The sequence below is a fragment of the Palaemon carinicauda genome, chromosome 37 (assembly GCF_036898095.1).
Source record: "Palaemon carinicauda isolate YSFRI2023 chromosome 37, ASM3689809v2, whole genome shotgun sequence".
NCBI lineage: Eukaryota > Metazoa > Arthropoda > Malacostraca > Decapoda > Palaemonidae > Palaemon > Palaemon carinicauda.
The window spans coordinates 55,846,009-55,918,097 of NC_090761.1; the positions used below are offsets into that span (position 1 = coordinate 55,846,009).

General features: G+C 42.3%; 1 long non-coding RNA gene across 1 annotated transcript; it reads left to right on the plus strand.

Annotated features, from left to right (window-relative positions):
* Positions 1–7,302: 7,302 nt before the first annotated feature.
* LOC137629108 (uncharacterized) lies at positions 7,303–38,557 on the plus strand. The gene is made up of 3 exons (XR_011041448.1): positions 7,303–7,490; positions 17,859–18,006; positions 38,298–38,557. It is a non-coding gene; the product is annotated as an uncharacterized lncRNA (long non-coding RNA).
* Positions 38,558–72,089: the final 33,532 nt, after the last annotated feature.

The following is a 72,089-nucleotide window of genomic DNA, read 5'->3' on the forward strand; positions in this document are numbered from 1 at the left end:
GTCACGATCAAGCAAAATGTCCAATTCACGTAATCAGCCAGAACTTTGGACATCGTTGTCACAAACTTCAAACTTGGTTTATATTTTATTGTATGAAAATCCACGCCAGTCAATATATGTTAAGGTCAAAGGTCAAGATCAAGGTCGAGCAAAAGGTCGAGAAATAAGCTGCCGTGGAGGAGATCTGCGCTTTATTGAGTGCCCCTCTAATTTTACGTTATAAAGACTTCTTGCTCGGCATATTCTGGGTAACAGTACCACTGAGTAATGGCACACATTCTATTTATTTCATACTGGATGGCTAATATGAGATACTAGTTAATGCGATCCGTTAAAAATGACGGATGAGTATTAAATAGATATGCACACATGTGCACACGCATCCCCTCTCACCAGGGTATGACTGCTCCCTTTCCTCCCTGCCTGAGGGACAAAGAGAGTTGAACCTGACTGTATATATATATATATATATATATATATATATATATACATTATATATATTTATATATACAGTATATGAATGTATATATATATATATATATATATATATATATATATATATATGTATATATATATGTGTGTGTGTGTGTGTATATGTATGTATGTATGTATGTATGTATGTATGGATAGCCAGACATTTATTTTTCATTGTATAGGGGAGATTCTTTATGTATGCAATTGGTAATTATCTGGCATTATACTATCAATGATCATTGATGTTGTACGTATACAACTGAGTATACAATTCATACAATGAGCAATTTAAAATATAACACAATTCATACAATAAGTAATTTAAAATGCACTACAATACATACATTGAGCAACTTAAGATGTACTCAAAGAGTGCATGAGTTGACAATTCTTTCGGTCAGAAGCACCTAGCAGGAGAGTTCGAAACAAAATTTCACTAACTAAGTAGACATCGCTTTCAGGCAAACTTTCTTTGCAGAAGCAATCATTGAATTGGGTTACAAACATCAACGTTTTCCTGATGTTCAATTGATAAAACATTTCTTTTTAAAAGGTTATTTCTCGTTAAAATTATATTCAAAATCTTATCACTTGGGACCTATCACGGGGTCTATATTTCGATCTATTTTTCGGAACATTTTAAAGTTGAAGGTGTCTGGTTTCAGTTCCATCAGAATAGATGCTTACTAGAACGTCAGCCAAGCAAGCCCAAACCTTGCCCCCCTCCCCCACCCCACTGTAGTGCCAAACCACAACAGTAGCCTCCTCAGTAAACAGCTTAAACTCACGGTCCCGGGCTGGGATCGATCTGTTGTCATGCAAATGCTAGACGAACACGTTACCACTGTACTATGCAGGAGAGTGCAAAGATGAATGGACTTGTAAACAAAATAAAAATAAAAGCAATTCAGAAAACATCAAACCATTAGTCTGTATATATTCATGGGAAAAAATTATAATAATTATAATCATTTTGAAAGTTAAAACGGGAAGCTACAATGTAAAAAAAGTGAGCATTTCCTTTGTTGCAATGATCTATTGTTTCAGAGAAGCAGACTGAAATCGACTACTCGTTAATCTCATATCAACGAGCAGCTTGTCAATGCCACATTACTGATAATTCCGTGACCTCAGGAACCCTTTGACGTCACTAATTAGCGGAAGTGGTTCTTTACGATAATGTATCTGACTCGCCTGAGTGCAAACTACCCTCCTGATTCGCGTGTCCTCTTTCACCCACTTATTATCAAAACCTTACACGTTTGCTTATGCTTTTCACTCTAAAAGTTATTATTATTATTACCTCCACTAAGGAGGTTATGTTTTCGAATCAGTTTATTTATTTATTTGTTTATTTATTTGTTTGTTTATATATTTATTCATTTATTTATTTGTTTGTCTGTGGACAGGATTACGTCAGAACTACTTAATGGATTTTGACGAAATTTTCACCACAGATAGATCTTAGGTCAAGGACAACCTCATTAAATTTTGGAGGTGATCCGGATCCGGTTCCGGATTCTAGTTCCAGATTTGCATTTTAAAGATACCATCAAAACAAATCTAGGAATTTTGACGAAATTCCCACCCCAGATAGATCTTAGACCATGAACGACTCCATTCACCTTTGGCGGAGGTCAGAAATTTCTGATTGCTCTTATTATTATTATTATTATTATTATTATTATTATTATTATTATTCTTTCAATCACAGTCTACAGAAAATTGTAGTTTATAGCATGGGGTTCTGGGTTGCATCCGCCTTCCTTACAAATTCATCACTTTCCTCACCATATATTATTATTATTATTATTATTATTATTATTATTATTATTATTATTATTATTATAAGCTAAGCTACAATCCTAGTTGGAAAAGCAGGATGCTGTAAGTCCAAGGGCTCCAACATGAATAAAAAAGCCCAGTCGGGAAAGGAAATAAGGAAATAAATAAAGTACAAGAGAAGCAATGAACAACTAAAATAAAACACTTTAAGAACAGTCATCATCATCATCATCATTTCAGCCTTCAAAAGTAACAACATCAAAATAGATATTTCATATATAAACTATAAAAAGAGATTCATGTCAGCCTATTCAACATAAAAACATTCTCTGCAAGTTTGAACTTTGGAAGTTCCACTGTACTGTATCTTTCTTTATAACTATTGTAGGAAAACAATCCGTACAGTCAACGGTCGTGTTATCACGGCACTCAAGGTCTTTCCAGAATAAGGTTTGCCTCAATAAGGCTTTATTACAAGGTAGTAATTTGGCCAGAGCACCAGCCACCCGTTGAGGTATGGGGTCCCATGACTGGCCAGACAGTAATACATTATATCATTCTCTCTGGTTACGGTTTATTTTCCCTTTGCCTACGCATACACCAAATAGTCTGGCCAATTCTTTACATATTCTCTTCTGTCCTCCAACACTTGACAACACTGAAATTACCAAACAATTATTCTTCTCTCAAGGGGTTAACTTCTGCACTGTAATTGTTCAGTGACCACTTTCCTCTGGGAAGAGTAGATGAGACTCTTTAGCTATGGTAAGCAGCTCTTCCAGGAGAAGGATACTCCAAAATCAAACCATTGTTCCCTAGTCTTGGGTAGTGCCATAAGCTCTGTACCATGCTCTTCCACTGTCTTGGGTTAAAGTTGGCTTGGTTGAGGGTATACTCGGGCACACTTTCTTCCTCTTGTTTTATTAAATTTTTTATAGTTTATATAGAAAATATCTATTTTAATGTTGTTACTGTTCTTAAAATATTTTATTTTTCCTTGTTTTCTTTCCTCACTGGTCTATTTTCCCTGTTGAAGCCCTTAGGCTTATAACATCCTGTTTCTCCAACTAGGATTGTAGCTTAGCAAGTAATAATAATAATAATAATAATACACCTCGCACTGAGAAGTGCACCCAGCCACACCCTTACTGAGCAGCAAGTTCCTGTGTTTAGCCCCACCCACTGCCTCTGCTATCTCTCCCTACACTATGTTTGGTTACTCGCCGCGAAGCAAGGGTGTGACAGGGTTCACTTCTTCGGAGTGAGGTGTGCCAAGGACTCCTGTGTTCAACTGCACGTTTCACCCAGCTTGTAAGAGTCAGTCGGGTAACACCCGTCAAGCTGCCCATTTTTACGTGGTCTGTTATTTTCCAACTAGAATGCCACCTGGCTTGTGATAATGACAATGATGCTAGTTATAATAGGTAGCCTACTTGGTAACGTCCCTGACTGGTAATCACCAGACAGGGGTTCGAGTCCAGTTCAGATTCGTTAGTTCCTTTTGGTCACTGCAACCTCACCATCCTTGTGAACTGAGGAAGGTTTGGGGAGTCTATACGTCTATCGTCTATCTGCTAAGTCATAATCAGCCATTGCCTGACCCTCCTTGGTCCTAGCTTGGGTGAAGAGAGGCCTTGTGTGCTGATCACATGTATATATGGTCAGTCTCTAGGGCACTGTCCTGCTAACTTGGACAACGTCATGAGTGACCTTTAAAGGACAGCTCTGTAGATAGAAGGGAAGATTTACAAGATCTCCATCCTGGAGCAAATAGAAGAATATTTGGATTAATTAAAGTGATTCAATTAAAGTAATTGAAAAGGACAACTTTGGATATAACAGTAGAAAAGAATTCTTATAGGTCGGCGTTTCACAAAATACTAAGACCGATTAATGTCAGTAGCTGACACCGACCTTCATAAAGCCAACTAAATTTCTGAGTCAAACTCTCTCTCTCTCTCTCTCTCTCTCTCTCTCTCTCTCTCTCTCTCTCTCTCTCCCCATGGTCTTTAAAGTAATTTGGAAAATAATGTTTTTTTTTCCCTCTTCAGTAATCAAGTTCATTGAAATATGGCCCCTTTTTTCTTGCTCTGAGAATTTATAGTTCATTTAATTAGATTCTGGGAATTAGTCATTCAACTTGGCAGTGCTAGAATTTAAGACTTTTTGTCCATCATAGATATATTTACGGTTTCCAAAAGGAAATTTGTCTGCAATTTGTCTTTACCATACATGCTTTGCCAGAAACCCTTACTCATTTCTGATATATCCACAATTTTAAACAATTTTATTATCAAAAATATTTTTTTCCAATATAATTTTAAAGGTTTAGTGGTATTTTACTAACAATAAAATTTTATATATTTTTTTTTCAAGCTAGAAACATTAGTTATTTTTTATAAGAATTTAACCGTGTGACAGTTGTCAGTTATAGTTTTATATGCCGTATTTTCTTAGTGGCTGTAATAAAAAAATTTCTAATCTTGGCAATATAGAAATATGTACTTAGTAATTCGTACTTAATATTGCAACAATATAATACAGTACCTGTTGCTTAGAATCAAAAGTCATGGTTTTCGTATTCGGAAATGTTGCCAGTTACTATATATTCTTTGTTATTATTGTCTGAAGTAGTTTTACCTGCCACTAGATGTCCTTTGGGGTAATTTATCTCATGCCTCTTTTATTCATGGTGGAATTCATAACAATGAAAGAATGTACTCTATTTTTTTCTCGGTACCATTCAGAATGCCATTGTTACATTGATTTCATAATAAACATCATGCAATTATTACTAATAGAAGAATAGTTGATCAACATCACTATTTTTCCACCAAAGCTTTAATGTAGATTGTAATGTACTATATGCATGTTGGTTTGTGTGTGTTTGCGTGGAGAGAGAGAGGAGAGAGAGAGAGAGAGAGAGAGAGAGAGAGAGAGAGAGAGAGAGAGAGAGAGAGAGAGAGAGAGTCTCAAATACTCATGAGCGTGGTATAGTGTCTCTTAAACATTAGGGAGTATCTCTATCACCTATGGGTGTTGCAAATTTTCATTACTGATAAGCACCATCTTTCATACCTTGAGGACGATGAAATATTTAACTTGAAAATATTTGGCTACACTAACCGTCTTTTTAATCGTAGATTTCCATTTTTATTCATGCGGGAGGAACTGGCCACTGATATGCAAAGGATCCTGTATTTGTATCACACTCTCAGTAAATTATTTATAAGAATGATAAAAATAATTACACGAGCTAAGAAATATATCAAAACAATAAATCTTGAATTGTTACCCTTTAAATTTTATCGTTTTCTTTTAATAGTGTCTTTCAGAAAACGATCAGAAACGAAAACTCATGGTAACTATAAAGAATGGTTGATGCATACACACACAAACAAACATATATACTCTCTCTCTCTCTCTCCTCTCTCTCTCTCTCTCTCTCTCTCTCTCTCTCTCTCTCTCTCTCTCTCAGTAATATGAGTAATTTTTTTCATGATCCCTAACTGCTCACTCCGCAAAATAAGTTTGCGGGCACTCTATCACAAAATAGATATCGGCAAAGCTTTTAAGCTTATACCTATTATTTCATTTAAGCTTATTTTATTTGTATCATAACTAAATTATTAATGAAATTCTCAATCTTTACTTTTATCCCATTTCACCTTGAAATCAGTTGTGATAACACATTGCTATCATCAGTTTTGGCAACCTATTGTTGTCAGTTTGTACATTAATTCTTCTTTCATATGCATTGCCCTAATTATGTAGGCAACCAGAGCCCTGCTCGGATTTCCCAACATACCTACGCTTATGTCTTGTTTCATTAACTGTCCTAACTTTGGGCATGGGAATAAATGTCTTGTATCTTTATCTTTGCAGAGGTCACACACATCATTTGTGTATATTCCCCTGAAATTTGCTTATTTTCTTATATGGTTTCCTCTATTTTTCCATAATTCTATTTTTCATTAAAGGGTTCTTTTCACAAACATATTTCTTCAATTACCATTCTACATTTACAACAAATTTCGCTTAATTTAAGTGCGAAGTTTTGATTGAAAAATTCGCTAGAAGATTAATCCTATGTGTAGTCGATCGATTATTATTATTATTATTATTATTATTATTATTATTATTATTATTATTATTATTAGCTAGGCTACAACCTTAGTTGGAGAAGCAGTGCGCTATAAGCCCAAGGGCTCCAAGAGGAAGTTATTATTATTATTATTATTATTATTATTATTATTATTATTATTATTATTATTATTATTATTATTATTATTATTATTATTATTATTATTAGCTAACCCACAATTCTAGTTGGAAAAGCAGGGTGCTATAATTTATGCTCAAGGGCTCCAACAGGAAAATTATCTGTGCGAGGAAAGGAAATAAATAAATTAAATGATTTCCCGTGATTTATAGTGATAAGATGAATGACAGTTAATGGAATTTAAGATCAACGTATTATTCAACAGTGCTTCTATTAGAATGTTGCGCAAAGTTTTCATGTTAATTTGTATATAGTGTATTTAGTCGACCCGCGTCGTCATTATTTTTACCAATTTTGTTCTCAAAACCCCTTTCAATTTCTAGATATTTGTAACAATATTTATATTTATTTTTTATCAAATGTTATTTATTTATTATTAATTATATATATATATATATATATATATATATATATATATATATATATATATATATATATATATATATATATATATATAAGTTTTCAAAATATAAATATAATTTTGTACTAGATTTTTGGTAGATAAAACAATAGTGTTTTGCAAATAGAATTTTCGACATAGGTAGTATATTACTTTTATAGTCTTATTGGTGACAATATGATATTATTTATAATATTGATGATTTAAAGTTTACTTTAAAATTCAACGTTTTAATAGTATTGATAATATTTTATACATTTTGTTCAAAATCAAAAGCCATATCCTCATAAAACACCAACAGTTGCCGGTTAGTCACTATATTTATTTGTTTTTATTCTGCAATTAACAGAGTTGTCGCCAGATGTCCCCATGAAATCAGCTGTATTTTGTCATAAAAAGGCTACCTTAACAGTAGTAGAGAATTTCTACTTTTGACCACTTCGTAATTCCGAAGAGCAAAGGAAAAAAAGTTTACAAGAAACTTCTGTTAATGTAGTTACATAAACAAATGGAACTGTCAAAGTCTGTCATCTTTGTCACTTGTGGCAGGTAAGAATACTGTTTCCTTTTGGAAAGTTTTACATTTAATAAAGGTAAATGTCTAGGAGAAGGCCGCACCCGTTTTTCAAGTATTAACGACGAAAAACAGCAAAAAACAACCAGATTATTGTTGCACAGTGCATAGAAACATGAGGAAATGAATAAAAAAGAAACTAAGACTTAACTCTTACACACAAATTGTAAGCATAAACCTACTACTACAATTATGGGGGACCCCAGTGGGAAGCGGGTTTTTTGGGTGGGGGGAGGAGGAGAAAAGTGATATTTCGGTGCACTACCGAACCTAGTACAACTAACTAACCTACCCTGGGGTGCCTGTACCCCTACCTAGGCCTACCGGGGGGGGGGCCTCCGCCCCCCCCCCCCTGCAACCCCCCCCCTTAAGGCCACAGTGATTTTCAGGGCACCACCAAACCTAATACACCCACCTAACCTAGCCTAGGGGCCCTGTACCCCTACCGGGGGGGGGGGGGGGGGACCTCCGCCCCCCCCCCCCTGCGACCCCCCCTTAAGGACACTACCTAACACATCCATCAAACCAAATCCAAAGTGATGGTACTGCTGTATACATCGTTATACTATCACCATTATAATATACTCCATAAATTAATGAAGCTTACCTTAACCTGTTGGTTGATAAAGATGTGCTGCTGCTTTGAGGAAAACGTGAAGCCGTTGCGAAGGTTCCCTGACATGCAGGACAATTTTTATTTTGTTTTCAATATTCCCCGAATAAGTTACAACAAATTCATTGTAAGTTAGGAAACAGTCAGGACAATAAGATAGAATTTCAACTTCTTGTGCAACATGAGATGACATTCTTGCTATGGCCTCCATGCCTAAGAACGAAATTAAATGCCTGGGTAAGATAATGTATTGTCACGCTGTTGTATTGTCGCGCTGTGATTGGCCAAACATGTATGACGTCATGGTGGATAGGCGCTGTGATTGGCCAAATGTGTAAGACTTCATAGTAGACTAGTTTGTCTGCGGATTATAGTGGTTACAGGGCTCATTTGAGCAAAAACAAGACATAGTCAACAATAACAACAGACTTACCTAGTAGTTCCCAGGTCACAACCCCTACCTGGGGAGTGAGCCCTCCAGACCCTCCTTCCTAGGTGAAGTGAGCCCTCCAGACCCTCCTTCCTAGGTGAAGTGAGCCCTCCAGACCCTCCTTCCTAGGTGAAGTGAGCCCTCCAGACCCTCCTTCCTAGGTGAAGTGAGCCCTCCAGACCCTCCTTCCTAGGTGAAGTGAGCCTTCCAGACCCTCCTTCCCTAGGTGAAGTGAGCCCTCCAGACCCTCCTTCCTAGGTGAAGTGAGCCCTCCAGACCCTCCTTCCTAGGTGAAGTGAGCCCTCCAGACCCTCCTTCCCTAGGTGAAGTGAGCCCTCCAGACCCTCCTTCCTAGGTGAAGTGAGCCCTCCAGACCCTCCTTCCTAGGTGAAGTGAGCCCTCCAGACCCTCCTTCCTAGGTTACAGTAGATGCCCACAAATAGGTACAGAACAACACAGTAAGCTACATTTGCTTGCTGGTTTCATTCTAGGGAAAAAGAACTTCCTTACTTCCATGAGGTTCCCCAACAATCTATATGTTTGCGATGAAGCTAAACAACAAGCTCTCAGTGTACTGCATTCCAAGACCAGATTATTATTATTATTACGTAAATATATGATACTCTAATTTCTAGAAAAACTGGAATTCGCTATAAGAAATGGACGAGTGCTGGTTAGTTTGGTATTTTTCTTTATATGTTCAATAGGGGCTGGGGCATAATAACTTGCGTATCAGTCTATTATAATGTGAAGTATGTTTTTCACTCATAAGTCTATTGTTTACATCTGAGAGACTGAACAGGACTTATTGCGCAAGTATTTTTTCCCATGGTTTGGGGAGCTTTCTGTGCATTTACAATGATGTATTTATCAGGTGGTTTTTCAAGCCAATTAACAGCTTACAAGTACTTTATCCAAGTTACCGGATGTTGTTCTACAACAGCAATTTTTTTTATCAACTTCCCTTTCAGTTTCCACTTAACCACCATCAAGTAAAGACATCTCAAAGAGGGAACTCGAGGGAAGTACATCAATCATTTCAAAATTTAGTGTAATTTCGTTTATGTTGGTAATTGATTATGGTGGAAATGCTCTGCATTTAGTGTAAAGCTATTGTTACTCATTTGAAATTAAAAAACAGGGAAATAATGCCTCAAAGGTCCAAAGCTGACTTAATTTTTAGGGAAGGCCAGCCCATTTCCTACTGCAAAGCTTCTGTGAAGATTGCCAAAAAAAAAAAAAAAAAAAAGACGCTGTCAGTCACATTGTAAGGATTTATTTGTGCTTTACTTTTAGTTTGTAACCTGAGGGGGGGAGGGGGGTGCGTTCTGACCTGGGGGACTTGCTTTCCCCACTAGGAGCTGTGATCGGGGAAGGGGGGGTCCAGCCCCCCTCCCGGCCAGGGGTTGTGACCTGGGAACTACTAGGTTAGGTTAGGTGGGATTGTTACATTCTGTACCCTTTTACAAATCTATCTCAAAAGTGTTAAATATTCATGTTTTGGCCTGTTTTCAGCCACTTAATGAACCATATATTTTTCCAGCTGGTTGTCTTGTGCTTATTTTGCATTTCTGACCATTATTATTGCTGCAAATCACTCGTTTATTACATTTTCCCACCCCAAAAAAAACCAGTTTCCCACTGGGGTCCCCCATAATTATCTTTATATAAGGGGGTCCAAAAACTCATGAACGGGTGGTTTGCCCCAATAATCTTGGTCATAAGTGCATAAAACATAAGATAGCGAGTAGAAAAAATATATGGTTCATTATTTGGCTAGAAATTAAAGTATTATATATTTACCTTATCCTTTGCTAAGCTACAACCCTAGTTGGGAAAGCAGGATACTATAAGCCTGAAGGCTCCAACAGGGAAAATAGCCCAGTGATGAAAGAAAATAAGGAAACTACAAAAAAGTTTAAAATTAACAATTGAAATAAAATATTTTAAGAACAGTAACAATAATAGAATAAAATTTGCTTATAAAAACTTTAAGAACCTTAAAAAACGAGGGGAAGAAAAAAAAGATAGACGAGTGTGCCTTAATGTACCCTTAAGTAAGAGAACTCTATCCCAAGACAGTGAAAGACCATGGTACAGAGACTATGCCAAAGAATAAATCAATAGTTAACATAATCACACGTTTTCCTACCTTGTCTTTTGCATATCAAGTTTGTAACCGTAAAAATAATTTCCAATGGCTATTGGCCATATTTTATTGTTTGATTCATGTAAAGTTATATTTTATTTTTGGAAAATGGTTTTTGTTTCATTTCAAAGATATAGACTGTTATTGTATCTATTGCAATACCCACTACTGTTTGTTAGAAAATGGTAAAAATGTAAGACAACAGTAATGACTGCTTTGATGCATATTACTGTGATGAAAGGACATAACCAGGTTTATGTGACTGAAAAGTGTTGTGATTTTATTACGATATGTGTTTATGTAGGTGAAAATTAAATTTTTCAATATTAAACTTACCCGATAATCATGTAGCTGTCAACTCCGTTGCCCGACAGAATTCTATGGAGGGATACGCCAGCTATCACAATACTAGAAGGGGGTGTATTTACCAGCGCCACCTGTGGCCAGGTACTCAAGTACTTCTTGTTGACACCTCCTCAATTATTCCTCTGTCGTGCTTCCGGCAAGACGTTCTGGGATACGCTTATGTTCTTGGAGTATTTTCACGACTTTGGTGAAGTATTTCTCTTTGATTTCGGCTGTCGCTTTACTGGAAAACTTCTATATTAGCTTAGTTAGCTTTTGGAATTAATTTGATTAATTTTGGTGACGAGAGAGTATGAACTCTCGTTCACCTTTCAATGGCCGACCCTTCCCTTAGACGGAAGTGTTGGTGTCTAAGAGAGTATAGACTCTCTTTCTTAATTTTGCTTAACAAAAGTTATAGATTTATTTTATATCTCTCCGCCTCTTATAGGCCTCTTAGATTAACTTCCTTTTATTATAAACTCATTAAAATTAATTTTTATATTTGTTTATATTCGACCTTCCTAATAGTAGGCGGTCTTTTACCGAAGTTAATAAACTTTGAGCCCGTCATTTCGGTTTTACCTGTTAACATATTATGCTATTTCCGCCACAGAGTTTGAAAGATTTTCTTTGACAGTCTCGTACTGTTTTCAAAGTTGAACTAACGTTTTGTTTTGTCTCTGCAGTTGTTGACGTTCAGAACGTTCAACTTGCACTCTATCGTTACGATAGAGAAAGAATGTTCACGGTTTCACGTTGCAGTAAGAGTAACCGTGTCTAGCGTTTTGTTCATTCTTTCTTAACTTAATGGTTTTGATCCTAATAAAGGAACTTTTCAGTTTTTTTCCTTTAACAATAATATGTTTTAACGATATATATGATTGGGCTCTTCTCTCAGGTTCTAAGTCAAGAGAGAGAGAGAGAGAGAGAGAGATAGAGACGGAGGGAGAAAGAGGATAAACGTTTCATTCAAGCCTGCCAGGCGTACGAGTAACGTCGTTATCGTTTTTTGCTCTTCTCCCTAGTCTCTTTAGGGGAAGAAACTAAACGTTTCTAGAGTGATCTAGTGTTTAGTCTCTTTCCAACCACTGAATTATCTTTCATTAGATTTTTCTGTTACATTGTAATTCTGTTTTCGCAATTACTAACTTTGAGAAAGGATAGAATTGCGTATTTCAGGTACAAACCACTTAAAGTTCAGTGAAATAAGTGCAAACAGAAATCAAAGTGATAAGTGATTAGTGCGTGAGGGTACTTTTGTGCGCGCCAGTTGTCCTCCCAGTCCGGGACCTCTTGCAAGCTCCCAAGCCCAGGGGAGAAGCAATGTCGAAGGGCATAAGGGTTCAGCAGGCCTTGATCGGCGCACAGAAGTATTCTCGGTGGTTGTGGGCGTGTCTTACCGAGACCGTCACTCCCACCCGCAGACGATTGAGCCCTTATTTTGCTCGTCTGCAGAAGAGATTAGGGGAGAAAATAAAGGCAGAGTAACGCTGGTCTCAGGTCTCAAGACTTCTTAAACGTTAAGTCCAGACCTATGCCAGACGTACGAAGTTAAAGTTCACAACCCGAATGCAGTCTCACAACTTTTGGTCTTGATGCGTGAGTGTCGGGCTGAGAGTGTTGCGCCTCCGCCTTCGCCTACACTCCCCCCCGCCTATGATCGCTCCGCCTGATCACAGTACCTCCTGCCAGGCGTACGATGTTGTTAACTCTACTACAGTCCATGCAAGCACAGCTTTCGGACTTGATGAGTGAGTGTCGGGCTGAGAGTGTTGCTCCTCCGCCTCCGCCTACACTCCCTCCTCCTACACTCGCTCCGCCTGATCACAGTACCATCTGCCAGGCGTACGATGTTGTGGTCTCTACTACAGTCCATGCAAGCACAGCTTTCGGACTTGATGAGTGAGTGTCGGGCTGAGAGTGTTGCTCCTCCGCCTCCGCCTACACTCCCTCCTCCTACACTCGCTCCGCCTGATCACAGTACCATCTGCCAGGCGTACGATGTTGTGGACTCTACTACAGTCCATGCAAGCACAGCTTTCGGACTTGATGCGTGAGTGTCGGGCTGAGAGTGTTGCACCTCCTGCACTCCCTCCACCTGTTCTCGCTGCACCTGTGCTCGCCCAGCCTGCACCTGCTCCGCCTGTGCTCGCCCAGCCTGCACCTGCTCCGCCTGGTCGCAGCACCATCTGCCAGGCGTACGATGTTGAACCACTTTCGGAGTTTGCTGTTCACAGTGTTGTTCAGCCTCAGCCTTCTTTAAGGCAACCCTTGCTTTGGGATCAGGAGAGTTACACTCTTCCTCCTCCTCCCCTTGCTGCTCCACCAGTGGTGCAACTCTCGGTTGGGGTACAACAACCTCTCCCCTCCGTGAGTCTGTCTGCTCAACCAGCGCTGCACCGAGTTCAACCCTCATCTAGGCAAGCTCATCTACACCATGCACTTGCGCCTCAGGAGCCTCAGCTTGCTAGAACTTTACCTTGTTCTGCGCAGCTTCAACCTTCTCATGCTCCACTCATCTCTCAGGAACAGGAACGGACTACTCCGCCTCCGTCCTCCGCTCAGCTGGTGCAATCCTTGGGTGCAACTCTTGCTAGGAGTCAACCTCCTTCACCCTTGCACCTGCCTTCTGCTCCGTCTGTTGTTCAGCCTATGCAGTCTGAACCTCAGGTTTTCCCTCAAGTTGAGGAAACCTCTGTTGTTGTTCCAGCTCGTTCTGACTCTGCTGTTCAGCATACCATGGTTTAAACCCCATGCAAGCATGCATAAAGCACTCTAGCACTGGTCATGGAATTTCTGAGAAATGTTAAACGCCATGCACACGCTCTGCTTTCCTTTCAGCAGGCTCTGCTTACAGCAGGCTCTGCTTACTACATGCTCAGCATTCAGCATGCTCTGCATTCAGCATGCTCTGCATACAACATGCTCTGCATACAGCATGCTCTGCATTCAGCATGCTCTGCATACAACATGCTCTACATACAGCATGCTCTGCATACAGCATACTCTGCATACATCATGCTCTGCATACCTTACCGCATGCTTCTCAACACATCTTGGGTTGTTGCCAACTCACTAGACTGTCAAGCAGTTTCATAACGTTGCCTTCTAGTCTGCTGCTTTGCACCAGTGAACCCTCACTCAGAGAACTTAGCTTTTCTAGGATAAGGTCCCTGTAGATGAGAAAGTTCTTTTCTCCCTCCTTCTGATATTCCCTTGAAGACTCTGTCATTTGGAGGGAGCCTTTAGCTGCATAACCTCTTATGGACTTTTATTTAAGCATAACATGCTTACAGGGAAGGTAATGGTTACACTTCAGCCGCTAATCCCGTCTGTTACCACACCTGCTCCCATAGACCTTGAGCTGTGTTGCATGACATGCAGTCCAAGCTTAGTCCTTGTTAGAGGATTTTTTGTTTACGGAGTCAATGTGTCACGGGGAAGACGTTCAACAACCAACAGAAGGGACTTGTTGTGACGCAGTGGGCAACCTCAGCAACCCGTTAAGGAGTTGTCTGTACGACCCAGACAGTCTAGACAGATTCGGGTTGTCACTGTACTTCCTCGCTTGCCCATGATTGACAGTTTACAGACTGTGCAGCAGTATCATGATCTTGTGTCCGGCTCCGTCAGACGACTGGCTTTTAAGAGCTCCCTCAAGTCGTCGCTGTCTGGAGATTTTTAAATGGACTATGGATCTGACCAAGGAACTGGGCCTCCTGGTCAATTTTGAGGAGTCTCAGCTCGTTCCATCCCAGACCATTGTCTCCTTGGGTATGGATCTTCAGAGTCGAGCTTTTCGGACTTGTCCGTCGGCCCCAAGGATCTTCCAAGCCCTAGAATGCATCCAGAGCATGCTGAGAAGGAACCGATGCTTAGTCAGGCAGTGGATGAGTCTAACAGGGACACTTTCATCGCTGGCCCTGTTCATCGAGTTAGGGAGACTCCACCTCCGCCCCCTTCAGTATCATCTAGCTGCTCACTGGATAAAGGACATGACGCTAGAGACGGGCTCAGTTCCTGTTTCCGAAGAGATGAGGTCTACTCTAACGTGGTGGAAGAACAGCATTCTTCTCAAGGAAGGTCTACCATTGGCTGTTCAGACCTCCGACCACCGTCTCTTCTCGGACGCATCGGACACGGGCTGGGGTGCGACACTGGACGGACAGGAATGCTCGGGAACATGGAATCAGGAGCAAAGGACACTTCACATCTATTGCAAGGAGTTGTTGGCAGTTCATTTGGCCTTGATAAACTTCAAGTCCCTCCAGCTTAACAAGGTGGTGGAGGTGAACTCCGACTACACCACAGCCTTGGCTTACATCTCCAAGCAGGGAGGGACTCATTCGAGGAAGTTGTTCGAGATCGCAAGGGACCTCCTCATTTGGTCAAAAGATCGAAAGCTCACGCTGGTAACGAGGCTCATTCAGGGCGATATGAATGTCATGGCAGATCGCCTCAGCCGGAAGGGTCAGGTCTTCCCCACAGAGTGGACCCTTCACAAGAATGTTTGCAGCAGACTTTGGGCCCTGTGGGGTCAGCCAACCATAGATCTATTCGCTACCTCGATGACCAAGAGGCTCCTCTTGTATTGTTCTCCGATTCCAGACCCAGCAGCAGTTCGCGTGGATGCCTTTCTGCTGGATTGGTCCCATCTCAACCTGTATGCATTCCCGCCGTTCAAGATTGTCAACAGGGTACTTCAGAAGTTCGCCTCTCACAAAGGGACACGGCTGACGTTGGTTGCTCCCCTCTGGCCCGCGAGAGAATGGTTCACTGAGGTACTGCAATGGCTGGTCGACGTTCCCAGGACTCTTCCTCCTAGAGTGGACCTTCTGCGTCAACCTCACGTAAAGAAGGTACACCCAACCTCCACGCTCTTCGTCTGACTGCCTTCAGACTATCGAAAGACTCTCAAGAGCTAGAGGCTTTTCGAAGGAGGCAGCCAGAGCGATTGCCAGAGCAAGGACGACATCCACTCTCAGAGTCTATCAGTCTTTATGGGAAGTCTTCCGAAGCTGGTGCAAGGCCAATGCAGTTTTCCTCAACCAGTACCAATGTAACCCAGATTGCTGACTTCCTGTTACATCTAAGGAACGTAAGCTCCCTATCAGCTCCTACGATCAAGGGTTACAGAAGTTTGTTGGCAGCGGTTTTCCGCCACAGAGGCTTGGATCTTTCCTCCAACAAAGATCTACAGGACCTCCTTAGGTCTTTTGAGACCTCAAAGGAACGTCGGTTGTCCACTCCAGGCTGGAATCTAGACGTGGTCCTAAGGTTCCTAATGTCATCAGGATTTGAACCGCTCCAATCAGCCTCTTTTAAGGACCTCACATTAAAAAACTCTTTTCCTCGTGTGCTTAGCAACAGGTAAAAGAGTAAGTGAGATCCACGCCTTCAGCAGGAACATAGGTTTCACATCTGAAACGGCTACATGTTCCTTGCAGCTCGGTTTTTTGGCTAAAAACGAGCTTCCTTCCCGTCCTTGGCCTAAGTCGTTCGAGATCCCAAGCCTGTCCAACATGGTGGGGAACGAACTGGAGAGAGTACTTTGCCCAGTTAGAGCTCTTAAGTACTATCTAAAGGTCAAAACCATTACGAGGACAATCAGAAGCCTTATGGTGTGCTATCAAGAAGCCTTCTCTACCAATGTCTAAGAACTCAGTTTCTTACTACATCAGGCTTCTGATTAGAGAAGCAAATTCTCATCTGAAGGAAGAAGACCTTGCTTTGCTGAAGGTAAGGACACATGAAGTGAGAGCTGTGGCTACTTCAGTGGCCTTCAAACAGAACCGTTCTCTGCAGAGTGTTATGGATGCAACCTATTGGAGAAACAAGTCAGTGTTCGCATCATTCTATCTCAAAGATGTCCAGTCTCTTTACGAGTACTGCTACACCCTGGGTCTATTCGTAGCAACGAATGCAGTAGTAGGCGAGGGCTCAGCCACTACATTCCCATAATCCCATAACTTTTTAACCTTTCTCTTGAATACTTTTTATGGGTTGTACGGTCGGCTAAGAAGCCTTCCACATCCTTGTTGATTTGGCGGGTGGTCAATTCTTTCTTGAGAAGCGCCAAGGTTAAAGGTTGTGATGAGGTCCTTTAGTATGGGTTGCAGCCCTGTATACTTTAGCACCTTTGAGTTGATTCAGCCTCCCAAGAGGAACGCTGCGCTCAGTAAGGAAGACGATCTTATTAAAGGCAGAGTAACGGTTCAAGTCGACTTCCTTACCAGGTACTTATTATTTCATTGTTATTGTGGATAACTGATTATATGAAATATGGGATACTTAGCTATCCTTTAATCTTGTACACTGGTTTTCACCCACCCCCCTGGGTGTGAATCAGCTACATGATTATCGGGTAAGTTTAATATTGAAAAATGTTATTTTTATTAATAAAATAAATTTTTGAATATACTTACCCGATAATCATGATTTAATCGACCCTCCCTTCCTCCCCATAGAGAACCAGTGGACCGAGGAATAATTGAGGAGGTGTCAACAAGAAGTACTTGAGTACCTGGCCACAGGTGGCGCTGGTAAATACACCCCCTTCTAGTATTGTGATAGCTGGCGTATCCCTCCATAGAATTCTGTCGGGCAACGGAGTTGACAGCTACATGATTATCGGGTAAGTATATTCAAAAATTTATTTTATTAATAAAAATAACATAGTTCTCAATAATATTTAATTGTAAAAAAATGGGTCTTGTATTTTAAGAGTATGTATGTTAGTACCTTGTAGGTTTAAAAACTATTTGAATTGTCTTGATAGTAAATATTTTACCTTTTATTTCCAGATTGACCTTTTTATCCTGCTCCAATGGATTGATTTCATGGCCCATAAGGCCTTCATTATCTGGAAGAACAATGTCTATTCTACATATCAAGAGGAACAAGGGATATGTACTGTATAGAAAATCTAATTTTAGTATAAGGAGATTTTAGGTAATGGGAATGAATTCAATAATAACTTGAGAATGCTATACCCACATTTGAAAGATAGTTACACTTGAAGACTAAAAATTATTTTCTGGGGGGCCTGTGACGGCCGGTGAGAGAACATGGTCTCGGTCGGGTAAAGTGAGGTTAGGGACTCCACGGAGGTAATGGAGTGGAGAGACCTAGCCAACCTATTCCGTGCCTCAAACTCAGTCTTGAGAAGAATATCTGGTAATTTAGGAAGCTTCTCGGAGAACAGATTAGAGGCACAGTCTGGGTCTAACTTCCCTACTGTGAAAGTAGCGAGGGCATCATCCCAGATAGTAACGGTACTCGGAATGAGCATGGAGGTGGGATCGGTCTCTTTAAGAGCTGGCATGGCAGAACCTTCTTTGATAGCCTGAAAAGTAAGAGCTGCCACTTTATCTGTAATAGGCAAGGTAATACCTGGAGAATCTGTAAATATGGTGTAGGCTCCTTTGTGTGGGGTGAGCTTGGAATTAGTGCAACCCCAGTCTGACAACGTCCTGGCCCAGAAAGATTGGGCCTTCTCTTTAGGGAATATTACCGTTTCCTTCGGTACCTTGTCTAACCTAACCAAGGCATGTTCTTTCAATCGCACGAAGCCGTTGAATGGGAATTCTAGTCCCGGAGGGTAAAATTCTAAGTCCTCTAGAGGACGGGTGCCTATACCCTCTAGAGTTATGGCACCATCAATATATGGAGCATGTAAGGCAAACCTCCAAGGGTTGTTTTTCTCGAAGGGAGGTAACTTCGATGCGTCCGGGGCTGAAGGAGGGGGCATCTGAGTTCCGGAACGGATGAGACTTGCCACCATATCTTTGAGCTCCGTCATAGCTCCTCGGTCTGCCCTAGACTGTTGAAGATATTGTTGTATCTGCTCTTTCACAATATCCCTGACCATGGCGGCGGATAAAGGGGGCTCCCGAGCTTGATCCTCTAACGAAGCCCTGGACTTAGTAGACTTTGACTTCTTAGGAGTCACGGTTTTAGGTATAGCAATATGAACATCAGGATCCTTTGAGGGTCCCGGAACCGGTGACACTGATAATGGCAAAGCTGAAGGCTTAAAGGTACGTAGTGGCTTCACCTTGGGTCGTACAGGAATGGAGGAACCTAGAGGAGAAGCTGTATGTTTATCAAAGCCGTGAAAGGAAGTAGAAGAGGAAGGAGTGTGGGGTGAAAGGGGGTCCACCAACTCAACACCACCTACCTGCTCATCCATGGGTTCCTCGTCTAGACCTAGGTAGGGCTCGGCCTCCGTCACTAAAACCTCTTCCTCAGTTAGAATGGTTTCTCTAATCACTTCAATTAACGGGGCCGCTGTCTCCGGTGGAACTGCTGCAGTAGTAGAGCCTGGGAATAGGCGAGAAGCCATGTCTCCATCAAGAAGATAGGGTGCGCCAGCAGGCGCATTCCTCCCAAACCCTGACACCCAAGTCCGGAGAGTAGCTCTCGCCTCCCTGAGAGATTCATCATCAGCCTGAAAGAGGAGAGGGAATTAATGATGAAGTCAAAACTGAAGTCAATATACAAAGAGCAATTAATTCTTCGCAAAGAATATTAACAGGGACACTAGAACCAACTTACCTCCTCGCTCAGGAGTAGGGCTGACAGCCCATAGCAGAGCATGCATGCCTCCGGAAACCATATCGTATAGGGGGCTTGTCCCGGTTCCCGAGAGAAGGATATGGCGCAATGGGCATGGGCCCGGCATAGATCATGGCCCATGGGATCAGTAAAGGCAGCGGAGCAGCCCCTGGCAGTGCAGCGGACTTTCTGTAAAAAGAAAGAAGACATAAGTCTGGATGTTCCTTGAGATTCTTGTCATTGACTTATGAATCAGAAACACTTAAATCTTAATTAATGTGTGAGTATGGTAGTAGCTAACACCTTAATAAAATAAGAAATTATAATAGAAAACCAGTAACCACATAGCATGAATCTCTAATCTTCATCGATATCACACTGTTAACTCCGGTTCTGGACTCCTGCTTGATCTCTGTTTTTACCGGAGGTCCGGTAGCAAAGGCCCGTCATCGTGAAATCGTGACCGTCTCCGGTACGATAACATTATCCTCAATGAATGAGTTATCTCCAGTGAAGCCGGAGATACGATGAAAACGGGGGCCTTAACTGTGTAATTGTGATCAAACATGACAAAGGTTCGTGTGTAAAAGGCTTCAGCCGGAGTCCGAGTGCCGGATTTCACCGTTGCACTCCAAAAATCTGCTCCGGAACGATAACTAGTTCTCACCCAATGAGTATCCATTATAGCGGAGCATAACTCAAGGCGGAGCCAAGCATAACTCAAGGCGGAGCTAAGGGTGTCGGTATAAAACGACCCCAATTAATGACTCATACACTAACGTACCTAATAATAGTGTTAGCTATATTAACAGTAACCACATCAATAAATCGTTTATAATATTAAACGTACTATCATCAATTCTGATACTGAGAAGAGGCCTGAATAACCCGTGATCGTATAAAAACGGAGAACGGGAAATTCACCTCTCTTACTCAAAGAAAACGAGAGAAAGGATAACTCATACCTGTAGAACAGGAAACGAGCACTCTATGCTTTCGCTCTCAAGGTTACATATTAAAAATTAACATCACACAATAAATAAGAAATTTAATAAAATTGATTGCTTTTCTTAGTAATAGTAATAACGAAGAATAACGACAACGTAACAAAAAAACAAGGATATAGTCTAAAACGAACCCTCCAGGAGGGTACAAATTAACAGACTAAATCGCTAAGCTTTAAATCGTTACTATGCTTTAAAACGCTAAGCTTTAAATCGTTACTATGCTTTAAAACGCTATCTTAAATCGCTATTCTTCGTAGGTCCAAATTGGACTTGCAAGCAAATAAATACCATAGTAAAAATTAATAATAATTAATGATAACATAAAAGGCCATAAAACGTAAGTGATATAACCTATCCGACAGAGTACCAGATGGGCAAAATTAACTAGAAAATTTACCGAAGCGAACATACCCAAAATGGCTGCCGATATCTCGGCAGGACAATCGCTTCCAAAACTAAAAACCACCATAATGGAAATAGAACAAATGCCCGGTACTGTCAAAAACTGCCAAAACAAACTATGGTACTTAACATTGGTAAGGGTGAAGTAACAACGTCAGTCATGTTGAAATAACGAGAAATTCTTCGAAAAAACACTGTGCCCAAAAAAACTATGCTTGCTTGAAGTCCAATTAAAGAAGGATGTCCTAGAGGGCGCGCGTGGTAGGTGTCGTTGGGGAGTTCAACCATGTTATCTAGGGCCTGTCACGGCCCTCCCCATTGATGAAGGGATTATCTAAATGGAAGACAACCTGTGAATAGTGGTTTACACACGCCTTTGTTTAATACACGACACCTACAAGGTGTTCGCGCGAGGGTTGTAACCTCTGCATTCCATGCTTTTATCTTTCTCTAGTATATTTGGAAGATTTATATTAGGAAAGGTATAAGGAAGGACCTTTCTCACCGGGCGTCACAGGCCTCTTCCCAGAAATAGATTTTTCCTCCGTCAAAATCCCTTATATATACATCAATATTGAGACCAATTTTAATGTATGACCATGAATCATGGGCCCTCATTAGTAGAACCAAGAGCAAATTGCAGACAGCAGAAATGAAGGTTTTACGTTCAATTAGGGAAGTCACAAGACTTGATAGATTGAGGAATGGTGACATCAGAAATTAACTGGGTATTGAGAGTATATTAGAATTTATAGAAAGGGGCCAGCTACGTTGGTATGGACATGTTAAGAGAATGGTAGATCACAGATACCCAAAACAATTTCTAGAATGGGTACCAGATGGTAGAAGGCCCGTAGGAAGACCAAGAACTAGATGGAGGGACTACATTGAGATGGAAATTGAGAAATGAGGGTCATCTGTTTGAGAGGTTGAGGAACACCAAGTGTATTTGGACCGCGTGGAATGGAGAAGACTCTGCAAACTGAGGCATGATGACTGACAATCTTTTGGTTTACCTGGTGTCTGGTGAGAAAAAAATGGTGAGAAGATAAGAATTGTTCCACTGTAAGGCTCTAAGAATCTTATTCTTTCAATGATGTTAGTTCTTGAAGGTATTGTACTGTAAGGAACTTTGAACTCAAATCAGACTAATTCATGGAGAGTGAACATGTGTAGTAGCAGCTTGTGCCATCATATAGTAAACTTTGACAATGTCTAGTATCTTATTTTCAGGTAGTATTTAGAATTAATATAATTTTTTACCTTTAATTTAAATTTTTCAATATTAAACTTACCCGATAATCATGTAGCTGTCAACTCCGTTGCCCGACAGAATTCTACGGGAGGGATACGCCAGCTATCACAATACTAGAAGGGGGTGTACTCACCAGCGCCACCTGTGGCCAGGTACTACAGTACTTCTTGTTGACACCTCCTCAATTTTTCCTCTGTCGTGCTTCCGGCAAGACGTTCTGGGATACGCTTATGATCTTGGAGTATTTTCACGGCTTTTGGTGAAGTATTTCTCTCAGATTTTGGCTGTCGCTTTACTGGAAAACTTCTATATTAGCTTAGATAGCTATTATTTAGTTCTGATTAATGGTTAACGATCTTTTTGCTTGATTTGGAATCCCCACTTGGCTAACTCTTTGATTCAAGATCTCTGACATTTCACAAGCCCCACCCCATAGACGATGTAGGTCTTGTAATAGGCGTATTCCGAAGGCCTCGGTAGATCCTCACACCGCTTGTTCTGACTGTAGGGAAAGACCCTGTCAGTTTGAAGATTGATGTGAGGAATGCGCCGGACTTTCGGAACTTGATTTTGTCCGATTTCTTAAGTATTCAACCAAGTTAGAGAGAGAGAGAGTTAGGAGGAGTTCTTCTCGCTCTTCACTTTTTTCCTCACCTCATGATCCCCTACCTTTTCCTCCCCCTGTAGTGGCTACCCCCGAACCTACTATTTGCCCTCAACCTGATATGTCTGTTGTTTTGCGTGCCATTCAGGCTTTAGGTGACAAAGTGGAGTCGGTGGTTAGTGATCATAAGTCTCTTATGGCCGAAGTCAAGGAACTTAAGGTCAAGAGTGCAGTGGGTGGTAATAGTGCCAGTGCTGTGACGAGTGCTAGTGTCAGTGCAGTGCCAAGTGCTAGTGTCAGTGTCAGTGTGGTGCGTGAGGGTACTTCTGTGCGTGCCAGTCGTCCTCCCAGTCCGGGACCTCTTGCAAGCTCCCAAGCCCAGGGGAGAAGCAATGTCGAAGGGCAATAGGGTTCGGCAGGCCTTGATCGGCGCACAGAAGTATCCTCGGTGGTTGCGGGCGTGTCTTCCAGAGACCGTCACTCCCACCCGCAGACGATTGAGCCCGTCTTTTACTCGTCTGCTGAAGAATTGTCAGGGAGGAAACGTTGGACTCAGGTCTCAAGACCTCTCAAACGCAGAGTCCAGACCTCAAGAGCTCTACAACCTGGCTGCAGTCATTGGATCAGCTCTGACTCGCCGCAGTCATCAGTTGAATGCACACCTCCTAAGAGGAGTAAGGTGCTGCAGCAACAGATCTCTTCTGTTAAGGCTTTGCCTCAGCAGACCTTAGTGTCTGCCGACCCCAAGTTGACTCTACTGCAGTCCATGCAGTCACAACTTGCGGTCTTGATGCGTGAGTGTCAGGCTGAGAAGGTTACACCTCCTCCTGCGATCGCTCCGCCTAACCGCAGTCCTGTCTGCCAGGCGTACGATGTTGAGGCTCCTCAGGATACCTTACCACGTACTGAGTTGTCAGTTTCCAGCGGTGTGCAGCTACCTCCGCCTTCCTTAAGGCAACCTCAGCAATGGGAACAGGAAGCTTATACCTTACTTCCTCCGCTTCCACTTGCGGTTCCACCAGTGAGGCAACACTCTCTTGAGGTACAACAACCTCTCCCATCCATGAGGCAGACTCCTCAGCTCTCGCTGCAGCGACCTCAACCCTCCTCAAGGCGAGAGCCTCAACACCTTAGCCTTGCGCCTCAGGAACCTCAACTTGCGAGACAATTACTGCGTTCTGCGCAGCCTCTACCTCAACGCTCGCAGCTCACACCTCAGGAACCTCAACTCGTTCCTCAGGAACCTGCTACTGCGCATCCACCAACCTTACAGCAAGCGCAACTCGTGAGTCAAGACACTCATGCCAGGAGTCAGCCTCCTCCACCCATACTCCTTTTGACCAGCCTTTGCAGCCTGAGCCTCAGGTGTTGCCTCAACAGAGACTTGAGGATGAAACCACAAGCGTTTTTGCTCCCGCTCGTGCAGATTCTGCTGTTCAGCATACCTTACCTCTCACTTCGCTACACTCTGGTGATGAGGTTTCTGATGATGAGGCTGCACACCTAGATCCCTCATCAGACGTGGATGAATCCAAGTCTTCTCCGCCTCCTATTGACTTTCGTAAGGTCTTGGCTCTTTTCAGAGAGGTATACCCAGACCATTTTGTCTCTGCTACCCCCCCGCTCTCCGCCATCTGAGTTTTCGCTGGGCATGCAGCCAGCCAAGTCAACTTATACTAAGCTCGTCTTTGCAAGGTCCTCTAAGAGAGCGTTAAGAATTTTAGGGGAGTGGTTGCAGTCTAAGCAGCAACTAGGAAAGACTTCCTTTATGTTTCCTCCGACTAAGCTCACTTCTAAAGCGGGCGTTTGGTATGCCACAGGAGAGGAACCAGGCTTGGGAGTACCTGCCTCTGCCCAGGCTGACTTCTCAAGTTTGGTAGACTCTCCTCGTAGAACAGCAATGAGGCGCTCTAAGGTTTGCTGGACCTTCTCCGATCTAGATCACTTCCTAAAGGGTGTATTTCGAGCCTTTGAGATGTTCAATTTCCTAGACTGGTGCCTGGGGGCCCTTAGCAAGAAGACCTCCCCTGCGGACAAGGACTCAGCCATGCTCTTAATGTCCTGCATGGATAAAGCTATTAGGGATGGATCTGGCGAGCTTGCTTCAATGTTTGTGTCAGGAGTGCTTAAGAAAAGGGAGCAGCTTTGTTCCTTCCTTTCTTCCAGCATCACACCTTGTCAAAGGTCTCAACTCCTTTTCGCTCCGCTCTCTAAGTTCCTGTTTCCCGAAGAGCTTGTTAAGGACTTGTCTGCGGCCCTGATACAAAAGGACACCCATGATCTTGTGGCCTCATCAGCTCGTAAGACTAAGGTTGCTACCTCAGTCCCCAGGACTTATCGCACCCCAGTGGCTGATACTCCTGCTACGAGGTTTATTCCGCCCTTTCGTGGTAGAGCCCCCAGCCGAGGAAGCTCCCGTCCAGACTCTTCCAGGAGCAAGTCTAGGAAAGGTTCCAAGGCTTCTAAAGGCAAAAACTGACTCTCCTCCTCTCCAGACAGCAGTAGGAGCCAGACTCAAGATCTTCTGGCAAGCCTGGGAAAAGAGAGGTGCAGACGCCCAGTCTGTCAGTTGGCTGAGGGAGGGTTACAGGATACCATTCTGCCGCAAACCCCCTCTGACCACATCTCCCATCAACCTCTCTCCCAACTACAAGGAAAAGGACAAGAGGCTAGCGTTGCACCAGGAGGTGTCGCTCCTGTTACAGAAGAAGGCAGTGGTTATAGTCCGGGACCATCAATCCCCGGGCTTCTACAACCGTCTCTTTCTGGTGGCCAAGAAGACAGGAGGTTGGAGACCGGTGCTGGACGTCAGCGCGCTCAATGCTTATGTCACCAAGCAGACGTTCACGATGGAGACGACGAAGTCGGTCCTAGCAGCGGTCAGGCAGGAGGACTGGATGGTCTCGTTGGACCTGAAAGATGCTTACTTTCACGTTCCTATTCATCCAGACTCCCAACCTTTCCTGAGATTCGTTTTTGGAAAGGTTGTCTACCAATTCCAAGCCCTGTGTTTTGGCCTAAGCACAGCTCCTATGGTGTTTACGCATCTGATGAGGAATATAGCAAAATTCCTCCACTTATCGGACATCAGAGCCTCCCTTTATTTAGACGACTGGCTGTTGAGAGCCTCCACGAGTCGTCGCTGTCTGGAGAGTCTCAACTGGTCTTTGGACTTGATCAAGGAACTGGGTCTGTTAGTCAACTTGGAAAAGTCCCAGCTCATTCCCTCCCAATCCATTGTTTACCTGGGAATGGAGATTCGGAGTCAGGATTTTCGGGCTTTTCCATCGGCCCCAAGGATAAGCCAAGCCCTAGATTGCATCCTGAGCATGCTGAAGAGGAGCAGTTGCTCGGTGAGACAGTGGATGAGTCTCACAGGGACCCTTTCATCGTTGGCCCTGTTCGTCGAGCTAGGGAGACTCCACCTCCGCCCTCTTCAATTCCATCTAGCAGCTCATTGGGACAAGGGTTTGACTCTCGAAGCAGTCTCTATCCCAGTCACCAAAGAGATGAAGACCACTCTCTTGTGGTGGAAGTCCAATCTCCTTCTCAGGGAGGGCCTATCGTTGGCGATTCAGACCCCCAATCTTCATCTCTTCTCGGATGCATCGGACTCGGGCTGGGGCGCGACCTTGAACGGACAGGAGTGCTCGGGAACGTGGAACGAGGAACAGGAAACGCTCCACATCAACTGCAAGGAGCTACTAGCAGTTCATTTAGCCCTATTGAACTTCAAGTCCCTCCTGCTAGGCAAGGTGGTGGAGGTGAACTCCGACAACACCACAGCCTTGGCTTACATCTCCAAGCAAGGAGGGATCCATTCGAGGAGCCTATACGAGATAGCAAGGGACCTCCTCATTTGGTCAAGAAGTCTAAACCTCACCCTAGTTACGAGGTTCATTCAGGGCAACATGAACGTCTCAGCAGATCGCCTAAGCAGAAGGGATCAGGTCATCCCCACGGAATGGACCCTCCACAAGAGCGTGTGCAACAGACTTTGGACCTTGTGGGGTCAGCCGACAATAGATCTGTTTGCCACCTCCATGACCAAGAGACTTCCTTTGTACTGTTCCCCAGTTCCAGACCCAGCAGCAGTTCATGTGGATGCTTTTCTGCTGAACTGGTCCCATCTCGACCTTTACGCATTCCCACCGTTCAAGATCATAAACAAAGTCCTTCAGAAGTTCATCTCGCACGAAGGGACACGGCTGACGCTGGTTGCTCCCCTTTGGCCTGCAAGAGAATGGTTCACAGAGGTACTACAATGGCTGGTCGACGTCCCCAGGACTCTCCCTCTAAGAGTGGACCTTCTACGTCAACCTCACGTAGACAGGTTGCACCCAAACCTCCACGCTCTTCGGCTGACTGCCTTCAGACTGTCGAAAGATTCGCTAGAGCTAGAGGCTTTTCGAAGGAGGCAGCCAGTGCGATTGCCAGAGCAAGGAGGGTATCCACTCGTAGAGTCTACCAATCCAAGTGGGAAGTCTTCCGGAGCTGGTGTAGAGCCAATGCAGTTTCCTCTACCAATACCTCTGTGACCCAAATAGCTGACTTCCTATTACATCTTAGGAATGAGAGATCCCTTTCAGCTCCTACGATTAAAGGGTACAGGAGTATGTTGGCTTCAGTTCTCCGCCACAGAGGTTTGGACCTTTCTGCCAACAAGGACCTTCAAGACATCCTTAAGTCTTTTGAGACTTCTAAAGAACGTCGTCTACCCACTCCAGGCTGGAATCTAGACGTAGTCTTAAGGTTCCTTATGTCACCTAGGTTCGAACCTCTCCAGTCAGCTTCCTTCAAGGACCTTACCCTCAAGACTCTTTTTCTCGTCTGCCTTGCAACAGCTAAAAGAGTCAGTGAGGTTCATGCCTTCAGCAAGAACATTGGGTTCACATCCGAATCTGCAACATGTTCTTTACAGCTCGGATTCTTAGCTAAGAATGAACTTCCTTCACGTCCTTGGCCTAGATCGTTTGAAATTCCTAGCCTCTCCAACATGGTAGGTAACGAGCTAGAAAGAGTTCTTTGCCCTGTCAGAGCTCTGAAATATTATCTTAATAGGTCAAAACCTATTCGAGGACAGTCAGAAGCCTTATGGTGTGCAATCAAGAAACCTTCGAGGTCCATGTCCAAAAACGGGGTTTCGTATTATATAAGGCTTCTGATTAGAGAAGCCCATTCTCACTTGAAGGAGGAAGACCTTGCTTTGCTGAAGGTAAGGACCCACGAAGTTAGAGCCGTAGCTACTTCGATGGCCTTTAATAAAAACCGTTCTCTGCAGAGCATAATGGATGCAACCTATTGGAGGAGCAAGTCAGTGTTTGCATCATTTTATCTTAAAGATGTCCAGTCTCTTTACGAGAACTGCTACACCCTGGGACCATTCGTAGCAGCGAGTGCAGTAGTAGGTGAGGGCTCAGCCACTACATTCCCTTAATCCCATAACCTTTTTTAACCTTTCTCTTGAATGCTTTTATTGTTATTTTTATGGTTGTTACGGTAGGCTAAGAAGCCTTCCGCATCCTTTTGATTTGGCGGGTGGTCAATTCATTCTTGAGAAGCGCCTGGGTTAGAGGTTGTGTAGAGGTCCTTTAGTAGGGGTTGCAGCCCTATATACTTTAGCACCTTAAGAGTTGATTCAGCCTCCTAAGAGGATTGCTGCGCTCAGTAAGGAAGACGAACTTAAAAAAGGCAGAGTAACGGTTCAAGTCGACTTCCTTACCAGGTACTTATTATTTCATTGTTATTTTGAGATAACTGATTATATGAAATACGGGATACTTAGCTATCCTTTAATCTTGTACACTGGTTTTCACCCACCCCCCTGGGTGTGAATCAGCTACATGATTATCGGGTAAGTTTAATATTGAAAAATGTTATTTTTATTAGTAAAATAAATTTTTGAATATACTTACCCGATAATCATGATTTAATTGACCCTCCCTTCCTCCCCATAGAGAACCAGTGGACCGAGGAAAAATTGAGGAGGTGTCAACAAGAAGTACTGTAGTACCTGGCCACAGGTGGCGCTGGTGAGTACACCCCCTTCTAGTATTGTGATAGCTGGCGTATCCCTCCCGTAGAATTCTGTCGGGCAACGGAGTTGACAGCTACATGATTATCGGGTAAGTATATTCAAAAATTTATTTTACTAATAAAAATAACATTTTCCTAACACTTGTGTTGTCCCCTCACCTTTGCTTTTGGTTGGGTAAAGAACGAACGTTGTCTCCTCTACCACTTAACCTTTTTGACTAGCCTAAAGCCCTGTCCACACGATCGAGCATGCCCGACGGGCAAACAGTGATACCAGGCCACAATAGTCAGTGAAAATGAGGGTTGATGACGTCAGAAGCGGGAAAACTAAAGGCAGGGATCTGGCAACACTGTATGATGCCAGATCCCTGTCTGTGGTTTTCCCCGCTTCTGACATCATTAACCTTCATTCTTACTAAGTATTGTGGTCTGGTATCACTGTTTGCCTGTCGGGCATGCACGATCGTGTGGACAGGGCTTTAGACTAATTTGATCTTTTAATATTATTTTTGAAGGTATGATTGTTGCTGTTTAGGAGTCGGCATTTGGCGAGTCAAAGAGGGTTTCGTCTCCTTTGAGGTTTTCCTCAAGGGTGAAGAAACCTCTTCTTTTTTCTTTGTTCTGCTTGATCTCTTCCATTTGACATCAGACAACCCTTAGGACTGGAGAAAACTGCCCCTTACCCTAGCAAAGTATCTCTGCCCTCTTCCTCTGGGGAGTTGCTCTTCTTTGATGCATCTTCACCATTCTTCTTTGGGAAGGCCACTTGTGGCCGACCCAGAGCTCGACCTCAGTCTTGCTCCTCATCGCTGACGACTGCCTACTCCTTTGTTCTGAGTTAGCTCTGCCGGTGGAGGGAGTGTGAAGTCTGAAGCTAGTTCCTGCTCCTGTCAGGAGACACCTTTCCTGTTTGTGGGTTAGGTCCCCTCCTGAGTGGTCTTTGTTGTGGCCAGCCTTAATCTCGACTTTGGTTTTGCTTCTCAGCGAGCTGACGATGACACTCCCTCATTCCGAGTTAGCTCAGCAGATGGAGGGAGTGCAAAAACTGAATCATGTTCCTGCTTCTCTCAGGAGATACCTTTCCCGTTTGCTGGTTAGGTCCTCTCCTGAGTGGTGTCCTCCGCGTCTGACGACTGCGCACTCCCTCAATCTGAGTTAGCTCAGCCGACGAAGGGAGTGCGAAGTCCAAACCATCTTCCAGTTTTTTTTTTTTCGAGGTCATTATAAGTTTTTAATTACCGAGTTCCAGCTGTGCCTATATCAATTCTCATATTAAAGGACTCCAGTTTGTATAGTTCAGAAAAATACAAATTTTAAAATTTTTGATTTTTTATATGTCAGGGAAATTGATGAGACAGGAATTAGCTCTTCATATCAGTTGCCTGGAACTTCTAGCTATGTTGAAATCCCTCCAGGAATAGCAATGGAAATCACTGGTGGTAGGAAAAACTGTGTCAGCATTTTCAGACAATATTATAGCATTGGCCTTCATCTGGAGTCAAAGGGGAACAAGGTCACAGTCCTTTATCATATAGTAGAAGTGCTATTGACTTGGACAATATTTAATGAGTTACTGTATCTATTTTTCTTCAGTTCATTCCTGGAAAATCAAACATCTAAGCATATCATGGAAGAAAAATAGGTAAAATTCTTCCAAATAAATTATCTACATGTCAGTATGTCTAGAAATTTGGAAAAGGGGGTAATGACTAAATGTCTGCATATTTGCTACATAACTGAACAAAAAGATAGAGGGGCTTTGTTCACAAGTTTTGGATTCCTTGGCATGAAGATTGACGCCCTATTATGAGACAGTTCACCATTCATCATGATTTTACTGGTGATAAAGAAGTTGAGAATTTCTACGAAGATCTGTTTTTGGCCTCAAAGGGAATAGTCCACTGATCTGTGGTCTCTATTAACTAAGTGTTCGAGAAGGTTACCATACAGAATCAGTTCTCTCGGACAACTAATTTTGAAGGTAGTTAGTCCAAATCCATATTTACTATATGCAAGTGCATGAAAACTATCTTCTGTATTCTCAGAACTTTAAGGTTTACTCATTCCTCTAGAATGTCCATCATCGGTTCCAAAAGACAGTCTACTAATAATCTATATCAAAGACAATTGAATGTTTATTTTAATTTGGGCAAATCTGAAAATGTATCAATAACTAGGACTTGTTTAAATACTTTTAGATTTTAGATTTTTTATTTATACAAAAAAAAATTCATCTTTACTTATTAAGGGTATAAATCCATGCTTAGTTCTGTACTGAAGCATCTGGGATTGGTTTTATATATTTCAGGTGCAGTATTATGGTGGGTTTAGGACTTTTTTTTTGGAAAGACTTCCAGTAGTTAGGTAGATTTTGGAATTTAGGTTTATTTTCACAATATTTGAAATGTTCAATTTTAAATATTTAACTTAGCCGGTGAATATATAATAGCTGCTGCTCCAGCGGCTCGACAGAAAACACACACAAAAACTCGCGAGCGATCGCTATGAAGGTTGCGGGTGTGCCCACCAGCGCCAACTATCGGCCAGATACCGCATATACATGTAAACAGACCCAATTTTTTCTCTGTCGGCCTTAACGACAAGACGTATCAATACTCGCTGTATAGCCTGGAGTTTTCTCAACATATTTGGTGAAGTACTTCCTTTTGGTTTGAGCTTTCGCAGTGCAGGTGTTTTATCTTCAACTTAAATCTTGAACTCGTTTTTGGATAGATTTAATTTTTGATGACTTTGGATTGTTTTTTTGGACTTTCTTTGACTTTTAAATGGCCGACCCTTCCCTTAGTACGGAAGTGTGTTTTAGGCGTTTAGCAATTATCTTATCACGTTATGAATTAATTATAGATTTTCCTCTATATATTTTATATCTCAACCGCCTTTATTAGGCCTCTTCGATTAGCTTTCCATTTATAATAAACATCAAGATAAATTTTAATGATTTGTTTATATGCGACCTTTCCTGAGAGTAGGCGGTCCTAACTTGGAAACCGAAGTTAAACAACGTTGAGCCCTTTCAATCGTAATAACTTTTACAGAGCAAATGATTTAAAACTTATTAAATGAATATTTTTTAGTAGATATTTTATGAAAGATTTTCTTTGAATAGTCTTCGTACTGTTTCAAAGATGAACTAACGTTTAGTTTATTTATGCTACGCAGTTTGCGCTCTATCGTTACGATAGAGAGAGAGAGTATCACGGTTTCACTTTGCAGAAAGAGTAAATCGATTCTGACGTTTTGTTCATTCTTCTTTCAAAGCTTAAATGTTTTAAATACTATTTTAAAGGAACTTTTTAATTGAAAAACCTTTCAGTTTTTTCCTTTGGTCAAATAACCTGTTTATTGACGAAAAGTAAGTGGGCTCTTCTCTTCGGTGCGAAATCAAGAGAGAGAGAGAGAGAGAGAGATAGAGATGGAGAGAGAGAGAGGAGAGAGAACGTTCCGATCTTTATTCTCGTCCCAAGCGAGTAACGTTCTCGAGTCAGTTTTTTACTCTCGTCCCTAGTCTCTGTACGGGGAGAAAGGATAAAACGTTTTTAGTTTTTATTCTCGTCCCAAGGCACTGTACGGTGAGAGATTGAAAATGTAGTTTTGAATGAACTAGTGTTGAGTCTCCTTCCCAGCCACTGATCTTTTTATCTTAAAATATGTTTACTGTTTTTTGCTTGTATTAATGTGCTTACATTATACGACTGATTTCGCAATTATAACCTTTTGATGAGGGTAGAATTGCGTGCTTCAGGTAGAAATCAGTTTTATTCATACCTAATGTGAATTGTTAAAAAATTCGATTTCAGTGAAATAAGTGCAAAACAGAAAATCGTAGTGATAAAGTGATAATTGCGCAAAGTGTTATCAGTGTTGCGACCGAGGGTTCGTCTGTTCGTGCCTGTCGTTCGCCTAGTCCGAGACATCTTGCAAGCTCCCAAGCCCAGGGGAGAAGTAATGTCGTACGACTTATGGGTTCGAGAGGACTTGATCAGCGAACAGACGTTCCCTCTATGGTTTCAGGCGTGTCTCATCAACACCGCCCCTACCATAAGACGAGCGAGACGATTTTCTCCTCGTCATCCGAAGGCTTTTCGCATAAGAAACCGTGGAACAAGGTTTCGAGGCCCTTTAAGCGAAAGTCAGTCCTTTCAGGACAGGTCCAGCGTCCTGGTTTTAACTATTAGGACAGCTCTGACCCTATGCAGTCATCGGAAGACTGCTCGCCGCCTAAACAAAAGCGTAACACAGGCTCCGAGAGTCTTTTTGTAGGCAAGGTTTTGCAGTCACAGACGTTGCCCTCGTCTCTTACCGCAACCATTCCCGTTGATCCTAAATGGGTTGTACGGCAAGACATGCAGAATAAGCTTGCCTCTTTTATGGAGGACTATTCTGCTGAGCAGGTTCACGATGATCCTCGCCGCTTAGCTGATCGAGATCCTGGCCGTCAGCCGCCCAAACGAACCTTTGCTCGTCCTGTTGACGTTACAAAGTCACGTCAGTCACGTTTTGTAGAGCCTCACTCGATGCAGTCCAGTGTTGACTTTCAGCCGCTTGTGGACGTTCAGCCGCTGCCGCATGCTCTTGTTGACGTTCAGGACGTTCGCCAACCAGCGAAGTTGACTTGTTTTGACGTTGAGCGTCAAGCACCGCAGTCAAGAGTTGTTTTGACTGCTCAGTCTAGGCAGTCAAGGCAGTCTCGAGTTGACGTCGAGCGTCCTCCCGCACCTGTTGGTTGTTGCTGGTCAGTCCTTTAAGCAATTACATGACATAGCGTCCTTGACTGCTACTGTTGCTCCTTTGCGTGTGGACTCTGTTTGTCAAGCATTGCCACCACGGCAGGTCTCTCCCTTGCTTGAGACTCGGCTATTGTCGGACAAGGTTCCTTCAGATGAGGAAGTTGCTGTTCCCCCTCCTACTGATATTCCCTTGAGGACTCTGTCAGACGGAGAGGAGCCTAAAGCTGCTCAGGCCTCTATGGACTTTAAATAAATCATGCTGATTTTTAAGGATCTTTGTCCGGATCTTTTTGTAACTGCTGCTCCTCGTTCGCCTAAACGTCAGAGTTTACATTAGGCCTAGCTACTTCAAAGCCGTTGTTTTATAAGCTAGTGCTCTCTCGCTCTTCTAAGAGAGCTTTACGTTTGCTAGGCGACTGGTTTATCACCAGGAGGAGTTTGGGGGAGACAGCCTTTGCTTTCCCTACTTTTAAGCTGGCTTATAGAGCGAGAGTCTGATATGACACGGGAGAAGTTCTCGGCTTGGGAGTTCCTGCCTCTGCCCAGATAGACTTCTCAAACCTCATAGACTCTCCCTGGCGCCTGGCCATGAGACGCTCCAAGATTTTATGGTCGACTTCAGAGCTAGACCATCTCCTGTTAGGAGTTTTTTCGAGCGTTTGAAGTTTTGCTGTACAATTATGTCATGTATAAACAAGGCTTTCAGGGATGGCTCCAATGATCTGACAGCCTCGTTCTCTGCAGGAACAAGTCCCTCAGGGATGGCCATGTTCACTGCAGGAGTACGTAAGAGGCAAGTGCGCTCAATGTGTTCATTGTCAAGACAAACTTCACGATGAAGTCTACCAGGCTGTCTTGACAGCATTAATGGAAGGCGACTGGATGGTCTCTCTCGACCTTCAGGAGGCATACTTCCACATTCCTATACACCCGGATTCCCAACCGTTTCTGAGGTTTGTTTACAGGAATGTGGGGTACCAGTTTCGATCCCTGTGCTTTGGCCTCAGTCCTGCTCCTCTCGTGTTTACGAGGCTCATGAGGAATGTGGCAAAATCCCTCCATCTATCGGGGATCCGAGCCTCCCTGTACTTGGACGACTGGCTTCTCAGAGCATCGTCCAGTCTTCGCTGTCTGCAGGATCTACATTGGACGTTGAGTCTGGCCAGGGAGTTGGGACTTTTGGTCAACCTAAAAGTCCCAACTGATCCCATCCCAGATTATTCTATACAGTATTTGGGGATGGAGATTCGCAGTCCAGTTTTTTCGGGCTTTTCCGTCTGCCACCGAATAGAACAAGCCCTGCTCGAAGTCCAACTAATGCTGAAAAGAAAAAGTTTGTTCAGTCAGGAGTTGGAACAGTCTCGTAGGGACTCTCTCATCCCTGGAGCAGTTTGTCTCACTAGGGAGACTACACCTTCTGCCTCTCCGGTTCCATCTAGCCTCTCACTGGAACTAGGACAAGACGTTAGAGACGGTATCATTCCCAGTCTCCGAACCAGTAAAGGCATGCCTGAAATGGTGGGACAGCAATATCAGTCTGAGAGAGGGACTATCCCTAGCAGTCAAGAACCCAAACCACGTGTTGTTCTCAGACGCGTCGGATTTGGGTTGGGGTGCGACCCTGGACGGTCGGGAATGCTCTGGTCTGTGGACCTCAAGTCAGAAGAGCATGCACATCAACGGCAAGGAGCTATTAGCAGTCCACTTGGCCTTGATGATATTCGAAAGCTTCTTCGAAACTAAGTGGTAGAGGTCAACTCAGACAACACCACAGCTTTGGCGTACATCTCCAAGCAAGGAGGCACACACTCCTTCACGCTGCTCGAGATCGCAAGGGACCTTCTCTTATGGTCAAGAAATCGAGGCATCTCCCTGTTGACGAGATTCATCCAGGGGGACTTGAACGTCTTGGCAGACTGTCTCAGTCGGAGGGGTCAGGTGATACCCACGGAATGGACCCTCCACAAGGACGTGGGCAAGAGTCTTTGGGCTACTTGGGGTCAACCCACCATAGACACCTTTGCCTCCTCGTTGACCAAAAGGTTACCAATCTATTGCTCTCCAGTCCTAGATACAGAAGCAATCCACATACTGTAGACGCGTTTCTACTGGATTGGTCTCTTCTGGACTTATATGCATTCCCACCATTCAAGATAGTCAACAAGGTACTGCAGAAGTTAGCCTCTCACGAAGGGACAAGGTTGACGTTGGTTGCTACCCTCTGGCCCGCGAGAGAGTGGTTCACCGAGGTACTTTAATGGCTGGTAGACTTTCCAAGAAGTCTTCCTCTAAGGGTAGATCTGTTACGTCAACCCCACGTAAAGAATGTCCATCAAAGCCTCCCCGCTCTTCGTCTGACTTCCTTCAGACTATCGAAAGACTCTCAAGAGCTCGAGGCTTTTCGAAGGAGGCAGCCAGTGCGATTGCAAGAGCGAGGAGAGCTTCTACCATTAGAGTATACCAGTCGAAGTGGGAAGTCTTTCGAGACTGGTGCAAGTCAGCATCTGTGTCCTCGTCCAGTACCTCTGTAGCCCAAATTGCAGATTTTCTTTTACATCTGAGAAAGGTTCGCTCCCTTTCAGCTCCCACGATTAAGGGCTACAGGAGCATGTTGGCTTCGGTCTTTCGACATAGAGGCTTAGATCTTTCCAACAATAAAGATCTCCAAGATCTCCTTAAGTCTTTCGAGACCTCTAAGGAACGTCGTTTGGCAACTCCTGGATGGAACTTAGACGTGGTCCTAAGGTTCCTCATGTCAGACAGGTTTGAGCCATTACATTCAGCCTCCCTGAAGGATCTCACCCTCAAGACACTTTTCCTAGTGTGCTTGGCTTCGGCTAAAAGGGTCAGTGAACTTCATGCCTTCAGTAAGAACATCGGCTTTTCTACAGAAAAAGCCACTTGTTCACTTCAACTTGGTTTCCTGGCCAAAAATGAACTGCCTTCTCGTTCTTGGCCTAAATCTTTTGATATTCCTTGCTTATCAGAGATCGTAGGCAACGAACTGGAAAGAGTATTATGTCCTGTTAGAGCTCTCAAGTTCTATTTAGCTCGTACTAAGTCATTACGAGGTAAATCTGAGGCATTATGGTGCTCAGTTAAGAAACCATCATTGCCTATGTCAAAGAATGCTTTGTCATATTTTATCAGATTTTTAATACGAGAAGCTCATTCTCACTTGAATGAGAAAGACCGATGTTTGCTTAAGGTTAAGACGCACGAAGTTAGAGCTATAGCAACCTCCGTGGCCTTCAAGCAAAATAAATCTCTGCAAAGTATTATGGACGCGACTTTTTGGAGAAGCAAGTCAGTGTTCACGTCATTTTACTTAAAAGATGTCCAGACTCTTTACGAGGACTGCTACACACTGGGTCCATTCGTTGCAACGAGTGCAGTAGTGGGTGAGGGCTCTACCACTACATTACCCTAATTCCAATATCCTTTTTAATCTGTCTCTTGAAATGTTTTTAATATTGTTTTTTGGGTTGCACGGAAGGCTAAGAAGCCTTTCGCATCCTGGTTGATTTGGCGGGTGGTCAAAGTCATTTCTTGAGAGCGCCCAGATTAGGGGTTTGATGAGGTCCTGTTGTATGGGTTGCAGCCCTTAATACTTCAGCTCCTGGGAATCTTTCAGCATCCTAAGAGGATCGCTGGGCTTCGTGAGGAAGACAGACTAATAAGGCAGAATAATCGTCTAAGTCAACTTCCTTACCAGGTACCTTTATATATTTGGGTTTTGTTATGATATAACTGTCAAAAACTCTAAGCATATACGCTGTAAACTTAATTAACTCTGGTCTCTACCCACCACCATGGGTGTGAATCAGCTATTATATATTCACCGGCTAAGTTAAATATTTAAAAATGATATTTTAATTATAAAATAAATTTTTGAATATACTTACCCGGTGAATATATAAATTAAAGGCCCCCCCTTCCTCCCCGATAGAGACCCAGCTGGATGAGAAAAATTGGGTCTGTTTACATGTATATGCGGTATCTGGCCGATAGTTGGCGCTGGTGAGCACACCCGCAACCTTCATAGCGATCGCTCGCGAGTTTTTGTGTGTGTTTTCTGTCGAGCCGCCGGAGCAGCAGCTATTATATATTCACCGGGTAAGTATATTCAAAAATTTATTTTATAATTAAAATATCATTGTTAAACCTTTGGAAGGTCTTCCAATTAAAGATCTCATAGCTAAAACACTTTTACTGTTAGTGTTGGCCTGAGTGAACTACAAACACTATCTTTTTAGGAAGATATTTTTAGTTTTAGTGGTAAACATCAATATAACAGAGCTTCCTGAAAGAAGACAGTATATAGATAAAATATTTATCTTCAAAATTCTGGTTTTTAAATAAAAGTACACTACAGTAAAAACCTAAGCCAAAACTTAGAATTTCTGAGATGCATATGCCACTGTACAGTATTATAAAATGTTGTGATCTAGGTAGAAGTGATCCAAAGTGCTAAATAGCTTGATTAAGAGAACTTTGTTCATGCTTAAACACTTCAGCTTTCAAAATACAGCAATTTTTCTTTACTGAAGAAGTGCTTAGAATTTCTAGAGTATTTTTATTAGTACCTTAATGAGCACAGACTCTCCCAAATTAACTCTCTAACTTACTTTCAGGTTTAAATTTGCTGACTGCATGATGGAAGAATTTGGTTATTGATACATATTAAGGATTATAATCTGGAAGAAAAATATCTTATCCTGAATGAAGAGGATCTGTGGATCATTGCTGCAAAGGAAAGGAATTTTGTACACAAAGATTTCAAGTGTAGAAAATATTGCTTTTTTCTTAAAAGAGTTAAGAAGGAGCATTTTACTGTGGGGCTCTAAGTATCTTATTAGTTATTTTATCAGAGCACTTAGTTTTTTAATGTAATCTTACATTAATCTTGAAGATTTCCTCTCTACTTTAATTCAGTTTTTCTCGTGTCCCCTATAGTTTCTTCATATTTTAGTAAAAAATGCACAACTTTTGTGATTAGAAACATTAGTTTTCCTATTTAAAAGTTTAAAAAAGTTAATAACCTACATTTTTTCAAAACTGTATATATTTACTGCCTCTTTTAAGGCCTTAGGTCACTACTTCAGTTGTAATCTTAGTCTTAACTGTATTTACTTAGAGCCTCATCAGTAAACCATATCAATTACTGTTATTTAAAACATTTATGCAAAATTTAGGTTATGTAATGGGCTTAAGACACCTGTTACAATTTAGCTTTGATCCTGAAAAATAGCTAACGTTATGGGTTAATAATTTTGTGAAGTATTCACCCGGGTGTAAGAAGCATGCATAGTGTTATCCTCTTGAGTCAAATTGTTGTTGAAAAATTTAGTATGATTTCATAGTTATTTTTATGAAACTCCCGTAATGTTCATATGCTTCTCTCTCAAAGCTTTTTAAATGGTGATGTCTACCGTGAAATTTAAAAATTCCCCTATTCTTTTCTTGAAAAAGGCCTCCTCCTCTTTGTTAAGGGTCGAGTTAATCTGGAGGTTGATGGCAACTATCGACGAGTGGATATGCCATAGGTCCTTTGACTTTTCAGTTCTTTAGTAACGTTCACGAGCTTCAGGCTTGTTTGTATCCGAGATCCAGATAGTGTATTTTTTTGTAGTCTTAGGTTATCTAACATTTTAATAGATGTCTGAAATTGCTATGTATGCCGGTGAGAATGATTCAAGTGAGTGTGGTTACTTTTCTTATTTTGAAGAATGGGGTTCGCTAATAGTTCCATAACTTAATTGTTCAGAAAATAAAAGTAAATTAATGTTTAGGGTGAAAAGATATAAAGATTAGGTCATTATATTAGATGCTGTTGAAATGGGATAATGTTATCTCTCTTTTTACTGATATGCCAATTGTCCTCACTTGCAGTCAGAGGCTACCATTCACTTCAGGACAATTAAGTCCAGTAACTCAAAACTAGCCTTTAAAAAAACGAGCCAAACCTTGGCATAGGCTAATATAAGTGTACCCTATGGGCTTAGGTTAATATCGTAAGCCTAATTTTAGCTGAAAACTTCTACCTAATGTCGGATATGGACAAAGTTTCATTTTGTAGTTAAGGTTGAGGGTAAGACTGATTTTTACAGTTGCCTTAAGTCTCTTAGTTCTTAAACTGTAAGTGGATTCATTTTGAAAAAAAACTTGTTCGTAGTGGATTCTTTCCGTACTTGTGTATGGATACTTCCTAACCTACTATGTATGCATTCCTTAACTGGTACTATGCTCCCAGACTGATACTTAGACTCCCAGAAACGTACACTGTAATACAAAGATTTCATTTAGGATAGTGATCCTATGCCAAATAACATGGTTCTTAGCATAGGTTATACTATACTCATAATTAACCCGATGGTTATACTGCACAGTTGGCCTGACTTCACATGCACAACATTGGTTGCTATTAACATAAGAATCAACATTTTCATAAAATTATGGAAGAATAACGCACATGGTAGCAAAATTGCACCCACATGCAAGCTCGGCATAGAACAATTTATGTAACATTATCATAACACTTGGTAATTTTTCTGTTCATTCAAGATACAGTATAAGCATACATTAACATTGTAAGCGTTATGACAACATGCACAGTTGGACACTGGATTTCCAGGCGCACCTTCCTTTGATGATGTGCACCCTGTCTCATCATTACAGAGCATTGAGTTCATGTTTCTATTCCTGCCGACCACTGATGCCATCTCTCCCTACACTTATCTGTTTGGTTACTTGCTGCGCAGTAAGTGTGTGATAGGATGCACTTCCTCGGAGCATGTTGTGCCAGGAATTCTGGTGTCCAACTGTACTGGTTTGTTAACATGATTTTATGCGCGCTATTACAAATAATCTGAACTTTGAGAGGTTAACTTAGCATCTTGATAAGATAAAACCAATTCATTTATCCATTCCAATAATCAAGGTTATTACCATTTAGTTAATTGAAGGATTTTCATCATTGCTACTTAAAATGTATGAGCAATGCTGTTTATAAATAATTATTGCAAGTTATTACAGTATAATCAAGGAACATTAACAAATACAAGCACCGTAAAAAGAAATATTTATTATATAAAAACTTTGATTCCGTAATGGCTTTTAGTAAACGACCTTGAGTGAACGGACACCTAACTGTGACGCTTACGAATAGGTGGAGTTTGCCTAATCCATGACCCAAACACATAACCTTAGACAAAATAGGCAACTATTGTCAATGAAAGTCCATTTTAAGGGAATACCTTTTACATACAAAACATAGCCATAACTAAGGTTTCAAATCAAGTTTTTCATCCAGACGAAATTAAGTTTCAATCACAAATGGTTTAACTCTAGCACTGAATAGAGGTTGAACTCGCTTGAATTCCGTTGCAGATTTTGGCAAGAGTAAGCCAAATCCTCGTAGTAGATGGGCTAATCCAAGAAAATCACATCAAGGGCAGCAAGCATCGCCCCTTTCTAACACGTCGAAGGATGTCACAGACTTGCAAAATATTCATGAAATAGCACATGTGGTTTATCCGGAAAACTGCTTTCAGGAATAATTACTTCAAGGCATGTGAGCCATCCCTTCATCACATAAGCTCAACGAGGAGTACATGCAATGAAGTTCCATCATTAGACACGGAATTGGTAACAAGGCCTCGATATCATAAAAAAAAAGAAGGCGAGGGAAAATTCTGCCCTTCCTTCAGGGTAGCACAGGAGGAACTGCGAACTGGAAGGCTTGTCCAACCCAAAATAACACTAGCGGGAGTTTTCAATATTAAACTTAGCCGGTGATCATATAAGCTGTCAGCTCTGCTGCCCGACAGAAAAACCTAAGGACAAAATACGCCAGCGATCGCTATACAGGTAGGGGGTGTACATCAACAGCGCCATCTGTCGAGCAGGTACTCAAGTACTCCAAGTAAACACAGAACCAATTTTCTCTCTGTCGTGCCACCGGCAAGACCTACTAAATACGCTGTTGCTTACTGGATTGATTTTCACAGTTTTGGTGAAGTACTCATTTCTAGTTATTAGCTTTCACTTTGCAGAGGTTATCTTCAATACTTCCTTGCATTCTTTGATTGAATTTTGGATTATTTGTTGACGACTTGGATAGATTTTGAATTCCCCCTTTGACTAATTCAAGATGTCTGACCCTTCTCAAGTCCCCAAATACAGGAAGTGTAGTGCTAGGGACTGTTCAAGGCGTCTTCCGAAGGCCTCTATCGATCCTCACACCATTTGTTCCAATTGTCGGGGTAAAACCTGTCAATTGGAAGATCGATGTGAGGAATGCGTTGGGCTTTCGGAATTCGATTTTCTCGAATTCCTGAAATATTCACGTAGGCTAGAGAGAGATAGAGTCAGGAGGAGTTCGTCTCGCTCAGTTGATTTTTCCTCTCCCCATGCCCCACAACCTATTCCTCCCCCTGTAGTGGTTACTCCTGATCCCCCTTCTAGCACTCAACAACCTTCGATGGCAGATATGATGCGTGCCATCCAGGCTCTGGGTGAGAGAGTCGAGTCATTGGCGAGTGACCGCAACCAACTCATGGCAGACGTCAGGGAGTTGAAGGGTAAGAGTGCAGTGGGAAGTGAAGTGAGTGGTAGTGCTGTGAAAAGTGTTAGTGTTGCGCATGAGGGTGCGTCTGTTCGTGCCTGTCGTCCTCCCAGTCCGGGACCTCTTGCAAGCTCCCAAGCCCAGGGGAGAAGCAATGTCGTACGACCAAAGGGTTCGACAGGCTTTAATCAGCGGACAGACGTTCCCTCCGTGGTTTCGGACGTATCTTGCCAAGATCGCCCCACCCACAAGAAGACGAGAGAGCCCGTTCATTCCTCGTCTGCGGAAGAGGTTTCACGCCAGAAACGATGGACCAAGGTCTCACAGCCTCTCAAACGCAAGGTCCCTTCCGCGCAAGTCCAACGGCCCAGGTGTAGCCACTGGGTCAGTTCGGACTCGCTGCAGTCTTCCGATGACTGCACACCTCCTAAGAGAGGCAAAGTGGTACCGCAACAGGCAGTAACACCGTCTGTTGCCGCACCTGCTGCTGTAGACCCTAAGTGGTCTTTGCTACAGTCTATGCAGACACAGTTAGCATCTTTTATGCAGGAGTATCGTGCGGAGAAGGTTGACGCTGCACCCGTTAGCCTACAACCAACCACGGTTGTGCGTCCAGTAGACGCTGAGGCTACCTTCTCCCGCACTCCAGCTGTGAGAGTCCCACCACCCATGCGCAGTGTACCCTGCCAGCCGCACGTTGACGTTCACAGACGCACGGGACCCTCCGTTGACGTTCGCGAGTTACCACAACAACAGGAGGGTGGAGTTGAGTTGCTTTGTTTTGACGCTGTGCGTCAACCTCCGCAACCCACTGTGGTTACCGCTACTCGCCCGCAGCAGACTAGACAGTCAGGAGTAGAAGCTTTGCGTCCCCACACAGCTATGGTTGTTGCCAGCTCACAGACTGACCAACAGTTCCATGACGTTGCGTCCAGTGCAGTCACGCATGCACCCGTGCTGCCGGACTCAGCCGACCAGCTGATTCCTACTCCTTTGCCGCTTCCTCCTCAACATTCAGACGATGGACTCTCTGATGATGACGACGCTGCACATCTTGACGACCCGCACACGGACATCGACGAACCCAAGACCACGCCTCCCTCCTTGGACTTTAGGAAAGTGCTTGCACTGTTCAAGGATTTATATCCTGATCAGTTTGTGTCTGCAGCACCACGCTCTCCTCCCTCTGAGTTCGCTTTAGGCACGCAGTCATCCGCACCTGCCTTTACGAAGCTCGTCCTCGCCCGCTCGTCCAAGAGAGCTTTAAGAGTGCTGGGAGATTGGTTGCAGTCCAAAAAGCAACTTGGGAAGACAGCTTTCATGTTTCCCCCTGCCAAGCTTGCTTCCAGATCTAGCGTCTGGTATGCCACGGGAGAAGTTCTCGGCTTAGGAGTTCCTGCCTCTGCCCAGGGCGACTTCTCAAGTCTTGTAGACTCTCCCCGCAGGCTGGCCATGAGACGCTCCAAGATTTGTTGGACTCCTTCGGATTTAGACCATCTGATGAAAGGAGTATTCAGAGCGTTCGAAGTTTTTAACTTTTTGGACTGGTGTTTGGGAGCGTTGAGCAGGAAGACCTCCCCTTCTGACAAGGAAACTTCCATGCTCATAATGTCCTGCATGGACAAAGCCATACGGGACGGTTCTAGTGAGCTTGCGGCTTCTTTCGTTTCCGGGGTCCTCAAGAAACGGGAACACCTTTGCTCCTTCTTGTCAGCTGGAGTAACCCCATGTCAAAGATCGGAGCTTATGTTTGCTCCTCTCTCGAAGCGCCTCTTCCCTGAGGAGTTGATCAAGGAGATTGCTGCCTCCTTGATTCAAAAAGACACACATGACCTGGTTGCGTCATCCGCACGCAAAGCCACCCCTTTGCCCTCCGTGTCTAGACCCAGGATGGATACTCCAGCGTCAAGGTTCATTCCGCCCTTTCGTGGCAGAGCCTCCAGCAGAGGAGGTGCTCGTGCCGAAGGTCAACGTGGGAGCAAGAAGAAAGGTTCCAAGTCCTCTAGAGGCAGAGTCTGACTGCCACCTTCTTCAGACAGCAGTGGGAGCCAGGCTCAAGAACTACTGGCAGGCCTGGGAGAACAGGGGCGCAGACGCACAATCTGTGAAGTTACTCAGAGAGGGGTACAAGATTCCATTCTTGCGCAAGCCCCCTCTAGCAACAACTCCCATCGACCTCTCTCCCAGGTACAGAGAGGAGGACAAGAGACTAGCTTTGCAGCAAGAGGTGTCTCTCTTACTACAAAAGGGAGCGGTAGTCAAAGTCCGGGACCATCAATCCCCGGGCTTCTACAACCGTCTCTTCTTAGTCGGGAAGAAGACAGGAGGGTGGAGACCGGTGCTAGACGTCAGTGCTCTGAATGTCTTTGTCACAAAGCAGACGTTCGCCATGGAGACGACAAAGTCAGTTCTAGCATCGGTCAGGAAGGAAGACTGGATGGTCTCTTTAGACCTCAAGGACGCTTACTTTCACGTCCCCATCCACCCAGATTCCCAACCTTTTCTAAGGTTCGTTTACGGGAAGGTTGTATACCAATTTCAAGCCCTGTGCTTTGGCCTAAGCACGGCGCCTCTTGTTTTTACGAAACTGATGAGGAATATTGCCAAATTCCTGCATTTAGCAGACATCAGAGCCTCCCTCTATTTGGACGACTGGCTTCTAAGAGCTTCGTCAAGTCGTCGCTGTCTGGAGGATCTAAAGTGGACTCTGGATCTGACCAAGGAATTGGGTCTCCTGGTCAATATGGAAAAGTCCCAATTCGTCCCATCCCAAACTATAGTGTACCTAGGAATGGAGATTCAGAGTCAAGCTTTTCGGGCTTTTCCGTCGGCCCCCAGAATCAGTCAAGCCCAAGAACGCATCCAGAACATGCTAAAGAAGGACCGATGTTCAGTCAGACAGTGGATGAGTCTGATAGGGACGCTTTCATCACTGGACCAGTTCATTGCGTTAGGGAGACTGCACCTCCGACCCCTTCAATTTCACCTAGCTGTTCACTGGAAAAAAGACAAGACGCTAGAAGCGGTCTCGATCCCTATTTCCGAGAAGATGAAGTCTTCACTGACGTGGTGGAAGGACAACATTCACCTCAGAGAGGGTCTGCCACTGGCTGTTCAGACCCCCAACCACGTTCTCTTCTCGGACGCATCGGACACGGGCTGGGGTGCGACATTAGACGGTCGGGAATGCTCGGGCACGTGGAACGCGGATCAAAGAACGTTACATATCAACTGCAAGGAGCTACTGGCAGTTCATCTGGCCTTGAGAAGCTTCAAGTCCCTCCTTCTAGGCAAGGTGGTGGAGGTGAACTCCGACAACACCACAGCCTTGGCGTACATCTCCAAGCAAGGAGGGACTCATTCGATGACGTTATACGAGATCGCAAGGGACCTCCTCACCTGGTCAAGAGATCTAAACCTGTCTCTAGTAACGAGGTTCATTCAAGGCAACATGAATGTCATGGCAGACCGCCTCAGCCGGAAGGGTCAAATCATCCCAACAGAATGGACCCTTCACATGAATGTATGCAAGAGACTATGGGCCTTGTGGGGCCAACCTACCATAGATCTATTTGCAACCTCGATGACCAAGAGGCTCCCAATTTATTGCTCGCCGATCCCGGACCCAGCAGCAGTTCATATAGATGCCTTTCTTCTGGATTGGTCCCATCTAGACCTTTATGCATTCCCCCCGTTCAAGATTGTCAACAGAGTACTGCAGAAGTTCGCCTCTCACGAAGGGACAAGGTTGACGTTGGTTGCTCCCCTCTGGCCCGCGAGAGAATGGTTCACCGAGGTACTGCAATGGCTAGTGGACGTTCCCAGAACACTTCCTCTAAGAGTGGACCTTCTGCGTCAGCCACACGTAAAGAAGGTACACCCAAGCCTCCACGCTCTTCGTCTGACTGCCTTCAGACTATCGAAAGACTCTCGAGAGCTAGAGGCTTTTCGAAGGAGGCAGCCAGAGCGATTGCTAGAGCAAGGAGGACATCCACTCTTAAAGTCTACCAGTCGAAGTGGGAAGTCTTCCGAAGCTGGTGCAAGTCGGTATCAGTATCTTCAACCAGTACCTCTGTAACTCAGATAGCTGACTTCCTTTTATACCTAAGGAAGGAAAGATCTCTTTCAGCTCCCACGATCAAGGGTTACAGAAGCATGTTGGCAGCAGTCTTCCGTCACAGAGGCTTAGATCTTTCCAACAACAAAGATCTACAGGACCTCCTTAAGTCTTTTGAGACCTCGAAGGAGCGTCGTTTGGCCACACCAGGTTGGAATTTAGACGTGGTACTAAGATTCCTTATGTCAGAAAGGTTCGAGCCACTACAATCAGCTTCCTTTAAAGATCTCACTTTGAAGACTATTTCCTCGTCTGCTTAGCAACAGCTAAAAGAGTCAGTGAGATACACGCCTTCAGCAGGAACATCGGATTTTCATCTGAAACGGCTACATGTTCCTTACAGCTTGGTTTTCTAGCCAAAAACGAACTTCCTTCTCGTCCTTGGCCTAAATCGTTCGATATTCCAAGCCTTTCTAATTTGGTCGGAAATGAACGAGAAAGAGTCTTATGCCCTGTTAGAGCTCTTAAGTACTATTTGAGACGAACTAAATCTTTACGAGGGCAGTCAGAAGCTTTATGGTGCGCTATTAAGAAACCTTCTTTACCTATGTCGAAGAATGCAGTTTCCTATTATATCAGACTTTTGATTCGAGAAGCTCATTCCCATCTGAATGAGGAAGACCATGCTTTGCTGAAGGTAAGGACACATGAAGTTAGAGCTGTCGCAACTTCAGTAGCCTTCAAACAAAACAGATCTCTGCAGAGTATAATGGACGCAACCTATTGGAGAAGCAAGTCAGTGTTCGCGTCATTTTATCTTAAAGATGTCCAGTCTCTTTACGAGAACTGCTACACCCTGGGACCATTCGTAGCAGCGAGTGCAGTAGTGGGTGAGGGCTCAACCACTACATTCCCCTAATCCCATAACCTTTTTAATCTTTCTCTTGAAATGTTTTTTATTGTTGTTTTTGGGTTGTCCGGAAGGCTAAGAAGCCTTTCGCATCCTGGTTGATTTGGCGGGTGGTCAAATTCTTTTCTTGAGAAGCGCCTAGATTAGAGGTTTTGATGAGGTCCTTTAGTATGGGTTGCAACCCTTCATACTTCAGCTCCTAGGAGTCGCTCAGCATCCTATGAGGATCGCGAGGCTCAGTAAGGAAGACGTACTTAAAAAGGCAGAGTAATTGTTCAAGTCGACTTCCTTACCAGGTACTTATTTATTTTATGTTTGTTATTTTGAATAACTGCTAAAATGAAATACAAAATACTTAGCTCTTAAATGTAAACATATAATGCTGGTCTCTACCCACCCCCCTGGGTGTGAATCAGCTTATATGATCACCGGCTAAGTTTGATATTGAAAAATGTTATTTTCATTAGTAAAATAAATTTTTGAATATACTTACCCGGTGATCATATATTAAAGGACCCTCCCTTCCTCCCCAATAGAGACCCAGTGGACCGAGGAGAAAATTGGTTCTGTGTTTACTTGGAGTACTTGAGTACCTGCTCGACAGATGGCGCTGTTGATGTACACCCCCTACCTGTATAGCGATCGCTGGCGTATTTTGTCCTTAGGTTTTTCTGTCGGGCAGCAGAGCTGACAGCTTATATGATCACCGGGTAAGTATATTCAAAAATTTATTTTACTAATGAAAATAACATTTTTTGATAATTACTCTTAAGTTAAAACAATTCCCTTAAATTGTCCCTCACCAAAAAGAATAACAAGTAAAAGTATTTACTTTAATATAATAACATTTATGGAATTCGTCAAGGAATTATAAAAATTAATGATAAAAAATTAACTTGTATAAATCCAGCTTTTCATACCATGAGGGTGGAGTATGGAAATTTGAAATACAAATGAAAATTTTCATTAAACTGCATTAAATTTATACAAAATAATTTGATGAAAACAGATCAAAATAACGAAATATTTACAAACATCTGACAATATTTAGTTTTATAGACAAAACTCTGAGATCAGGTGCAGCTAGTTCTGAGTTTTTCTTTAAACATTCAGACATAATTTTACGACTTGGTCGTATAAATGGTTTTTCCACCACGTTAGTACCTTGTTTATTTAGATTTTCTTGCACAGATGCCTCTGCACAAAGCATTAGTAAAATTGTCATTTAGATGCCTACGAATTATCTCGTTATTGGTCTTCCTCACAGTTACTGCATTGACCTCTTGCAAGTCACTGAACTTTAGTAACCCAGCCAATTGGGTAATATTAGGGGTTAACTAAATTTGTCTTAATAGCTACTAAGTCCCCAATATTAATATTTTTCTGTGCAGACTGCCTAAATCTATTTGGTGGATTTGTAGCCTGAGCTTCTAAATTTCTTGGAAACTCCTGTGTGTATACATCATGAATTGTACTTTGAACTGCCCTGTTTCAAACCTTTGAATTCTTTGAAAAATCATAGTGAATTTGGCAACTATTCAATGTCTTCATTATTATAAACATCATTAAAACTTGGAAGAATATTGATTGATGGGAATTCATACCATTTTAATAACAGTTCGGGACTTATTACACATGGAAACTTAGGGTCTAAATCATTGAACTCAACATATTTCTAAAGCCAATTAGACAAGAGCTTCTTGCTCTTTTAATGCTTATGCTTTTTTTTTTAATCTAAGATGATGTAAGTGTCTTTGGGCAAGGCAGCTCTTGTAACCTAATCTGCCTTGTTTCAAACCCTAGGTTAACTCAAGTTTAGCCTAGCAGTTCTAGTGTGCCAGTCAGTAAGGTTCTGAAGGCACTTAGTACATTATGGAGTCTATTACTTCTAAGAGCCTCATTATCACTATTCAGGTCTCTCTACTGCGTAAAACTCACATTTCCGTGATCTGTTCTGCTCTATATGACCAATGGATTCCAAGATTGAGACCAGATTGGCAGCTGGATATATATTTATATTTCTTCATCCAATGAAGTAAGCACTCATAAGCAACCTTTTTCAATATTAAACTTACCCGATAATCATGTATCTGTCAACTCCGTTGCCCGACAGAATTCTACGGAAGGGATACGCCAGCGATCGCTATACAAGAGGGGGGTGTACTCACAAGCGCCACCTGTGGCCAGGTACTGCAGTACTTCTTGTTGACACCACTTCAATTTTTCCTCTGTCGTGCTTCCGGCAAGACATTCATGGATACGCTTATAATTTTGGAGTCTTGTTCACGGTTTTTGGTGAAGTATTGCTCTAAGATTTCAGCTTTCGCTATTCAGGAAGTTTTATTATTAGCTTAGCTAGCTTTTGGAATTAATTTGATTAATTATGGTGACGAAGAGAGTATGAACTCTCTTTCACCTTTAAATGGCCGACCCTTCCCTTAGACGGAAGTGTTGGTGTCTAAGAGAGTATAGACTCTCTTTCTTAATTTTGCTTAACAAAAGTTATAGATTTATTTTATATCTCTCCGCCTTTTATAGGCCTCTTCGATTAACTTCCTTTTTTTATAAAATTATTAAAATTAATTTTTATATTTGTTTATATTCGACCTTTCCTAATAGTAGGCGGTCTTTTCTTGTACCGAAGTTAATTAACATTGAGCCCGTCATTTCGGTTTTACCCACATATTATGCTATTTTAATGTTTTTGAAAGAATTTCTTTGATAGTCTCGTACTGTTTCAAAGTTGAACTAACGTTTTGTTTTGTCTCTGCAGTTGTTGACGTTCAGAACGTTCAACTTGCGCTCTATCGTTACGATAGAGAGAGAATTTTCACGGTGTCACGTTGCAGTAAGAGTAAACCGTTTATAACGTTTTGTTCATTCTTTCTTAGCTTAATGGTTTTAATTCTAATAAAGGAACTTTTTATTTGGGAAATCTTTCAGTTTTTTTCCTTTAACAATAATATGTTTTAACGAGTATATATGATTGGGCTCTTCTCTCAGGTTCTAAGTCAAGAGAGAGAGAGAGAGAGAGATAGAGACGGAGGGAGAGAGAGCTGGATAAACGTTTCGTTCAAGCGAGTAACGTTGTTATCGTTTTTGCTCTTCTCCCTAGTCTCTTTAGGGGAAGAAGGTAAACGTTTCTAGAGTTTATTCTTGTTCTCAAGCTTTATGCGGTGAGAGATTTTAAACGTAGTTTATTTGATCTAGTGTTTAGTCTCTTTCCAGCCACTGAATTATTTATCTTTCATTAGATTTTTCTGTTACATTGTAATTCTGTTTTCGCAATTACTAACTTTTAAAGAAGGATAGAATTGCGTGTTTCAGGTACAAACCACTTAAAGTTTCGAGTTCAGTGAAATAAGTGCAAACAGAAATTCAAAAGTGATAAGTGATTAGCGCAAAGTGTGTCAGTGTTGTGCGTGAGGGTACTTCTTGCGTGCCAGTCGTCCTCCCAGTCCGGGACCTCTTGCAAGCTCCCAAGCCCAGGGGAGAAGCAATGTCGAAGGGCAAAAGGGTTCGGCAGGCCTTGATCGGCGCACAGAAGTATCCTCGGTGGTTGCGGGCGTGTCTTACAGAGACCGTCACTCCCACCCGCAGACGATTGAGCCCTTATTTTACTCGTCTGCAGAAGAAATTTCGGGGAGAAAACGCTGGACTCAGGTCTCAAGACCTCTTAAACGTAAAGTCCAGACCTCTAGAGTTCAACAACCCGGATGCAGTCATTGGGTTAGCTCTGACTCTCCGCAGTCATCAGGTGACTGCACACCTCCTAAGAGAGGTAAGGTGATGCCGCAACAGACCTCATCTTCTGTTAAGGCTTTGCCTCAGCAGACCTTAGCGTCTGCCGACCCCAAGATGACTTTGCTGCAGTCCATGCAGTCACAGCTTGCGGTCTTAATGCGTGAGTGTCAGGCTGAGAAGGTTACACCTCCTCCTGCGATCGCTCCGCCTCACCGCAGTCCAGTCTGCCAGGCGTACGATGTTGAGGTTCCTCAGGATACCTTACCGCGTACTGAGTTGCCAGTTACCAGCGGTGTGCAGCAACCTCCGCCTTCCTTAAGGCAACCTCAGCAATGGGAGCAGGAATCTTATGCCTTACTTCCTCCGCTTCCGCTTGCGGTTCCACCAGCGAGGCAACAATCTCTTGAGGTACGACAACCTCTTCCATCAATGAGGCAGCCACCTCAGCACTCGCTGCAGCGACCTCAACCCTCCTCAAGGCGAGAGCCTCAACTCCTTAGGCTAGCACCTCAGGAACCTCAACTCGCGAGACAAGAACTGCGTTCTGCGCAGCCGCTACCTCAACTCTCGCAGCTCACACCTCAGGAACCTTAACTCGTTCCTCAGGAACCTGCTACTGCGCATCCGCAACCCTTACAGCAAGCGCAACTCTTGAGGCAGCAACCTCATGCTATGAGTCAGCCACCTCAACGCATGCATCTGCCACTTTCTCCTCAACTTGAGCCTCTTCCCATTCAACTTGGTAATAACAAATGACAATAATAACACCTCATTACTTTCATAACTTGCATTTGTAATCATATACATGTATGCCTACACAAACATTATGATAATGGAGGTTATTTGTATTACTTATATAAAAATATATATGTATTCCTTGCAATATATTTTTAACAAAATCGCAAAATATGGCAAAAATATCTTCAAAACAAAAATGAATCATGAGTTATGAATGTAAGGTAAATATTATGTTGATATTAAAACCCCATGCAAGCATGCATGAAGTAATGCAGTGTTGCCAACAGGGCGAGTTTCCCTTTCCTGAGGTGAAGTAGATTATAGTACATTTAGTGCAGCTTAATTCTACGATTCTCATGCCGGCTATCAAATTCATCAACAAAACAGTCTAAATCAATTCCCTCGGCACGTGCACTTTCAATGGACGGTAATGCGATATTACTCACTCTAGCACTGGTCATGGAATTTCTGAGAAATGTTACACGCCATGCAACACGCTCTGCTTACCTTACAGCATGCTCTACATACAGCATGCTCTGCATACAGCATGCTCTGCATACAACATGCTCTGCATACAACATGCTCTGCATACCTTACCGCATGCTTCTCAGTCACACATCTTTGGTTGTTGCCAACTCACTAGACTGTCAAGCAGTTTCATAACGTTGCCTTCTAGTCTGCTGCTTTTGCACCAGTGAAACCCTCACTGAGAGAACTTAGCTTTTCTCGGATATGGTCCCTGTAGATGAGAAAGTGCTTTTCTCCCTCCTTCTGATATTCCCTTGAGGACTCTGTCATTTGGAGAGGAACCTTTAGCTGCGTAGCCTCCTATGGACTTTTATTTAAGCATAACATGCTCCCAGGGAAGGTAATGGTTCCACTTCAGTCGCTAACCCCGTCTGTTACCACACCTGCTCCCATAGACCTTGAGCTGTGTTGCAAGACATGCAGTCCAAGCTTAGTCCTTGTTAGAGGATTTTTTTGTTTACGGAGTCAGTGTGTCACTGGGAAGACGTTCAACAACCAGCAGAAGTGACTTGTTGTGACGCAGTGCGGCACCTCAGCAACCCGATAAGGAGTTGTCTGTACGACCCAGACAGTCTAGACAGCTTCGGGTTGTCACTGTACTTCCTCGCTTCCCCATGGTTGACAGTTCACAGACTGTGCAGCAGTACCATGATCTTGTGTCCGGCTCCGTCAGACGACTGGCTTTTAAGAGCTCCCACAAGTCGTCGCTGTCTGGAGATTCTCAGATGGACTATGGATCTGACCAAGGAACTGGGCCTCCTGGTCAATGTTGAGGAGTCTCAGCTCGTCCCATCCCAGACCATTGTCTCCCTGGGTATGGATCTTCAGAGTCGAGCTTTTCGGGCTTTTCCGTCGGCCCCAAGGATCTTCCAAGCCCTAGAATGCATCCAGAGCATGCTGAGAAGGAACCGATGCTCAGTCAGGTAGTGGATGAGTCTAACAGGGACACTTTCATCGCTGGCCCTGTTCATCGTGTTAGGGAGACTCCACCTCCCCCCCTTCAGTATCATCTAGCTGCTCACTGGATAAAGGACATGACGCTAGAGACGGTCTCAGTTCCTGTTTCCGAAGAGAGGAGGTCTTCTCTCGCGTGGTGTAAGAACAGCTTTCTTCTCAAGGAAGTCTACCTTTGGCTGTTCAGAAACCCGACCGCCGTCTCCTCTCGGACGCATCAGACACGGGCTGGGGTGCGACTTTGGACGGACAGGAATGCTCGGGAACATGGAATCAGGAACAAAGGACACTTCACATCAATTGCAAGGAGTTGTTGGCGGTTCTTCTGGCCTTGATAAACTTCAAGTCCCTCCAGCTTAACAAAGTGGTGGAGGTGGACTCTGACAACACCACAGCCCTGGCTTACATCTTCAAGCAGGGAGGGACTCTTTCGTGAAGTTGTTCTAGATCGCAAGGGACCTCCTCATCTGGTCTAAAGATCGAAAGCTCACGCTGGTAACGAGGTTCATTCAGGGCGGTATGAATGTCATGGCAGATCACCTCAGCCGGAAGGGTCAGGTCATCCCCACAGAGTGGACCCTTCACAAGAATGTTTGCAGCAGACTTTGGGCCCTGTGGGGTCAGCCAACCATAGATCTGTTCGCTACCTCGATAACCTAGAGACTCCTGTTGTATTGTTCTCCGATTCCAGACCCAGCAGCAGTTCACGTGGATGCTTTTCTGCTGGATTGGTTCCATCTCGACCTGTATGCATTCCCGCCGTTCAAGATTGTCAACAGGGTACTTCAGAAGTTCTCCTCTCGCAAAGGGACACGGCTGACGTTGGTTGGCTCCGCTCTGGCCCGCGAGAGAATGGTTCTTAGAGGTACTGCAATGGCTGGTCGACATTCCCAGGACTCTTCCTCTAGGAGTGAACCTTCTACGTCTACCTCACGTAAAGAAGGTACACCCAAACCTCCACGCTCTTCGTCTGACTGCCTTCAGACTTTCGAAAGACTCTCAAGAGCTAGGGGCTTTTCGAAGGAGGCAGCCAGAGCGATTGCCAAAGCAAGGAGAACATCCACTCTCAGAATCTATCAGTCTCAAGGGGAAGTCTTCCGTAGCTGGTACAAGACCAATGCAGTTTCCTCAACCAGTACCACTGTAACCCAGATTGCTGACTTCCTGTTATATCTAAGGAAAGTAAGATCCCTTTCAGCTCCTACGATCAAGGGTTATAGAAGTATGTTGGCAGCGGTTTTCCGCCACAGAGGCTTGGATCTTTCCACCAACAAAGATCTACAGGACCTCCCTAGGTCTTTTGAGACCTCAAAGGAACGTCGGTTGTCCACTCCAGGCTGGAATCTAGACGTGGTCCTAAGGTTCCTTATGTCATCAAGATTTGAACCTCTCCAATCAGCCTCTTTTTAGGACCTCACATTAAAAACTCTTTTCCTCGTGTGCTTGACAACAGCTAAAAGAGTAAGTGAGATCCACACCTTCAGCAGGATCATTGTTTTCACATCTGAAACGGCTACATGTTCCTTGCAGCTCGGTTTTTGCTAAACGAGCTTCCTTCACGTCCTTGGCCTAAGTCGTTCGAGATCCCAAGCCTGTCCAACTTGGTGGGGAATGAACTGGAGAGAGTACTTTGCCCAGTTAGAGCTCTTAGGTACTATCTAAAAAGGTCTTAACCTTTACGAGGACAATCAGAAGCCTTATGGTGTGCTATCAAGAAACCTTCTTTTCCAAGTTCTAAGAACTCAGTTTCTTACTATTCAGGCCTCTGATTAGAGAAGCACATTCTCATCTGAAGGAAGAAGACCTTGCTTTGCTGAAGGTAAGGACACATGAAGTGGGAGCTGTGGCTACTTCAGTGGCCTTCAAACAGAGCCATTCTCTGCAGAGTGTTATGGATGCAACCTATTGGAGAAGCAAGTCAGTGTTCGCATCATTCTATCTCAAAGATGTCCAGTCTCTTTACGAGTACTGCTACACCCTGGGACCATTCGTAGCAACGAATGCAGTAGTAGGCGAGGGCTCAGCCACTACATTCCCATAATCCCATAACCTTTTAACCTTTCTTTTGAATACTTTTTATGGGTTGTACGGTCGGCTAAGAAGCCTTCCACATCCTTGTTGATTTGGCGGGTGGTCAATTCTTTCTTGAGAAGCGCCGAGGTTAAAGGTTGTGATGAGGTCCTTTAGTATGGGTTGCAGCCCTTGATACTTCAGCACCTTAGAGTTGTTCAGCCTCCTAAGAGGAACGCTGCGCTCAGTAAGGAAGACGAACTTATTTAAGGCAGAGTAATGGCTCAAGTCGACTTCCTTACCAGGTACTTGTAATTTCATTGTTATTTTGAATAACTGATAATATGAAATACGGGATACTTAGCTTCTTGATATACATGTACACTGGTTTTCACCCACCTCCCTGGGTGTGAATCAGCTACATGATTATCGGGTAAGTTTAATATTGAAAAATGTTATTTTCATTAGTAAAATAAATTTTTGAATATACTTACCCGATAATCATGATTTAATTGACCCACCCTTCCTCCCCATAGAACCAGTGGACCGAGGAAAAATTGAAGTGGTGTCAACAAGAAGTACTGCAGTACCTGGCCACAGGTGGCGCTTGTGAGTACACCCCCCTCTTGTATAGCGATCGCTGGCGTATCCCTTCCGTAGAATTCTGTCGGGCAACGGAGTTGACAGCTACATGATTATCGGGTAAGTATATTCAAAAATTTATTTTACTAATGAAAATAACATTTTTATACATATTTTTCAGATGGCAGTGGGGTTCAGTCCAGAGTTGACTCGATCACTAGCTCATCTTGAATTCTCCCGAGCGGCGAAAATTTAATTGCCAGTACTTTTACTGCCAAAACCAATCCCTTACCCACAGCAAACACAATGTTACCGTTAAAAAGAAAAGAATGGGTAAGCCTGAATCTTCCTTTTAGCAATAGTGGCCAAGCCAGCATCCCAAAATAGAAGATAATACAGAGGAAGAACTTGACTTGGTCGAGATATATCCTCTGGGAACCTGTTTTTTGAAAGTTAAAAAAATAAATTAGTTTAATTGATATCTGATAGTGCTTATGATTTCCTGCCATTTAACGCTGCCACCTTCACAAGTACTTATTCGTAGTTTTACTTTACTTTCAAGGGGGAGAGAATAAATTACCATCTCAAATAGGAATGCAAATTTCACAAAAGCAATGTCACAATGTAGCTTTGATTTTGAAAAATAACTTTGTTTTTGGTTAATGATTTTGTAAGGTATTCTACTAAAATAACAAATGAAAATCTGGCGTTGATAAGTGGGCATAGTGGTATCTTTGGAGTCGAACTGATGTTGAAAAATTTATTGATTACATATTTATTTCTATGAAACTCCTGTAATGTTCATGGGCTTCTCTCTCGAAGCTATGTATAAATACTGACGTCTACCCTGATATTTAAAAATTCCTCTATTTCTTTCCTTGCAAAGGCCCTCCTCCTCTTGTTTAGCATTTGTGTTAATCAGGAGGTTAATGGCAACTATCCAGCAATGGGTATGCAATAGGTCCTTTGTCATTTCAGTTTTCTAATTGCAATGTTTTTGTTGGGGATGTCTTCTGGAATTGCTATGCATGCCAGTGAGAATGGTTCAAGTGACTCTGTTTACTTTTCTTGCTCGGGGAAATTTGGGTCACTAATAGTTCCATAACTTAATTTTTTAAATATAAGACTTACACGGTAGTTATATATATAGCTTACGTCCCTGACGTAAGCTATATATATAACTACCGGGTAAGTATATTCAAAAATTTATTTTATAATGAAAATACCATGTTTAGAACATAAAAGTAAATTAATATTTAAGTCAGGAAAATATAGAGAAGACTAGGTAATTATATTAGATGATGTTGAAATAGGATAATGTTATCTCTATTTTCACTGATATGCCAATTGTCTTGACTTACGACCAGAGGCTACCATTCACTTTAGGACAATTAACTCAAAACCAGCCTTTCAAACCTTTGTATAGGCTAATATGTGTACCGTATTGGCTTAGCCTAATATCATAAGCCTAGTCTTAGCTAAAAACATGTACGTAAAAGTCGAAGACGGACAGCTTTTTCTTTTGTAGTTGAGTTTTAGGGAAAGGCTGATTTTTACAGTTTCTTTAATTCTCTTAGTTCTTGAACTGTAGGTGGATTCATTTTGAAAATAACTTGTTCCTAGTGGATTCCTTCCGTATTTGTGCTTGTATACTTCTTAACCTACTATGTATACAGTACATTCCTAAACTGGTACTATGCTCCCAGACTGATACTTAAACTCCCAGAGACTGGAACATTGCTATTTGAGCTTACACAACTATACTATACTCTTGCTTACTTTTACGTACACCCCTTCTTTTTCCATGCAAAGGGTTTCCTCCTCTTGTTAAGTATTGTGTTAATCAGGAGGTTTATGGCAACTATCTAGCAATTTGTATGCCATAGGTACTTTGTCATTTCAGTTCTTCAGTTGCATTCACGTTCTTCAGACTTTTTTCTGTCTGTGATCCTAGGATTTTTTCTTTTGTGATCTTGGGTTACCTAACATCTCCGAAGAGGATGTCTTCTGGAATTGCTGCATATGCTGGTGAGAGTGGTTCTAGTGACTGTTTTCTTTAGTTATTTTGAGAAATGTGGTTCCATAACAGTTCCTCCGTTAATTTGTTCAGAATATAAAAGTAAATTAATGTTTAGTTCGGAAAATACAGAGAAAACTAGGTTATTACATTAGATGATGTTGAAATAGTATAATGTTATCTCTCTTTTTACTGATGTGCCAATTGTCTTGACTTACGGGTGGAGGCTACCATTCACTTTAGGACATTAATTGACTCAAAATTAGCCTTTACAAAACGAATTCAAACCTTTGCATAGAGTAATACAATTGCACCCTCTGGGCTTAAGCTAATATTGTAAACCTACTCTTAGCTACAAACTCGTACCTAATGTCGAAGACATACAAATTTTTATTTCGCAGTTAAGGTTGAGGGAAAGGCTGATTCCTGCAGTTTCTTTACTTCTCTTAGTTCTTAAACTGTAGGTGGATTCATTATGATAATAACTTTATTCTAGTGGATCCCTTCCATACTTGTGTATGTATACTTCCTAACTTGCTATGTATACATTCCTAAACTGATACTATACTCCTAGATTAATATGTATAGAGACAGTCCAAGATTGGTACACTGTTATACAATAATATCATTTAGGACAGCTATCCTATGCCAAAAACATGCAGTTCTTTGCTTAGGCTAAACAATAATCACACCTAACTTAATGGTTACACTGCAAGCACAGTTAGCCTGACTTCACATGCACAACATTAGTAGATTTTAACTTGAATCAACTTTTTCTAAAATTATAGAAAAACATCGCACATTGTTGCATATGGTTGATGGCAAAATTGCACCTGCATGCGAACGTGCAAGCTCAGCATGCAGTAATTTATGTAGCATTATCATGATAATTTTTGGTCATTTTGTCTATTCAAGATATAAATACAAATGAAAATTATTAAGTGTTATAACGTGAACAGTTTGACACAGGAGTTCCTGGCGCACCTTGCTCTGATGGTGTGCACCCTGTCTCATCATTACAGAGCGTTGATTTCCTGTGTCTAGTCCCGCCAACCCCTGGTGCCATCTCTCCTTACACTATATGTTAGGTTACTTGCCTCATAGTAAGTGTGCTAGGAATTCCCGTGTCCATCTGTACATAGTATACGAAGACAAATGTATATCTTTGGCAAGAGAGTTATCTTTTCAAAGGGTCTTGTTTCCAATAGTTTGGTAATACATATTTTTCATTAGAGGCATCAGTAGTAATGATGCAAAAATAAACAAATTTTATGGGCATCCTTGTCCACCCATTTAGAACTCTTGAATTGTGTGTGAAAGAAATTTTCCATTATCCACTGGTAATACTTGTTAGTTTCACAGACAATAAGGTCAACTAATTCTCCATTGAAAAGTGCAAGAAAATATTCAATTTCTCTTGCAGTGGCATCTCAAGGCCACTCATTTGTTATACCAGCACAATAACCATCAAAGAGATGAATGTTGAGGATATAGTTATTGATATCGGACCAAATATAAAACTGAATATTTTCTTTTTATGTTTTATGTATGTTACCAATTTCATTTTTTATATCCTCTCCACACTCTTCAATGTCCCCTCCATCTGAATGAAATAATCTAGCTTCAAAATCATCTTCGATATCATCGGAGGTCCCTATGTCACTACTATCACTCTTACCACAGTTGATGTTATCATCTATGCCTTCGTCTGTTTTGTCCTCAGAAAGTAACGTGGGCAAGAATTTGTTTGGTGTTAGATTCTGTAAATGACGTTTTTTGGGAAGGAATTGGGGAGGGGCCGATGTACTAGGTATTGCATCACATGTGTGCTTTGATGGTGTCAGTATGGTAGAGGAAGCAGTACTTTAGTATTGCTTCTTTTCTTGAGGTATATATTTTTCACTAACATTTCTCTTCACACTGCCCTTTCTTCCAACTTCCTCTTGTTGTTGGGTTTTGATTTTCCCTTGTGACATTAAATTTCTCGTTTTTGAGAAACAGATACACTTTTTAGTCTATTAAATACACTACTATCTTTGCTTTTATAGATCAGCTGATTGTGGTTTGTTCATTTGGTGTTGTAGGTATGGTGATCACTACTGTTACGGTGTTCATTGATGAACCACTTAAATATAAAACATTGGGAAGAGCAAATACTAAGGTCAACAACAGAGGAGGACCTTGTGAATATATCATGGAAAGTCATTGATCTATGATTTAGTAGTCGTACATCTTGAGTAGTAATTATATCTTATCTTCTCTCCATTGTCTAAAACATCTCTACCCAGCAAAGAATTGTGGGCAATGAAGTTACTTAGAATTAAAATTGCAGAAAAGAGTGCTGCAGGGATTTATCAAAAATAACGGCAGCACCTCCACAAAGCATATGATCCCCAGGGTGAGGGACAGATGTGTAAATTTAACATTCTAATCACAGATTACATGAGCAAGAGCTCAGCTTTGTTTCCTGAAGATAAAATTCCAGAATTGTGATCATGGATGTGTACCTTCAGTTGCTCAGCTCTAGTTCTCAGACCTTTGCAGTTCCATTGTAAAATAAGGGTTTTTTCTAATAGAAGTTATTACTTGATCTATTATTTAAATTTTAGCATACAAGGTTATGTAAACATTTATTAATGTAAAGAGACAAAATTATTAACAAATTAAAATCAACCAAAGTAAAAAATCTCATAAATTTAACAAACTAAAGTCCATTGAAATCACTCTCCGTGTCCATACAGTTGAATAAAGTTTTGAATTATTCTTCATCTAGGTACTTATCATATTGATCATCTCTAAATCTTCTATAATTTCATCTTTTACGTATTTTTAAAATTCATCTTCATCACTTCTTTCCATAGCTATCAATTTGCCACATTTTTTAAAATGCTTCAATAATAAAATCAGTATCTATTCCAGCCCAAGCTTCTTTCCTCCACAAACACAAGAGAGGTAAATCCGGAGCCCTCATCCTCTCTCCCTTCGAAAAATTTTTCTCCCTTTCCAACATCCATTAATTCTTTTCCTTTAGGATGTTGTCTTTAAATGGTTTGTTGATGAATTCTTCAAGAGGTTGACCAACACTAGTCAAACCACCAGGAATTACTGCTATACTGTATCAGTGTTTGTTTCTCAAACAGCTTTTAAAACGGACTCTACTTGATGTGACCTAAACATATCCCATACAAGCAAATTTTTTTCTTTCCTTTAAAGCACCTGGCCTTGATGTGCAAATTCTCTTTAGCCAAATTTTGCATCGTTCATTGTTCATCCATCCTTGCTCTGATGGTGTGCACCCTCTCTCATCATTACTGAGCGTTGATTTCCTGTGTTTAGTCCCGCTAACCACTGGTACCATCTCTCCTTACACTATATGGTAGGTTACTTGCCTCATAGTAAGTGTGCCAGAAATTCTCGTGTCCATCTGTACATGGTATATGAAGACAAATGCATATCTTTGGCAAGAGAGTTATCTTTTCAAAGGGTTTTGTTTCATATATTTTTGAAATAGTTGTACATATATTTCATTAGAGGCATCAGTAGTAATGATGCAAAAATAAACAAATTTTGTGGGCATCCTTGTCCACCCATTTAGAACTCTTGAATTGTGTGTGAAAGAGAAATTTTCCATTATCCATCGGTAATACTTGTTAGTTTCACAGACAATAAGGTCAACTAATTCTCCATTGAAAAGTGCAAGAAAATATTCAATTTCTCTTGTAGTGTCATCTCAAGGCCACTCATTTGTTATACCAGCACAATAACCATCAAAGGGATGAATGTTGAGGGTATAGTTATTGATATTGGACCAAATATAAAACTGAATATTTTCTCTTTATATTTTATGTATGTTACCAATTTCATATTTTATATCCTCTCCACACTCTTCAATGTCCCCTCCATCTGAAGGAAATAATCTAGCTTCAAAATCATCTTCGATATCATCGGAGGTCCTTATGTCACCACTAACACTCTTACCACAGTTGATATCGTCATCTATGCATTCGTCTGTTTTGTCCTCAGAAAGTAACGTGGGCAAGAATTTGTTTGGTGTTAGATTCTGTAAATGACGTTTTTTGTGAAGGAATTGGGGAGGGGCCGATGTACTAGGTATTGCATCACATGTGTGCTTTGATGGTGTCAGTATGGTAGAGGAAGCAGTACTTTGGTATGGCCTCTTTTCTTGAGGTACATATTTTTCACTAACATTTCTCTTCACACTGCTCTTTCTTCCAACTTCCTCTTGTTGCTGGGTTTTGATTTTCCCTTGTGACATTAAATTTCTCTTTTTTGAGAAACATCTACTTTTTAGTCTACTTAATACCCTACTATCTTTGCTTTCATAGATCAGGTGATTGTGGTTTGTTCAGTCGGTGTTGTGGGTGTTAGGCTATAAGGCTTAAAATAAGGGTTTTTTTCTAATAGAAGTTGTTACTTGATCCATTATTTAAATTTTAGCATACAATTATTAATGTAGAAAGACAAAATTATTAACAAATTAAAATCAATCAAAGTAAAAAACTCATAAATTTAACAAACTAAAGTCCATTGAAATCACTCTCCATGTCATTACAGTTAAGTTTTGAATTATTCTTCATCTAGGCACTTGTCATATTGATCATCTCTAAATCTTCAATAATTTCATCTTCTACATATTTGTAAAATTCATCTTCGTCACTTCCGTCCATAGCTATCGATTTGCCACATTTTTTAATATGCTTCAATAATAAAATTAGTATCTATCCCAGCCCAAGCTTCTTTCCTCTACAACCACAAGAGAGGTAAATCGTGAGCCCTCATCCTCTCTCCGTTCGAAAAATTTGTCTCCCTTTCCAACATCCATTAATTACTTTCCTTTAGGATGTTGTCTTTAAATGGTTTGGTGATGAATTCTTCAAGAGGTTGACCAACACGAGTCAAACCACCAGGAATTACTGCTATATCAGTGTTTGTCTCTCAAACAGCTTTTGAAACTGACTCTGCTTGATGTGACCTAAACATATTCCACACAAGCAATTTTTTTCTTTCCTTAAACCACCTGGCCTTGATGCGCAAATTCTCTTTAGCCAAATCTTGCATCTATCATTGTTCATCCATCCTTTTTCATGTACATGGACAATGATACCACTAGGGAACTTTATTTTGATTAGGCATCAATATTTGCTTGAAGATAACCATTGGTGAGAGCTTTGTTTCATCATCCATGCATATTAAAGCAACAGTGAAATGTGTTTTTTCATGCCCTGTTGTCTTGACTAAAATGCTTCTCTCTCCCGTTTTATTTATGTTCAAGTTTTGTGGCATATCGATGTTAAGAGGAGTTTTGTCCATGTTGCCGATGCATGACGATTTATAGTTATTAGCTTTGCAATTTCTGATTACTGTACAAAGGTTAGGAAATTATTTTTTTTTTCTGTAGGAAAATTTTGCAATTTTTTTTTTCTTAGAACAAAGTTATGCCTTCTCATAAACAGAGTACACCATCTTGCACTTGCAGCATATTCAGGAAGACCCAATTTTCTTGCTGCTTTAATTGTATAACGTCTAATATTCGTTCGTGTTATAATCAAACCATTATTTTGGTTTTCTGACACCTACTTTGCCACTGCATCTTATAAATGTGGCTGTTTATACTTGGATTCACAATCAATTCATTTATGAGGAGTTAACACTAATTTTTCTTTTTGTTTTCCTCAGCTTAGGACACAGCTTTCCCCAATGCCAAACAGCTTAGCAGGTTGAACAAAATTTGTTTGTTTAGCTGCTACTAAAAGTTGCATTTTGTATTTCATAGTATATTTCCTTGCTGATCTTTTCTCAATGGTGACTATAATGTAAAAAAAGAAAAAAAAAATCGGTCCTGTTCTTCTTGACATCATTTGTAATATACTGGTAATCACAGTAATTGTTTACTCACTTACAATGGTTAAAATGCGAGTAAGAGTTGTTAGCCAATTCCGTTGTTATCAGTAACAACTGGTTGTAAAGTTATTCTCAGTGATGTTGGTTTGTTACAGTATCGGTATTTAATTTTTCTTTATCATCATTTAATAATCCTGGTAATAATAATACAAATAATAATGATAGTGATATTATCTTTATGGAGTCGGCCTAGGTTAGGTAGAGGTAACCATTTACCGTAAATAAAATTTTAATCTGCTCTCGAAAGTTTAGCATGTTGGAATCTAGCCCAAGAAAGGATATCTTAACCTTATTTTAGGTTACATAAATTATTTAGACAAAACTATTTCAATGGATCACAAAAGGCAGCAGCAGCAACCTTTGTGAATTGTGTGGATTGAAAGGCCTTTGTCAGAGAGGAAAGGAGTTTGCACTTTTTGTTAGTCTGGACAAAAACTTACTCTTCCTATTCTTCATTATTCTAAGAAAATTCTTTGGTGTATAAACCGTTTGAAGATATTTCAATTCTGGGCTTGTATCTGTTTCAGAATTGAAACAGAATTGAATCTGAAGTCCCATCTCGAGTAGATGGGATTTCTGTACATTAGTGTTCCATTTTTTTTGGAAATAGACTGGTTTTGAACAGGACTTTAGGAGAAAATTGGGTTCAACAAGTACGGTTACTCAGGTTACCGAGGTGAGAATTCTTTGTCTCTTTGAGGAATCTTCTTCAGACCCCAACTCAAAGGAGTATTTCTTTTGGGAATGAAAAGGTACAGTTTATTTTTGGCTTTTTCATGGGAAGAGGGGATTCTGTCTTTTCTTCTTTCACTGGAGAACTTCAAAAGAATGATATCTGTTGGTTTGGATTTGGATTAGGATTCTGAGGACTTGAGTGTTGAGGTGCATAGGGTGATTAATTCTATCAGAACTTAGGCTGTGCTGGGCTTACCTGCAATCTTAAGGTATTGTTAGTGTAGTACTATAAAACCCATCATCTTAGCTACATATGCAGTCTTGGTGGAAGTAAAGAAGAATTATTTTGTAATTACCTCCGCCAATAAAGTTGAGAGGAGGTTATGGTTTCACCCGTGTTTGTTTGTATGTTTGTATATGAACAACTTCCTGGCCACAATTTTACTCATAGATTAGTGAAACCTTCAGGGATTAAGTGTTGAGACGTGGAATTCAATTTTGAAAGCCCTAGGTTAAAGTCGAGGTCGAGCAAAAGGTCGACCAAATGAACCCTAACCTTAACACCAAGTTCGCACATGGTTATCACCCAGACTTCAAATATGCCTAGGGTCTAAATTGAGTCTGGGAAAGGCAAGCTGGTTATCTGTAGCAACATATAGATGTAAGTCTCAAAGGGAAGGTAGAATGACTGGCTCTTCTACTTCATCTTTCCTTTTGTCTTTTTAGAGGATGAAGCTATCCTACCAATATTTGCATGATTTGACAATGTTGGTAAGCTACATGTCTGAGATTGATTCTAATTAGGTCTGTAAGAATTAGTTCTCCATCCCATATTCCCCCTATATAAGGGGGAAGATGGTAAAATGTATGCTAACCCAATGATCATCAATTACATGTAATTTCATTCTGGACTGCCCCTCCCTTCTATGGAACAGATTCCACTTCTGACCATATGACAGGTAACTACCAAGTACAGGCCAGGCACTATCAGCCTACTCATCCCTGTGATAGGAAGATAGGAAGCTGCTGTAGTTGTTATCTTCATTCTCATATGGAACCAAGGAAAGTGACATTTCCGGGGAAGAAAAAGAACCAACCATTTCGTTTTAGGGGGACTTCCTATCTCAGTCTTGAGGTAGAGGTCAAAAGTGAAGAGTTTTGACAGGCTGGTGATAAGGGCTACTCGCCTGCCCTCACACCTCCCTTTTACTACTTCGTTAACTATTTCAACTGTTGTTCCAACCCTGCTGAAGGTATTACCAAGTTTAAAGGACCCAGGTTTATGTAGCTAGGAAACACAAATTCCTTTCAAGATTTGTTACATTGACAATCATACTGAGATTGATGTATTACTTAATTTTTTTCCATAGATTTCAGAACATTCTCAGGAATTTGAGCCTTGGTTTAGTTTTTAGTTAAATCTTTATTCTTGTACAGTAAAGGGATTTTGACGAAGGAAAAATCTATTTCTGGGGAGAGACCTGTGACGCCCGGCGAAAAAGTCCTTCTTTGTACTTTTTCTGATATAAATCTTCCAAATATACCAGAGAAAATTAAAAGCATGGAATGCAGAGGTTACAACCCTCGCGCGAGCACCTTGTTGGTGTCGTATATCTAACAAGGGCGTTTGTAAAACACTATTCACAGGCTGTCTTCCATTTAGATAATCCCTTCATCAAAGGGGGAGGGCCGTGACAGGCCCTAGAGAATACAGTTGGGTTACCCTACCGACACCCACCACTCGCGCTCACTAGGTCATCCTTCTGCAAGAACATATGGCTTGGCAAGGAAAGGGTGGGTCCGTACAAAAATAATCGGGAAGGGTTTCGCCGGGCGTCACAGGTCTCTCCCCAGAAATAGATTTTTCCTTCGTCAAAATCCCTTTTCTGGGTCGACCTGTGACGGCCGGCGAAAAAGTACCAGAGAATGCCTTCCAAGCCCAATAAATTAATAACATAATGAGAATACAATCACCATGTACGACAATACTATGATATAATAAAGTAATCGTCCAATTACCAACCAGCCAAATGACATAGGGAACGTAAGGTTAAATAATAATGACGACAAGGAACCAACTGAGTGTCGAATCGCAAAAGGCATCAAACCTTACATGTCTAAGTATATCTAAACAATAAAGGAACGGTAACTACAATAACAGTTAAACCATAGGAATTAAACATGGCAAATATCATAGGGCTAACGAACTACCAAGGAGAGCGGCGACGTGGTGTGAGTGGCGGGTAGGAGGGAGAAGAGAAGAGATGGAAGAAAGGAAGAAGAGGAGATTAATGGGGAGAGATAAGGCTCCCCTCTGCCATCGTTGGGTATTTAAGGGCCTGTAAGATCTTTAGATATTGGCGTTTGACAACCATAGGGGATTTCCAACCCGTATATTTTTTAAAATCATCAAAGTCCCTGTTCTGGAAGTCATTGTTGGAGGCATCTACTGTCCGTATATCATGAGCCTGGGGAAATGATTCCGGATTAGTATGTTTAATGAAGTAGAGGATTTGTTGCCTGATACCGTGAATGGAAATAGTACCTCCTTGTTCCCTGATAACCAAGGAGCCAGACGAGCGGGTGGCAGTTCTAGCTAAAAAGGGGCTTGAGAGTGTGACTGTACACGGAGAAAAATCCTGGGGATGAAGAATAATCTTCCGAGAGGAGCACCTATTTTGCGGATCCTCATTTTTTAGCTAGGGAAGCTTTGTCTGGAAAGGAGTACTTCGGCTGAAGGGAGGAAATCTATGTTTTCCGGGTTTCGTGAGAGCTGCTAGTTCTGATGTTCCATCACCTGAGGCCATAGCCGTTAGAAATAAAGTCTTCCTAAGAAGAGTGATATAAGAGCAGGATTCATTGTCCGTGTCCATCGCAAGTTTGAGAACACCGTTCAGAGACCAAGAGTCCTTTTGTGGCCGAACCGAAGGTCGAAGCCTAGCACATGTTTTTGGGGTTGATGAGAAATAGGAATCAGCTAGGTTAATGTTGAACCCAACAAGGTAGATCTTCTTCAAAGCTGACTTGATGGTGGTTAAAGTGCTAACTGTTAGGCCTTTGTCAAATAGGAACCTCAAGAAAGAGATGGCTAAATGCGGGGACATACGAGTATGGTCTGCACTCTTAGGGGACCTACTAGTTGTTAACGGCCGAATCATATTGGCGAATTGTCGAGTCCCTTTTTGTCCCATTCGATGAAGAGATCGTTTCCGGTTCAATGTTCGCATCTCTACGAGCTGCCAACTTCCTGTAGTCCACAAAGTTAGAGTTTTGGCTATCCTTGAGTAATCTGACACAGTGAGTTTGGATACTCGGGTCAGTTTGAGGAACGGGATCCGGATGGGACTGAGTTTCAACTCGAGGAGGAGAGGAAACCAACTGTTCTTGGCCAGTGAGGTGGTACTAAAGCCACTGCGCCCGGGAAGGAGCGTAGTTTGTGTAAAAGTTTTTAGAAGATTCCCTGGGGGAGATAGGGAAATCTTCTTCTAATGGTTCCAATCCCGGGGTAATGCGTCCATGGCATAAGCCCGAGGGTCCAGGGTTGGGGTCACATAACAAGGAAGTTAGTGATTCATCTGAGTTGCGAATAGATCTACCTGGAGGCCTGGAACGAGCCTGAGTATCCACCGGAATGAAATTATGTCTAGAGACCATTCTGACTCCAGTGGATCCGTCCTGGATAGTGAGTCCGCTCTCACATTCTGGCCTCCCGCTAGGTGAGGTGCTGACAGGAACCAGTTCTCTTCTGTTGCCCAGGCGAAGATAGTGACCAGGATCTGATTCAGGTTGGGTGACTTGGATCCTCCCCTGTTGACGTAGTGTACTGCGTCTGTGCTGTCTGACACTACTCTGATGTGGGTCGACCTCGGAGGAGAGTCTCTCTTCAGGGTCAAGAACACTGCCATGGCTTTGAGAACAATGATATGGGACTGTTTCATGGAGAGTGACCAAGAACCTGAAACATCTGATGTTCGGAGTAATCCCCCCCATCCACTTAGAGACGCGGCTGTATGGAATGTCACTTGTGGAGGTGGGAATTGTAGAGGAACCGATTTGGAGAGGTCCTTCGGTTCGGACCATGGGCGTAGTCTCATTTTCAAGACAGAGGGGATCTTCGAGACCATGTCTCTTATAGGTACTGTAGCTCTCTTTCTCCAAACTCGATTGATGTCTTTGAGTTTGGCTTTTATTAGATCTGTTACTGAAGTGAATTGGAAAAGTCCGAGGATACTTTCCAAGGCTCTTCGGACACCTGTTTGTGTTTGAGAAAATTTTTTGATCTTGGAAACTATTCCTCTTACCTTTTGGAAGGGAGAGACAACGTGTGCTTCGAAAGGTCCCACTGAATGGCTAACCATTCTAAGCGGACTGATGGTTGCAGGCGAGATTTTTTGGAGATTGACCCGAAATCACAGGTTGTCGAGAAATTGGAATAATTCCTTCGAAGCTCTGTTGCCTTCTATGACCGGCCGGGCCCAAATGAGCCAACCGGCCAGATAAGCAATGATCTGTATCTCTTGGTTCCTGAGTTGTTCTAACACTCTCCCTCCTAGTTTTGTGAATATCCTGGGATCAATGTTGAGGCCAAAGGGCATGTCTTGAACACAAAGGCTTTCCTGCTTAGGCGGAAACCCAGATAAGAAGACAAGTTTCGAGCTAAAGGCGCAAGATAATAGTCGTCGGTAAGATCGACAGAGGTGGTGACGGTCCTACGGGGAAGTAAGGTCCGTACCTAAGAGATAGTCAACGTCCGGAACTTGTCGCAGAGAATGTAAGAGTTTAGCTTGACAAGTCCAGGTCCACTCTCAATGCCGCCAAGCCTTTCTTCGGAATTGTGAACAGGTGGCTTTGGAACTTCAGTGATCGATCCCGTTTGATTGCTTCTTCTTGAGTAACCCTGTGGTGTACTCTTCCAGGATGGGAGTGGATTTCTGGGAGAAGGTCACTGGTGGAGGAGGAGGACCTTGTGGCCATTTTCACCTCAAACCTTTAGAGATTATGCTATGAGCCCACAGACCGAAGGTCCAATGGTCTCGAAAGTGGTAAAGTCTACCCCCTACCGGGACCACCGCGTTGTGAGGGGGTGAATCTAGGTACTTTCCTTCTCCGAGCCCCCTTTTTTCTAGGTCCGTCTCGATGGCGAGACTGTCTTCTACTCCTGTAGCTTCCTCTCTGGTGTCCACGAGAGGAGCCTGAGGGTTCGGATCTAGGGCTGTATGCAGGTAAAACATCCCAACGGGGTTGGGCTGTGTACCTGGGGAATCAGTGAGGTAGACCACCTGATGAGGGGGATTTGGATGCATAGACGTCGAATCGGAGGGAGGCTGTGATGACGAGTGGGTAACCGACTATCGATTCCTGTCTGATAGAGGCCTCAGACAGAACGTATTTCCCACAACTAACCCGATCAGACCATCAAACGTGTAGGTCGAATTGGAAGGGCAGATCTTGGAATTATCGTACCCCCCAGACTGACAACATCCTGGTCCAGACAGATCGGGCCTGCCCTTTAGGAAATAATACTGTTACCTTCGGTACCTTGTCTAACCTAACCAAGGCAATCTCTTTCAATCGAATGAATCCGTTGAACGGGAATTCTAGTACCTGGGAGTAAATTCTAGGTCCCCCAGAGGGAGGACGTCTATGCCATCCAGATTTATGGTACCATCTATATATGGAACATGTAAGGCAAATCTCTATGCGTTGTTTTTATCGAAGGAGGTTACTTCGATATGCCTGGGGCTGTAGGGGGAAACTTCTGAGTTCCTGAACGGATCTGACTCACTACCATACTTTTGAGCTCCGTCATAGCCCCTTGGTTTTCCCTAGAATGTGTTGCTTTTAGCAGTCACGGTTTATGCAGGGTAACATGAACATCAGGATCCATTAAGGGTCCTAGGTCGGTGACGTAGGTAATTGCAAAGCTGAAGGCTCAAAATTCATCCCCACCTACCTGCCCGTCCATGGGGTCGTCGTCCAACCTTAGAGAGGACACTCTGAGGAGATAGGGACCTCTAGATAGAGCATTTCTTCCCAACCTTGATAACCAAGGGCGGAGAGCCTCTCTTGCAGGCCAGAGAGATTCATCATCATCCTGACGGGAACCATGTAGGCGAACCTTCTGTAAAAGAAAGGGGACATAAGTCTGGATGTTCCTTGAACTTTGGTTAGTGATCCTATTCACAGGCTGGGATCAGCTGTATAACTCATAAAAATCAATTTTAAAGAAAAATCATTTAATGTACTATCTTTTGGGGTATAGTTCGACACTTGTATTCATGAAATGTGACACTGTTGGCGCATCGCCACAGGTTGGCCACCCCTGACTCAGACGTTCAGAACCGGGTCTAACATTATTTACTGGCTATTAGTATTCTATTGATTCATCTGTTCACTGACCAGAGTTTCAAGGAACAGTAGATAGCCTCTCATGGCATGGTTAGTCTCGACCCGGCCCTTCATTAGAAGGGGCCAACGTTTGGTTCCCAGTACTGAGTGGAAACTTATTTCTATTTGAACACTATGTTGTATGGATATTTATTCATATTTAGGCATAGTTAGAATTGAATATGCATAAATATAGGCATAATCAATTTATTTCTATTTGAACACGATGTTGTATGAATATTTATTCATATTTAGGTATAGTTAGAATTGAATATGCACAAATATAGGCACAATCAATTTATTTCTATTTGAACACTATGTTGTATGGATATTTATTCATATTTAGGCATAGTTAGAATTGAAAATGCATAAATATAGGCATAATCAATTTATTTCTATTTGAACACGATGTTGTATGGATATTTATCCATATTTATACATAGTTAGAATTAAATATATGCATAAATGTAGGCATAGTTATGTTCATATATTTTTATTTGGACTTTCAAGAATAACTAATGAATATTACCAACGCAAATTCAAAGTGTCATTAAAGTAAGTACAGTTTACTTTGTATTCATGTTAAATCCTTTCCTTTACAGCAAAACAAGAGATTGGCCACCCGTGGTCTGAGTGAGCTCTGTCTGTACCGGAGCTCCGGTAACAATCCCCGGTACAAAGGTCCGTCATAGTGACAACGTGAACACCAGAGGAAAACTAATATTAACCTCAATGCTGATCGCCTGTACGATATCCGGTTAAGCCGGAGATTCTTTGAAAAGGATCGTAATAACGATATTGTGATTATTTATGAAAAAGGGGTTCATACCCTGATTCTGATCGTCTGATTGATCTCTGTTTGTAACGGAGAACTAGTGACAAAGGTCCGTCATCGTGAAAACGTGATCCTCAGCGGTACGATAACATTCTCTAATACTGAATGTTTGTGTTATCTCCAGTGAAGCCGGAGATTCGATGAAAAAGGGACCGTAATAATGAAACTGTGAAGTTTTCATCGGTATCACATTGTTAACTCCGGTTCTGGCCGTCTGCTTGATCTCTGTTTGTACCGGAGATCCGGTAGCAAAGGCCCGTCACCGTGATATCGTGACCGTTCCCGGTACGATAACATTAACCTCAATGAATGATGGTGTTATCTCCCGTGAAGCCGGCCGTAACGGTGTAATTATGATCAAACATGACAAAGGTTCGTGTGTAAAAGGCTTCAGCCGGAGTCCGAGTGCCGGATTTCACCGTTGCACTCCAAAAATCTGCTCCTGAACGTTAACTAGTTCTCACCCAATGAGTATCCATATAGCGGAGCATAACTCAAGGC